Source organism: Lagenorhynchus albirostris, chromosome 15, assembly GCF_949774975.1.
Source record: "Lagenorhynchus albirostris chromosome 15, mLagAlb1.1, whole genome shotgun sequence".
In the NCBI taxonomy this organism is placed as follows: Eukaryota; Metazoa; Chordata; class Mammalia; order Artiodactyla; family Delphinidae; genus Lagenorhynchus; species Lagenorhynchus albirostris.
This window is the reverse complement of record NC_083109.1, coordinates 8,708,268-8,780,356: the sequence shown is the minus strand read 5'-3', so window position 1 is coordinate 8,780,356 and position 72,089 is coordinate 8,708,268. Positions and strand designations below refer to the sequence as shown.

The 72,089-nt window shown below is 44.4% G+C and overlaps 1 protein-coding gene across 3 annotated transcripts; it reads right to left on the bottom strand.

Annotated features, from left to right (window-relative positions):
* Positions 1–41,819: 41,819 nt before the first annotated feature.
* On the bottom strand, positions 41,820–69,893 carry ZNF217 (zinc finger protein 217). 3 transcript variants are annotated; one of them, XM_060123574.1, is made up of 6 exons: positions 69,818–69,893; positions 53,818–55,585; positions 49,819–49,935; positions 47,458–48,972; positions 45,896–46,027; positions 41,820–43,996 (listed from the first exon to the last, which is right to left on the bottom strand). In XM_060123574.1, the coding sequence occupies exons 2-5, from the start codon at positions 55,208–55,210 to the stop codon at positions 45,918–45,920; spliced, it is 3,135 nt and encodes a 1,044-aa protein (XP_059979557.1). In that variant the 5' UTR covers positions 55,211–55,585; positions 69,818–69,893; the 3' UTR covers positions 41,820–43,996; positions 45,896–45,917. The 3 variants fall into 3 exon arrangements, with proteins under 3 accessions (XP_059979557.1, XP_059979559.1, XP_059979558.1); XM_060123576.1 differs by lacking the exon at positions 69,818–69,893 and adding an exon at positions 66,335–66,469; XM_060123575.1 differs by lacking the exon at positions 69,818–69,893 and adding an exon at positions 65,992–66,061.
* Between the last annotated feature and the right edge of the window lie 2,196 nt (positions 69,894–72,089).

The window sequence follows — 72,089 nt, the reverse complement described above, 5'->3', positions numbered from 1 at the left end:
AGAGGGGAAGGAGGGTGTGGGGAACATCACTGACCCCCAGGGAGGCCAAGCGAGGAAATTATTGGTGGGCTTCTCTGCTGCTCAGATCCACTGACCCACTTCTAGCATTCCCCCCTCGTCTCCAGCAGATTTTTTTTTTAACGAATGCCACACCCTTGCTTGGTTTCTGGGCCGCCTTTGCATGACGTTCTCAGATCTGGTCAGCATGTGCCTGAGTCATTTACAGTGGAATCTCAGCAGAGGCAGTGGGCGGCTGTCTCACAAATTCAAGGATGCATCGCAGATGGCAGACGTGACTGAGAGGTCCGGCCTCCTCCACCTCAGAGCAATGGCCCTGCTTAACACTCAGTTTCCCTACCTACTCCCCTCCATTTCCTTTAATGTCTCGGGAGAAGGAGACCATGTTTCACACAAAAGCTCCCCAAGCAGATGCCGATGCCCCATCAGCCATGATTTGCTGTCCGTGCACAGCCAGCACTCGGCTGCCGTGTCACACGGCTGCAGGAGACCTGTGCTCATTAAATGATGCTACGGTGGCACCTGTTAGCTCCTCTTCGTCACCATGGCCCCATGTCTAAGCCATAACACACGAGGGGCCAGGCTAGAGAAAGCAAGATGAGTAAGGAAAGCCGAGGCAGTGAAGGCACTGAAGCCGTTTGGACCAAATCAGAGAGTTCTTGGTCTCCATTCACTTGGTTACTGTTTGTTGAGCAGCTACTCTAGGGGAGGTCTGAGGGTTACCCTGATGAGTCAGTGTGATGACGGTGATGAGAACAGGGTCCAGACTCAAATTGTGTTAAAAATATGGGCTTTGCGTGTGTTATCTCTGTGAGCTAAGGCAAGATTAAAGGAAGAACAGAACATTATGAGAGGAAGAGTAAAAGGAATGTGGGAGCACAGAGGGGCCCTCAGCCACCCTGAAGGAAGGATTCCTGAAGGAAGTAATATTGAAGATAAAGTTAATTTCTGGGAATTCCCTGGCGGTGCAGTGGTTAGGACTCTGTGCTTTCACTGCCAGGGCCCAGGTTCGATCCCTCGTCGGGAAACTAAGACCCCACAAGCCGCGTGACACGGCCAAAAAAAAAAAAAGATAAAGTTAACTTCTCAAAGGAGCGTTAGAAGAACCAGAAGTACACAAGAACACACCCTTAATCACTCCCTTTCCTCCAATCCCATCCATTAAGCTCTGTTGCTTCTAACTTCAAAATACAACTCAAATCTGTTCACTTTCTATCTTTCCTAGACATCTGTGGTGACCTTCTAACCGGTCCTGAAGTGCTCCCACCTGGAATCCATTCTCTACACAGCAGCGGGAGTGAAGTTTAATAAAGTAAATCAGATCATGCCATTTTGCTCCTCGAGACCAAAGATAGGCACACCTCTTCTCTGCAAGGTCAGATAGTAAATATGTTCAACTTTATGGGCCGTCTGGTCTCTGACCCAACAACTCCACTCTGCCTTTGTAGTGAAAAGCAGCCATAGACAATAGTGAACAAAAATGGTCAAGACTGTGTTCCAATAAAACTTTATTTACAAAAACAAGCAACAGCCCAGGTTTGGCCCATGGACCATAGTTTTCTGACCCCTGCTCAAGATCCTCCAGCACTCAGGTTTCCATTTGTCTTAGATCGATTTCCTGTGGAAACAGGTCTAGAGAATGGGGAAGGGAATGGGAGAGGGAAGGATGCCAATAAAGGGGCTTTAAGAAGAGTGACCACCGTGGGCAATGGGACCCAATCCCCCTGGGGACTCTGGGAGACAGGGCAGAACATGCTTCAGTTATTTTGCCTACTGAGTAGGGAGCTGGGATGTTTATACACCACCTCTGCTTAGTTATTAGTGGACAGCTGCTGAGGGGTGTTGGGTTGGGGGTCGGGGAGGTTGATCTCCCCAGCGCTTCCAACGTGCCCAAAGGTTGGGAGAGGTAGGCTCCTGACCTCACCCCTGCCCACCCACTGCCTGCATCTTCCAAGAGCCCCCTCTTCCATCCAGCTCCCACTGCATTTCTTAAGGATTTCACGTGATCAATGACCACTATCGACTAGATCTAGGAATACACTTGTGAGCCAGGGGCCTCGGTGAGCTTCACCTGGGTTAATGAGTGCGGGTCTCAGGGACGAATTTGGAGAGGAAGAAGTCGGGAGCGTGAGACCCGCCCCCAGCAGAAGGCGGAGCTAAGAGCCCAAGACAGTGTGTTTGCTCTAAAGCCAGTGGACTCAGGGTGGAAGTTTAGAAGTCCAAGTACCGAAGCCAGACAGAGACAAGCCCCGAGGAGGTCAAGACACAGCTCCAAACATAAGAAGGTCAGGCTGGACAAACCAAAGTCCATCAACAAGCCCCAAAACTATCCAATTTGTTACCCATCTTGCACATTGCAATCTGAATCTGTATTCAACGGATTGAACATTTAAAAACACCACAGTCACATTAAACTTTTTTACCAAGTGTATGTATTGCCTTTTCAAAATTAAAGAATAAATAAAAATGGTAGAGTATATATGTATATATATAATATATATAAAAGGAATGTCCCTATTAGTATGAAAATACGCCAGAAAGTTAAGATTATTTTCAAATGCTGAACCGGCACAAGAGTGAGCAAACAACCGAATGTTAAACAAAATAATGCCCAGGAATATGTTAACTGTTTAAAGAATTTAACATATTATAAAAGTAGAATTTTAAATTTGTAGAGAAAAAGTACATTAATAACCAATAAAATAGTGCTCAGATGATTGGTAAATTTTTCAGGAAAAAAAGTAAGTTAAATATGCTATATATTAAATTATATTTCAGATGAATGAAAGAATTAAATCTAGAAATGAAAACATAAAACAACTAGAGGAAAATGTAAGTCAACTGTTACCTGATATCAGGCAGGGCAGTTATCTCCAGGTGTAAATACTATGGAAGAAATCATAGAAACTGAAATTCCAGGAGTCAAAAAGCAAAAAAAAAAAAACACCATAAGTATGATGAAAAGTCACAAATTGGGGGAAAATTACATTAATGTATGGTTAATGGTGACTAGCATAATTAATGATGTAATGTTTATATATCTCTAAGAAAAATAGATAAATATCCAAATGGAAAATTTTGGCAAAACTCATGAACTGACAGCAAGTATATAAAGAAATACAAATGCTTAATGAGGATTTAAGACAGTATCAAGTGACAGTAATAACCAAAGAGACATATATTAAAACAGGGAGAAATCATTTTCTCTTATCAAATTGACAAAAATAAAACATAATGTTTCCATTATTGGAGCAGGGTCAGGGAAGAGACACCTACACACATTGCTGCTGTAAGAAAAAAAGGATAGGAACTTTCTAGAAAATGATTAAGCGGTATTTATCAGTTTCTCTAAAATGTGCATGCTCTTTGATTAATTACTCTGCTGAAGAGTTTTCCTTGGAAAATAATTGAAGATGTGCACTGAGATGTATTTGATAAGAATGTCCAATCACATGGGGAGGGAGAAGGGTAAGCTGGGACGAAGTGAGAGCATGGCATGGACATATATATACTACCAAATGTAAAACAGATAGCTAGTGGGAAGTAGCCGCATAGCACAGGGAGATCAGCTCGGTGCTTTGTGTCCACCTAGAGGAGTGGGATAGGGAGGGTGGGGGGGAGATGCAAGAGGGAGGGGATATGGGGATATATGTATACATATAGCTGATTCACTTTGTTATACAGCAGAAGCTAACACACCATTGTAAAGCAATTATACTCCAATAAAGATGTTTAAAAAAAGAAAAGAATATCCAATCATACATTGTTGTAATTGTGAAAAGTTGGAAAGAACCAAAGTTGTTCTAAAATAGGAGACTGATTAAATAAATGATGCTACACCTATTGGGTGGAAAACTACACAGTCACGAAAATGTGTGTACAACAGCCACAGGCTGCGTTAGCGGGTAAGCTTGGAAGTCACCAGCCTGTCCTAACGGTGAGCAAAAAGCTTGAGCAGACTGAAAAATCAACAACTCTGGGATCCAGAAGACAGGGGAGGACAGAGGGCAACACTGTGCCCCGAGATTAGAGAGACAGACAGGCAAACACGGAGATAGAGGCTTAAGGGGGAGGAAACTCAGGGGCATCACCTCCAGGATCACAGCCAGATTCCCACAGTAAGTATCAGAGAAAAATCTCCTTGGCTTCCCCAGGGGGAGGGAAAAGGGAACCCTTTTGAAATACACCGGAGCATTCTGTTCTTAACAAGTCCTGGCTTTAGGAAAAAACTAGTTAACCAGAGCCTAACTGATCTGGGGAAGGGAAACACCCAGCTCCATCCAGCCTGTTCCAGCCTCTTATCTCACCTAAGGGGGGAGAAAAAACCAAGAAATTCTTGTGAAGTTCACAGTCTAAGGCACAGGCTTACTAAGATACCGAGACATAATCGTAAAATGACAGAAGGCTTCCCCTCCCGCCACTCCTTCCCACTACATTGCTAAAGCCCTATTTACAGCAGTTCGTTTTACCCGGTACATCATATCTAGCTATTAAGGCATACCAAAGGGCAAAAAATATAATTTGAAAAGATTAGAACCAGACATGGAATTTAAAACAACTATGATTTTAAAACAAAAAACGGGTTAATTGCTAAGGGCTCCAATGGATGAAGTAGACAGCATGTAGGAACACATGGGCAATGTCAGCAGAGAGAGGAAAATCCTAAGGAAGAACCAGAAAGAAATGCGAGAGATTTTAAAAAGAAAAGAAAAGAAAAAAAAAAGCCCTGTAACAGAAATGAAGAGTGATGGGCATTTCAGTAGACTGGATATGGCTGAGGAAATCATCTCTGAGCCAGAGGGTATATAATAAAATCCTCAAAAACTGAAAAGCAAAGAGAACAAAGACTGAAAAAAAAAACAGAATAGAACATCCAAGGACTGCAGGGCAACTGCAAAATGTGTAACATACATGTAAAGGGAATACCAGAGAAGAAAGAGAAAGGAACAGAGGACATATTAGAAACAATAATGACGGAGAATTTCCCCCAAATTATTGTCAGACACCAAACCACATATCCAGGAAGTCTGAGAAAGAGGATAAATGCCAAAAAGAAAACTAGGCATATCATCTTCAGACCACAGAAAATCAAAGATAAAGAAAAAATACTGAAAGAAGACAAAGGAAAAAGAACACCTTACCTAACGCTTTACCTATAGAGGAACAAAGGTAAAAATTACATCCAACTTCCCCTCAAGAAACCATGCAAGCAAGAAAGAAGTAGAGTGAAATACTTAAAGTCTTGAGAGAATAAAAAAACAACTAGAATTCCCTACCATGAGAAATTATCCTTCAGAGGTGAAGGAGAAATAAAGACTTCCTCAGACAAACAAAAATTGAGGAAATTTGTTACCAGTAGACCTGCCTTGTAAGAAATGTTAAAAGAAGTTCTTTAGAAGAAAATAAGTCAGAAACTCAGATCTAAGAAAGAAGAGAATCATACCAACAGAGGCAGGAAAAGCTTTTGACAAAATCCAAATTCTAACTATATGGCATTCTATGGACTTCCATGGTGGCGCAGTTGTTAAGAATCCACCTGCCAATGCAGGGGACACAAGTTCGAGCCCTTGTCTCGGAAGATCCCACATGCCGCAGAGCAACTAAGCCCATGCGCCACAACTACTGAGCCTGTGCTCTAGAGCCCGCGAGCCATAACTACTGAGCCTGCATGCCACAACTACTGAAGCCCACGTGCCTAGAGCCCGTGCTCCACAACAAGGGAAGACACCGCAATGAGAAGCCCACACACAGCAACAAAGAGTAGCCCCCGCTTGCCGCAACTAGAGAAAGCCCACGTGCAGCAGCAAAGACCCCAAAAAAAAAAAAAAAAACTATATGGCATTCTAAAACAGGCAAAACAATGGAAACAACAAAAAGATCAGTGTTTGCTAGGGGTTGAGATGAATATGCAGAGCACAGAGGATGGATATCACCTCATACCTGTTAGAATGTTATCAGAAAATACATGTTGGTGATGACGTGGAGAAAAGGAAATCTTTGTACACCTTTGGTAGGAATGTAAATGGGTATAGCCATTACAGAAAACAGTATGGAGGTTCATCAAAAAATTAAAAATAAGGGCTTCCCTGGTGGCACAGTGGTTGAGAGTCTGCCTGCCGATGCAGGGGACACGGGTTCATGCCCCGGTCCGGGAAGATCCCACGTGCCACAGAGCAGCTGGGCCCATGAGCCATGGCTGCTGAGTCTGCGCGTCCGGAGCCTGTGCTCCGCAACGGGAGAGGCCACAACAGTGAGAGGCCCACGTAGCGCAAAAAATAAATAAATAAATAAAAATAGAACTGCCTTCCTATCCAGCAATCCCACTTCTGGGTATATATCCAAAGGAAATGGTATCAATCTCTCAAAAAGCCATCTGCCCTCCCATGTTCACTGCTGCATCATTTCTAATGGCCAAGATATGGAAACCATCCAAATGTCCATCAACAGATGAGTGGATAAAGAAAATGTGGTACACGTGTACAATGGAATATTATTCAGCCTTAAAAAAGAAGAAAATCTTGCCATTTGCAACAACTTGGATGGACCTAGAGAAAATCATGCTAAGTGAAATAAACCAAACACAGAAAGAGAAATACTGCATGATCTCACTTACATGGGCTGAGCTATTTTTTTTTTAATTTTTAAAGAAACATCTTAATGTAGCATGACCACAATGTGTAAAAGAAACCAAAACAGTGATTTAAAAAAATCATTTAGAGCTTCCCTGGTGGCACAGTGGTTGAGAATCTGCCTGCCAATGCAGGGGACATGGCTTCAAGCCCTGGTCTGGGAAGATCCCACATGCCACGGAGCAACTAGGCCCGTGAGCCACAACTACTGAGCCTGCGCGTCTGGAGCTTGTGCTCCACAACAAGAGAGGCTGCAACAGTGAGAGGCCCGCGCACCGCGATGAAGAGTGGCCCCCACTCGCCGCAACTACAGAAAGCCCTCGCACAGAAACGAAGACCCAACACAGCCATTAATAAATAAATAAATAAAAATCATTTAAATGACGTATCCACAGTAAGTGTTCTACCCAGGTGAGTAGGGGAAATTTCTCAGGGCACAGCTCAGCAACTGACCCCAATTAGCCAAAGTCCCCCAGGACCTGGTCAAGTAACACTTACAACTGTTGTAATTTTACTCATTACATGATCATAATTGATTAATGCCTACCTTCCTCACTTATATAAAAATTAATAGCTAGCATTTGTAATGGGAGGCACCACATTTCAAATGCTGTACTAAGCACTTTACATACATTATTTTATGTAATCCTGATAAACAAACCTCAGAGGTAAGTACAATTGTCACCCCCATTTTACAGATGAAGAAACTGAGAACAGAGAGGATAAGTAAGTTGCTCACGATCGACCAGCTAGGATGTGGGAGAGCTGAGATTCAGCTAGGCAGACTGGCTCCAACATCTATGTTCTTGATGTTCTCTGCCAGGGGGTCAGCAGATTGCAGCTCACAGAGCAAATCCAGCCCTCACCTGTTGTGTTTTTTTTTTTTTTTTTGGTTGCGTTGGATCTTCGTTGCTGCACGTGGGCTTTATCTAGTTGCAGCGAGCAGGGGCTACTCTTCGTTGAGGTGCGTAGGCTTCTCATTGTGGTGGCTTCTCTTGTTGCACAGCATGGGCTCTAGGCGCTCGGGCTTCAGTAGTTGTGGCACACGGGCTCAGTAGTTGTGGTGCGCTTGCTCTAGAGTGCAGACTCAGTAGTTGTGGCACACGGGCTCATTAGTTGTGGCTCGCGGGCTCTAGAGCATAGGCTCAGTAGTTGTGGCGCATGGGCTTAGTTGCTCCGTGGCATGTGGGATCTTCCCGGACCAGGGCTCGAACCCGTGTCCCCTGCATTGGCAGGCAGATTCTCAACCACTGCGCCACCAGGGAAACCCCATCACCTGTTTTGGTTTTTTTTAAATAAAGTTTTATTGGAACACAGCCACAACCATTTGTGTACTTACTGTGTGGCTGCTTTCACACTGAAACAGCCAAGTTCAGTAGCTAGGACAGAGACGTCTGTGAGGCCCTCTTCATTCCGCACTGCTGCCGTGCTCTTCAAGTCATAGTGACGTGGTTATAACTTGATTTTGCTCTTGCCCCCCCCAAAACCAAAAACATGTACTATCTGGCCTTTTACCAAAAACATTCGCCGGCCCCTGTTACACTGTCACTTGATCGTAGACTCCATGAGGGTAGGGACCAGAGCCCGTTGGATTCACCATTGTGCCCCCAAGTTCCAGGACAGTCCATCATGCCTCTCACATCACACACGCTCGAGACAATATTTGTTAGAAGAACCAACCAATGTGTGAATGAGTCCTAGTTAATACCTCAACATGTGCTAGGTACTGATGCTTACCTAGTAGCCAGACCTGAAGCTAAGAAATGTCCCTGTCCTCACAACAACCCCACACTACCCATACCCCGTTTTAGAGTTGAGAAGACCCAAGCTGCCCCATTTTGCCTCCCTCTTGACACAATGGACTTGGAATTCAGACCTAAGCTGTGATATGGGAAAGCCACGCTTGTGTAAGCTCCTAGCACGGGGCTTGGCAGACAGCAGGTCCTTTAAAGATGATGGTTTAGTCACCACCTAACAGTCACTGGGCCTAAGTTCTGGGTACGAGCAGTAAGCATCCCTGGGCTTCCCGGGGCCAGCAGGGATGCCTTGGCCTTGGAGGGATGCAGGATGAGTAACAGAGGAGACAGTTCACCACAAAAGCAAATGTGACAGCAAAGGTCTTTGAAATATGAACGGGTGTCTCATTATCCTCCTAGGTTATCCAGTCCCCTCTTGGTTTTGTTTTCCAGACTCCAGAACTAAGCTCCCCCTTCCCAAGGGAAATGGAAAGAGTTTGGGAAAACACGGGATGTTCTCAAATGTAAAAGCAAGTTGCACCCTCAGCCATCCCTGCCCACCCTCAGCCTTTGATTGATTCCTTCTCCTGGCTTCCTGTGCCCTGGAGACAGACCCCGGCCTCAGCCGCCTGAGACCCTGCCTGGTCCAGCTCCCCCCGGCCCAGGACACCCACATCGGCACATCCTCCGGCACATCGCACCCTCCAGCCAAATGGGGTCCTCTCAACTCCCGTGTCGGCCTTTGCACAGGCCGTGACCTGCCTTCTCCTCTGACCCTCAGGCTGGGACAAGCCCCCTGCCCTGTGGTCACCCCTGAGCGGCCCTTTTGCCCTCGTGGTGACTGATGCCACCCGCCTGGCCGCCCTGCTCTGCTGCACCCCCAGTCCCAGGTCCCAGGCCAGTGGATCCGCACAGCCCACCAAGGCCGGGATGGTCCTCCCTCTGTTCTTTTTTTTTTTTTTTTTTTTTTTTTGCGGTACGCGGGCCTCTTACTGTTGTGACCTCTCCCGCTGCGGAGCACAGGCTCCGGACGCGCAGGCTCAGCGGCCACGGCTCACGGGCCCAGCTGCTCCACGACATGTGGGATCCTCCCTGACTGGGGCACGAACCCGCGTCCCCTGCATCGGCAGGCGGACTCTCAACCACTGCGCCACCAGGGAAGCCCCCTCCCTCTGTTCTTGCGTTGACTCTTGACAGCATTTGAGAGAGAAGTGTGTCGTGTCCAGGGTAGAGATGAAGACACAGGGACCCAGAGGGTGAAACGACGCCTCCGAGATCACGCGCCGTGTGAGGTGAGACCCAGGCCTGACCTCAGATCCGGGGCTGCTGTGTCACAGCTTGCGGCCCCCTCAGCTTGCTTCTGCTTCTTTGCCTTCTTCTGTCTTTGTCTTTCATTCCTACCTAATCTGTAGGTATTAGACTGAAGGAAAAGATAATATAATGTAATGTAATATAACAAACATAACAATATATAGTATACAGTTGACCCCTGAATAACCCGGGACTTTGGGGCGCTGGCCCTCCATATCCGAGGTTCTGCATTTGTGGCTTCAACCAACCACAGACTGTGCCGTACTACAGTACTCACTGTTGAAAGAAAACTGTGTATAAGTGGACCCATGCAGTTCAAACCTGTGTTGTTCAAGGGTCAACAGTATATTGTATTAATAACACTGTATTATGTTTAATATAGTTTATATAATACACACTAATACTTAACCATTTTTGAGCCCTTACCCTGTATCGGGTTCTTGACAGAAGTGACCTCTCTTAGACTTTACCATTGCCCTAAAAGAAGCATTCTCAACAGGGTAACATCACTTCCAACTGGGGGAGAATCTTAGCTGCTACAACGCTTTGTGATCCTCCACAAAGTACAAAAACAGATGCACTGTGTCTGTGGCATTAAAGTTTCATGGAGAGGGAGGCAACTGACGCAGGGGAGTCTAAAAAAGTTGCTCAAAGAGGCAACTTCTTTAAAAGGTCGAGTCACACTGCCCTAAAACGTAAATATTCTCATTAAGCCCATGGTGCCAGCTCAGAGAGGTGAGCTAATTTGCCCAAAGTCACACAGCTCGTGATTTGTACAGCAAGAATTCAAGCCCATGTCTAATACCAGAAGCCATGCCCTAAATGACTTCTGAAAGCCGTCTCTGGACACTAAGTTAGAGGTAGCAGCAGGAAGGTCCTGCGAATCCCGCCACTCAAAGTGTGGTCCTCAAACCGGCCGCTGCAGCATCACCTGGGAGCTTGTTAGAAATGTAGAAACGCAGAGCCTCAGGCCCTGGCCCAGACCTGCGGGCTGAGAATTCACGACACACCCAGATGACAGTCTGCAGGTTCATAAGCTAAGGGAGCTGGGGTTCCCACGCCCCAAGTGAGCGACCCTCATCCACCTTGAACAGCAGAGAGACAAAGACACCTACACTTGTTCCCGCATCCTAGGTCCCCAGTCCCAATCGGAAACTGCCTTGTCAGACTAATTATACTTAAGCGTGTTCTGTGACTTGCTGTATTCCCCGGAAAAGAAAGAGAAATGAAGTTCTCTTTCGGGTTTGCAGGGTAGATAATGTCAAATATTTACAGAGCAAACATCATTCTAGAGGAGTGCCATTCCCTTCCCACTGATTAGGGGGCTGTCAATCGCGCCTCGACGAGAGGACCCAGCTCTTCTCAGGAGAATCCACCTGTCAACTTGGTTGAACTCTGTGTGCCTGCTAAGCTGGGGGGGCCCGGGGAGAGGGTTCTGAAGGGGGGTCGTGGAAGCGGGCTTGCTCCAGGGCTGCAGAAGAATGGGATGGCTTGAGGCTGGCCGTCCGGTGAAGCTGACGTCATGGGGCAGAGAAGCCTCTGATGCAGAGGAGACTGGAGCTCTCGCAAACCAGGGGTTTTCGAACCCAAGCGTGCATCTGACCACCTGCAGAGCTTGACGAAACACTGGCCTGCCCCAGGCTCAGAAGTTTGGGGATGGGGGGCCTGAGAATAAGCATGGCTTCCCAGCTCCCAGGTGAGGCCACTGTCCTGAGGACCATTCTGACCCCCTGCCAACCACTTTATCACACCTCCTCATTTAATCTTCACAACCACCCCACGTGACTGGGATCGTCTTCCCCATTTTACAGGTGAGAAATCTGCAACTCAGGGTGGGGGACAGGGCTGCGCGCAGTCACGACACCCACAGGTTGCTGCATCGGCGTTGAAACCTGTGTCCGACTGTGTCGTCCGAGCACTTAACCACGATGATCACCGCCCGGGTCCTACGCAGGGCCTCCTAAGACCCAGGTTCAAATGCAAGGGGCCCTTAGGGGCCCCCTTCAGCACCTGGAAGATACTAGAGCCTGTGACAACTTTCGGAGGCATAAAGATAGTTCGAGGTTTGATATCTGCCTTCGAGGAGCTTTTCTCCAGATAAGTAGACCATTTCAATAAAATAATTTATGATCACGTTTTAAGTCCTAAGACCAAGGTACGCAGAGTACGCTGAGCAGAGAGGAGGGGCGGTTATAAGCTTTGTGGAAACCCCTCAGCTTTCCTCCATGATTTTGTTTTTTGGAAATATAGTTGATTTACAATGTTGTGTTAGTTTCTGCTGTATGGCAAAGTGATTCAGATATACATATTCTTTTTCGTATTCTTTTCCATTGTGGTTTATTATACGATATTGAATATAGTTCCCTGTGCTATACAGTAGGACCTTGCTCTTTATCTGTTTTATATATAGTGTTGTGTGTCTGCTAATCCCAAACTCCACATTCCTCCCCCGCCCCCTTCGGTAACCATAGCTTGTTTTCTATGTCTGTGAGTCTGCTTTCCTCCATCATTACCACCACTTCCGTCTCTCATTCTGACCCATGACTGGTTGCCTCACTCCCCCCTCACCACCTTGGAGTCTTTCATGACAAAGCAGCCTGTGTAATCCTTTCAAAACAAAGAATCAGATCACACAGACCTCTGCTCAGAACCATCCTGTGGGGACTTCCCTGGCAGTCCAGTGGTTAGGGCTCCACACTTCCACTGCAGGGGGCACAGGTTCAATCCCTGCTTGGGGAACTAAGATCCCACATGCCCTGGGGTGCGGTCAAAAAAAAAAATGAACAAAATCCACCCCAGTTAGTTAAAAGAGAAAAAAATAAAAAGGAGGGAAACAAACAAAACAAAACAAAACCCTCCTGTGGCCCCCATCTCACTCAGAGGAAAACCCTAAGACCTTACCATGGGCTGCCTGAGCCATCCCTCAGCTGCTACCTCATCTCCCACCACACCCCTCCTCCCCTCTCTAACCATTCGGGCTCCCTGCCCTTCCTCCCTCATGCCCAAGTCACCCCACCACAGGACCTTTGCACTGACTGTTCCCTCTGCCCAGAACACTCTTTTCCAGGGCATGGCTCATTCGTACATATCATTTACATCTCTGCTTAAGTGATAACTTGTCAGTGATGCTTTCCCTCTCTATCCCCTTAACCCACTTTACATGTTTCTTCACAGGACACATTGCTACCTGATGTGATATAATAGAGGTATCTGTTTATATCAATGACAATTCTTCCCTTAACCCCAGAAAACACTGGGTAATGTCCAGAGATATTTTTGATTGTCAGGGCTGGGAAGTGTTGTTACTGGCATCTGATGGGTGGAGGTCAGGGAGGCTGCTAAACTTCCCGCAGTGCACAGGACAGCCCCCAGCAGAGGACGGCCCAGCCTCACGTGTCAGAAGTGCTGAGGTTGAGAACCATGGCTTACGGGCTGATTGTCTCCATGCAGTAAGGGACAGTGCCTGCCACACAGTAGATGCTCAGAAAGTATTTGTTGGATGGATGGGTGGTTGGATGGATGAACAAACCAGTTCTGTCTAAGAGCTCAGAAAAGACATTACTCATCTCTACCCTCCTTACCTCCAGCTTCATCCATTCTTCAGTTCTCAGCTTATATGAGCCTTCCTTGATTCACCTACACACACACACACACACACACACACACACACACACACACACACACACACACGGTGAGCATCTACTGGAGGACCTTCTGAGAACACGTCTACTGTCCCCAGTAGCACTGATCCAGAAGCTGATAATTTTTTGTTTGGATGTCTGCTCCACACTGTCTCCTCCACTCAACTGTAAATTCCACAAGAAGAGGGTGGTGTGTGCCCGTTCACCAATTAATCCCCATAGGGCCTAGCAGAGTAACCACGCCATACATTTGTTGAATAAATGAAAATAATTCAAGGAAAAGAGCTTTGAAATACAGCAATAAATATATCTGTTGAGCAAATGAATTTGTGGAAGGATTATTTATTGAAATATTAATTCGTCTTGTTCAGCCTGCGATATAGAAATAGGGGAAGATATTTCCATCGCCCCCATGCTCTGAAAGCAGCCTGGACCTTGGTGTTTCTCTTCCCGGGGGGAACGAGTAGGCCTTTGTTTCCAAATAGAAGATGCTACAAGGATTTGGATGGTCCCAGGAAAGAGGAGCTCCAAGGGAGGTGCGTGAGGGGTTGGGGGGGAAGGAGACGAGGCCTCAGTGGTCCAGCTCTAAGGACCAAGCACTGGAGGGCAGGTGGAGGAGATGCAGTGATGCAACGTTTCCCCATCACTCCCAGAGGGGCTGATCATCTAGTCAGGGTGCCGGCGTGGAAACCAGGGGCTCCCTACAGCAGGAGGAAAGGCATCATGTCTTGGTGACTTTAGGAAAGGACCCCTGTGCTCAATCTCGGGATGGTGAGCCAGTTGGATTTGAAGGAGTAAAGCTACCTTGAGAATATCTCACTTTTAATCACAATGCAATCAAGATGAGAGACCCATTTCCCCAGTTTTGTAGAGCTTGGAAGCTTTGTTTAACTCTAAGCGGGGAAGGAATTCCCCTTAAATAGGACAGCATAGAAATATCCCAACCTCTAGGGAAACAACACCCAACAGATATATCATGCAAGCCGCATATGCTTAATGTTACATTTTCCAGTAGTCACATTTTAAAAAAATAAAAGAAACAGGTGGAATTAAATTTAATAATATATTTCATTTAACACAGTATATCCAAAATATTATTTTAACATAAAATCAATAGAAAAGCTTATTGATAAATATATTTTTTTATTCTAAGTCTTCAAATTCTGGTGTGTATTTTGTACTCACAGCACATCTCAGGTGGGACCAGTCACATCTCAAGTGCCCAAGGGCCACATGTGCCTGGTGACAACTGTACTAGATGCCTCAGTGTTACTGGATGGGAACTTCTAATATATATTGGGGTCTTTTTTATAGTGTAGCATCTGTTTTTCTCTTTCTTCTAATAATACTGCCCACGTTCCTTTTTAGGAAACAACTCTCTATGTTAGTTATTTAATTGCTGGTTGTTTGGTTGGATTGTGTCCCCACCAAAAAAAAAATATGAGGGCTTCCCTGGTGGCACAGTGGTTGAGAGTCCGCCTGCCGATGCAGGGGGACACGGGTTCGTGCCCCGGTCCGGGAAGATCCCACATGCCGCGTAGTGGCTGGGCCCGGGAGCCATGGCCGCTGAACCTGCGCGTCCGGAACCTGTGCTCTGCAACGGGAGAGGCCACAACAGTGAGAGGTCCGCGTACCGCAAAAAAAAAAAAAAAAAAAAAGGAAGTTCTAACCCCCAGTCCTTGTAAATGTGATCTTACTTGGAAATAGTGTCTCTGCCGATGTAATCAAGTTAAGATGAGGTCATTAAGTGGACCCTAATGCAATATGACTGGTACCCTCATATAAAAGGGGAATTTGGACACAGAGACAGACAAGCACAAAGGGAAGATTATGTGAAGAGACACAGAAAGAAGATGGTCATCCATAAGCCAAGGGAGGCCTGAGGCGACCAGAAGCCAGGAGGAGGGGAAGAGCAGGTCCTTCCCTAGGGCTTCCAGGGGGAGTGTGGACCTGCTGACATTTTGACTTTGGACTTCTGGTCTCCAGCACCATGAGAAAATTAATTTCTATGGTTCTAAACGACCCAGTTCATGGTACTTTGCGATGGCTGCCCTGGCAAACTAATACACCACATAACAAATTGTCCCAAAATTTAGCAACTGAAAACCACAGGCATGTATGACCTCACAGTTTCTGTGGGCCAGGAATCCAGGTGTGGGTTAGTGGGTCCTTCTGGTTTAGGATCTCTCACAGGCTACGATCAAGGTGCCAGCCAGGGCTGTGGTCTCATCTCAAGGTTCAACTGGGGCAGGATCCACTTCCAGGTAAAATCAGTGGCTGTGGGCAGGATTAGTTCCTCGTGGGCTGTGGGACTGAAGACCTCAGTTCTTCACTGGCTGTTGGCCAGAGGCCTCAGTCAGTTCACTGCCATGTGGGATTCTCTGTATGTGGCCCACACACGGCAGCTGCTTCATCACAGTAAGCAAGACCGTGCAATGAGACAGAAGTCAGACTCTTTTGTAACCTAATCATCAACGTGATATCCCCTCATTTTTGCCTCATTCTATCCATTAGAAGCAAGCCATTAGATCCAGCCAAATTCAAGGGGAGGGGGTCACACAAGGGCATGAATACCAGGAGGTGGGGATCAGTGGGGCTGTCTCAGAGGCGGCCTACCACGCTCTCCCAGACTGTGCCGAGGTGTGGGCAGGTGTGCAGGCCTATCACTTTCTTTCTCCTCCAGGAGAGACTCAATTCACCCCTACTCCCTGGAACCCCAGAGCTGCCCTGTGTCCTGCCCTCCCCAAGCCCAGTCCTTCAGCAGGTAGTTTGTCGGCTACCCTGTACCATTTCAAAACTGAAGAGTCGAGTTTGTTTCTTGCATCCATCAAATGCTAATGGATAAAGAGGAGAACGAATTTTCCTAATGTAGAAAAATAATGAATTCTAAACCTTGAACCCAACTATTGTAAAGCACATGCCCACCTGCTCAAATGGATGGATGGACGGATGGATGAATGGATGGATTGATTTGAATCTCTATGTGACTTGCCCACCAATCCTAATCACTTTCATCTGCCCAACAACTTTTAAGAGCAAGGTCATGATAACATCAAGTTTCCTATTTCAGTTACATTTCTTGGCTTTTATCTACTTGAAGCAGAGTGGCAACAGTGGATGTGTGTGTGTGTGAGTGTGTGTGTGTGTACATCCTAGTTTGTTCACATTTATTGGCTTTCTTAGGTATTCTGAAATTAACCAGGCCTGCTAAGGGACATTAGTAAATATTTGGTCATAAAGTGTCTTCAGAGAACCATTTTCTGAGTTAACCACACCCGATAAAATCCTCTTGCATCACTGAAAGCCTTGTCTGGCTGTCAGGCAATGAGATCATTTTATTAAAAAGACTCATGATGTAGTGAACAAAAGCTTGGGAAATAAACTCTAATCCCCAAAGGAAGACTCAGTACAACTCTACTCACACTAAAATATTCAATTAATGGCTTATATTGAATCCTATGTCTATAATTTACTGCCCTAACTACACAGGAGTTTTTTTTAATACAAACCAATTTCAATATATTTTACTATTTTCCTTGCCTCTGTTAAAGCAGAAATAACAAATTTTGCTGAAAGATTCGGAGACAAATGCAATAGACATTTCCAGGGATGCATCTTACAATCACCTGGTTTTCATCAGACGCTGAGTACCCAGGATTGTGTTGGATGCCCTGGGCACCCAAATGGGTACTCTCTTTTTTCACTGGCTTCCCAGGGAGTTCTGATATACACCAAAGACAATAGCTCTTAGGAAAACAACGGTGTGTTTATTCAATAAATATTTTAGGGCACCTACTGTGTGCAAGAATCATTCTAGATGCTGGGGACACAAGAGTCAACAAACTAGATAACAAAGTCCCTTTCTTTAAAGAGCTGTCATTTTAGAAGAGAGAGAGAAAGTAAATAGACATGTAAATATATACACTACAGAAACTGCTCAGGAGCCAGAAAAGTCCTCATTAAGTAAAAAGGTGCTTCTTTGGGAAAGACCTAAAGAAAGTGAAAGGAGGGAGCCATTCACAGATATGGAGGAAGAGTCATCGTGAGGGTTTTGGAGCAGAGTAATTGATAGTCCAGCTTATAATTTTAAAGGATCCTTCTGGCTGCTGTATATTGAACTGACTCTAGGAGTGTGAGAGATAAAGAAAATTTAGGTGGATGGCAATTGCATCACGATGCAAAAAAATTCACGATGGTACTCGAATCCAGCGAGAGGTGATGGTGGTGGACCAGGATGGTAACTGAGGATATGAGAAGACATGATTGGATTTGGGATACAGTTTAAAGTTAGAACAATGGGGATTTGCTCTTCCATTAGATCTGGGATGTGACCAGAAGACAGGCTTTGAGGATATCTTCAACGTTTTAGCCTTAGTAACAAGGATCATGACATTGCCATTTTCTGAATAGAGAAGACAAAGGGAACATTGTGTTTGCAGGATGAAGATTACAAGTTCAGTTTTTCACGTGTCATGTTTGAGATGCTGTATTGATTATCTATTGCCACATAATACATTGTCCCAAAAGTTATCATCTTAAAACAACAAATATTTATTATCTCACAGTTTCTGTGAGTCAGGAATTTGGGAGTAGCTTAGCTGGTGGTTCTGGCTCAGGATCTGTCATGAGGCGGGGGTCAAATTATCAGCCCGGGCTGCGCTCATCTGAAGGCTTGACTAGGGCTGGAGGAGCTGATTTCAAGATGGTACACTCAGCATGGCTGTTGGCAGGAGGCTTCAGTTTCTTATTGGCTGTTGGTGGGAAGCTGCACTTCCTCACCACATGGGTCTCTCCATAGGACGTGTTGAGTGTTTTCCCATGATGGCAGCTGGCTGCCCCCAGAATGAGTGATTCAAGAGAGCAAGGCGGAAGTCACTATGCCTTTTATAACTTAGCCTCAGAAATCATACGCTGTCATTCCCATAATATTATGTTAGAAGAAAGTCATCAATTCAACTCACACTCAAGGAGAGAGAACTTAAGCTTCACTCCTTAAGGACGTTGTATGAAAGAATTCATGAACCTTTTTTTCAAACCATCACAAATGCCTGTTAGACATTCAAGTGGAGATATTGTACATGCAGCTGGTTATACAAATCTGAAGCTCCGTGGAGAGGTCTGGAACGGAGATACAGCCTGGGAGTTGATAAATGTTCATTATCATTATCATTATATCCTTATACCATAGCAGTTATGAGCACAAGCTTTGGTGTTAGATTTGAGTTCAAATTCCAAATCATGCATTCACTAGGTATTTGACCTTGATGGCCGTATGCAAACCTGTTGCAGTCACACTCTTTCTTTTTTTTTTTTTTTTTTTCTGTATGCGGGCTTCTCACTGTTGTGGCCTCTCCCGTTGCGGAGTACAGGCTCCGGACGCGCAGGCTCAGCGGCCATGGCTCACGGGCCCAGCCGCTCCGCGGCACGTGGGATCTTCCCAGACCGGGGCACGAACCCGTGTCCCCTGCATCGGCAAGCAGACTCTCAACCACAGCGCCACCAGGGAAGCCCCCACCCTCTTCTTCTTTATAAAATACCTAGCTAGTCTTATCCCCAGGGAGCCTTGGTCCACCCAAAAACCCAAAAGTGAGGTAAGCTGGTTTCCCAAAGAAAATACCAATTGCAGCACCAGGATAAAGAGGAAGGAAGCGAGACAAAACCAACAGACACCCATAGAGACATTTTAAGTAGAGCAATGCCAACGGATCCCTTTAAAAGATATTTGCACATTGGGATGTGAACCCTTCTCTGTTTGTCCAAAGAAATTGGTCAAGAGTGTCCTTGATACCTATGAAATAATTGATCTGAGTGGATTTTTATAGTTTTAAACAAAGGAGAGACAGAGTTTTAGGGAGGCAGGGAGGAGAAATAGGCATCACACTCAGCAACGTGACCCCGAGAGAGGGAGGGACTACCCCACGTTCCCTAAATCCCCACAGGAAGCAGCAGACATCTGTGGGAAAGCTCCAGAAGAGCACAAGCTTAGAGAAGGAGGATGTCAAGGCGTTTTTACCCAGATATCAAAGGCAGGAGTTCTCCAGCTGCCACCCAAGCCACCATTGTCATATTGATCATAATTTTCAAACCATCTCCACCACCACACCCAGCAGAGTTTAGGAAAATTCACGACGGTACTCGAATCCAATGGGTGGGAGACGGGGAAGAAAAGTCACGACTCCGAGAAAACAAAGAAGCTAGTGAGATGCGAGAGGGATGAGTCCCAGTTTTAGAAAAGTTTAAGATCACTAAATTTGTAGACACAAAGCTATTCTTTGATTCATTTGAATATAATGGTTGATTCATTTTTTTATAATGATTTTATGAATGGGTACTTTTTAATGACGTTTCAGGTTTATAAAAATGTGCTGGAGAGTAATAGAGCAAACACCTCTGTTCCCACCCAGTTAAAGAAAAAGAAAAAAATTTTATATAGTTAACAAACCATGTATATTGATTGGAGTCTTTAAAGTATGTCTGTGATAAACATACAAAAATGAAAACAAGTTATTAAAAAATAAACAGTAGACAGAGCAATAGAAGAAAATTTAAGAGTAAAATTACAGTGGCCGTGTCTTACATGCTCATTATGGACTGCGTCTTTAAGTAGCTGTTTTTCTTTAATGAATAAATAATTACATCCATTTTTTTTTTACAATAGACCCCTGTGAACCTCTCACCTCTCTGATCATATTTCCCTCCTTCTCCCCTAAGATAACCACGATCCTGAATTTGATGTTTGCCTTCCCATGCATATCTTTATATCTTTTACATTTTTATCCCTGTATGATAGACAATATTCTGCATGTTTTTTAAACTTCATACCAATGGTATCATTCTGCATTTATCCTGCAACTTGCTTTTCTCACTCCACGTTAGTGTTTGAAATGTACCCATGCTGGTTAGGGTAGCTCCAGCTCCTTCCTTTCTGCGGTAACATGGCTTCCCACTCTAGAAGCAGAACACAATTTATTTATTCAGTCTCCAAATGTTGAACCTTTCGTCTGTTTCCAATGTGTGGCAAAACAGACATCTTTGCAGTTGACGACTTGTCCACACATGTGTTTTTCTAGGTATCTGCCTAGGAGTGAAATCGTTCAGGCTTGGAGTGTGCCCATGAAAATCCCCTTTGCTCCCATCCCTACCAATTCTTGCTAAAAAAAAATTTTAATTTTTGCCAGAGTTTTTTTTCAGACTGGAACAAAAATCTCATCAAATTGCTTAACAGAAAGTCTTTATCTCCACAGGCTCACCAGCCTCATCCACTCTCTCACCCAACCGGTGATGCTATTCCTTTCCTGACACCATTGACACATGGCTCTTTCTAGAAAACCCCAGTACCCATAATTCTTCTCAGTCTTCTTCCTCCTCCTTGATTTTTCTGCATTGTTGGACCTTGTTGGCCTGCGGTCCAGTCGGGAAAAAAACCTCAGCAATTGAAGACATGTTTCCTCAAATGTGGGATCCTGCATTTGAGACCAGCATCGTCCAAGAGAAACATGTGAGCCACACACGTACTTTAAAATTTCTAGTAGCCCCATTTCAAACAACAAGAAGAACCAGGTGAAATGAGTTTTAATAATACAGTCATTAGAGTATTATAATTTAATAATATAATATATATAACTATATTATTAAAACAATAATATAAAAAATGATACAATATTGTCATTTCAGCCTGTAATAAGTATATAAATTATCAAATGTGTTTTTCAGATTTTTTAAACATAAACCTTTAAAATCTGGTGTGTATTTTATACTTATAGCACATCTCAGTTCAGATGAGCCACATTTCATATGCTCGATGGCCACACGTGGCTGGTGACTTACATGGAGACCAGAGCCATCCAGACTCTGTTTTTCAAAGTGTGGTCCTGTAAAATGAGTTAGAAATCCAGAATCTCAGGCCACAGCCTGGAGCTGCTGAATTTCAATCTGCCTTTTCACAAGATCTCAGGTGATTTTTGTGCAAATCAGAGTCTGAAAAGCGGCTCTGGAATTCCACAAGGACCTCAAGATCCAGGACCCCCATGGCATTCTTGTTTCACTCTGTCATTCACTCATCAAATATTTGTTTTGTCAGACTCTGTGCCAACCCCAGGCTGGGTCACGAGGATAAATTGGAGAATAGTCCTTCCGTAGTTCATGCCCTCATGGAGATTACTCTCTGTTGAAAATGAAAGAAAAACCCAACTCAAACTGGTCCAAGCACAAATGCAAACGACCGGTTATGATTGCGAGCGTGGGATCTGGAATTAGCTGGTTGTTCTTGGGCGAGTTTCCTCATCTCTCTGCTCCTCCTACGCTCTGAACATGAGAAAAGCGCTGTGCTGAGCACAGTTGGTTATCAGCCCAGAATCCATCGCCCTTTCTTCTTCACCAGCCGAACTCTGACTTTGTTGCAGGGTTCATTCCTCTGCTACGTGGCCCGGGTGACCCGGGGAAAACTGAGATTACCCCCAGCTGTTCAGGGCATGGCATTCCCCCTGGCCATTGTTCCCATTATGTCACATGCTTGTCCCCGAACAAGTGACTGTGGCCAGAGAGATACAAGGTTCCAATCGCCAAGCCCTGAGTCCCAGGCCCCTTCCTGGATTCAGGGGTAGAGTGAATTCCATCCAAAGCTCATGGAGAGAGCACCTACTGGGTGCCAGGCCCTACATTCCACGTACATTCATCACCCGATAAAATAGTTTTATCTTCAACTAACAGAAAAGGAAACTGAGGCCAGGAGAAATGAAATGACTCCCTTAAAATCACACCTGCAGGGAACAGCCGGCCAGGACAGCACCTGAGAAGGTGCCCCGAGCCAGTGACCACGCCAGAATAGGTTGTGATTTCACTCTCTCCCCTCCCCTGCCCCTCCCCTCCTGCGGTCCTGGGTGCCACATGAAGGGGACACCATGGGCGGATGGGGTGAGGCCAAACCCTGGGAGCTTCTGTTTTTCACGCAGTTTCCTCACTTGTAGACCCAACAGCTGCCCAGTCTCATGGAAAAGTAGAGCATCAGTGTCTCTTTAGGGAACCAGTGGTCCACGTCATTGTCAAAGCATCAACACCTGCTGTATCAAGTTCAATCTAGAAAACTCTACAGGCTCGTGGTGAAGCCCTTGGGCCCTCGGCCTAATTGACAGGTTCAGATCCCAGCTCTGCCAAACGATGTGATCTCAGGAGCGTTCTCTGTTCCTTGGTTTCTCATCTGTCAAATGGGTTGTCAAATCACAGCACCTTCTTCATGGGGCTGGTAGGATTCATTGGAGCACAGGCAGCATGGTAGACACAGTGAAGTGGGTTATTATAGCTATGGTTCCTCTTCAGACCATCCCACTGAAGGGTAAGACTTAACTTTAGCTATTTGAGCCTCTACCCTAAAGGGTCTGCAGGACGGAGGAGCAGCTTTGATTGTCAAGGCTGATGTCCTCAAGAGCATTTTCCCCTCTACAACTGCTAAACTGGAAACGCTCTTGGAATAATAATAATACAAATTGTTGCCAATAACTGAGAACTTGACATGTTCCAGACATTGCTAAGAGCACCTTCCATACAATTTCATGGGCCCATCATTGCAGCTTTAACAGGAGGTGACATTATGGTGCCCACTCAAAAAGAAGGCAACGGACCTCACTGAGGTCACATGATTTAATAGCATCATTAGAGGCAAGTGGCCGACCCAGGACCTCAGTTCTCCCTGACCCCAAACGCCATGTTTTTCATTGTCAGCTGGATAGCAATGCTCCGTAAAATGGTCAGATGCTCAGCTCTCAGACTGGAAAGAATTGAGAAGACTGAGAAGATTCAACTTTGGCAAGAGTATGGAAAGTGTGGTATTGTCAGACCCTGCTGGTGCGCATGTAAATCTGTGCCTCTATGTTGGAAGTGAATTCAGCAACAAAAATTCAAATGGGATATGCACATACGCAATAACCCGGCAACTCCACCTCTTGGTACCTGCCCAAGAGAAACACCTAGTGGACAGAGTGAAGCTGTTTACAGCAGCGTGGTGCAAGCTGGCAACAACCTCCAGATCCCTTCGTGGAAGAAGGGCTCACGTGTTTTGAATGCAACCACTGGCCGGCTTCAACGAGGCTGGATGTAAACACGGAGTAAGTCTAGGGTACTGACATGAACAATCTCCTCTACGTAATGTTAAAAGTGAAAAATAAGCAAATTACAGAAACAATAGAGGAGAACGAGGCTATCTGCATTTTTAAAAACCTTACTCGTCTATGTAATGCATGGGAAAACATCATGAAAGATACACATCCAACTGCTGGCAGGGATTGTCTCTGAGGAGAGGAGTGGATGGGGGAGAGCAGAGAATTCAAGAGTGGCTAGGTTTTTCTGCATTATTTGAATAGTTTACAAGACTATGCATGTTTTCTTGGGAAATTTTTGCAGAGCACTGGGATTAGATAAGGCTCAGTAAAAAGGAAGACCACCATGCAGTGATTCATAATCTTCCTGACAGCTCATCTCGCTGGAAAAAAAAAATGCACATTTTGCACATCTGTACAAAACCTCATTCAGGGGTTTCGCTGAAAAAAATGTCCATGAGACCTAGTGACCCCTGGTTTAACGGACCTGCGATGGAGGGAAAGATTATGGTGGATGAACGTGCCACAAGGCCTTTGCTGCCCCTCCCTGGAGAGGTGGGATCTGATTCTACCCGACCTGGAATCTGAGCGGCCTCAGTGATTTGCTTGACCAGTAGGATGCAGCAGAAGTGGTGCCTTGGAACCTCCGAGGCTACTCATAAGAAGCCTGGTTTGCAGCTCTGCCCTTGGGACACTCGCTCTGGGGGAATCCAGCCTCCATGTAAGGACTCTGACTCCCTGAGATCATGCTGCAGAGGCCACGTGGAAGGGCCCAGCCTTGCAGCCATCTTTGCCAGGACACCAGACACAGATTGAAGCCATTTTCACTTCCAGACCAGCCCATGCACCAGCCTTCAAGGGATCACATTGAACACCATGAGGAACAGGAAAACTGCCCAGGTGAGCCCTGCCCACATTCCTGAGCCACAAAATCAGGAGACGTAATATACTGGTTGTGGCTTTAAGCCATTAAGTTTTGGGGTATTTGTTACTTGGCAATAACAGGAGGGGGATGCATTCCTATGATCTGGAGTGAAAGTGGGGACCCCAGCTATCCAGGGACCCTGGGAGGGGTCTTCCCTTCAGACCTAATATCTTAAAGTGTGTCCTGACCTTCCACTGAAATAATTTCCTCCCTTCCCTCTTTCCTGCCTTCCCTCCTGTTTCCTTTCCCAATCATTAACTGAGCACTTACTAAATAAGTACAAAGCATGGGACAGACTCTGGGGAAACAAAGATCGGTTAGATTGGGTCCCTATTCTCAAGGGACCGTTTCAGTGTGAAATAGATAGACATGCAAATAGTGACAATAAATTTCAAAATCATAACTACAATGCTACTACTTAGCATTAATTGGCTTTAGACGGATGAACCCGTTTAATCCTCTAAGATGGGTCTGGGTCCCATTATTATTTCCATCCATCAGCTGAGGAGACTAAGACACACAGGCATGAAAAATCACAAAATCTCATGAATAAGGAGGAACAGAGTCCAAATGTGAACCCAGGCTGCCTGGTTCCAAAGCCACCAAAACTGTTGGGGAGAGAACAGGCTGCAGGGCCCCGCAGGAAGCAGGGAGACCCTCGAGGATCACGATGGTGCCGGCTCAGGTCCAGGTGAAGGTGTTTTGCATGTTTAGGACTGAAGGGCTGGCCAGCAGGTTAGAGACGTACGCGGAATGTTGACCTGATGGGGTTGGCTGCTGGCTGCGTCCCTTCCACACAATCTCGTGGAAGCACGTGAGGTTTGGGGTGAGAGGGAGAGAGAGAGAGGTCAACGATGGAGGCAGATTTGCTGGGAAAATTGAGAGTTCGGTTCGGTGAAGTACGTTGGAAATCCACGGATACCTTTCAGCGGCCTGTGGTAAACGAGTCCACTTTTTCAAAGGAGGAAATTTCGTTCTTGAAAAAACACCTGCTTGGGAATTCCCTGGCTGTCCGATAGTCAGGACTCCAAGCTCTCACTGCCCAGGGCCTGGGTTCAATCCCTGGTCGGGGAACTAACCTCCCACAGGCCACACGGTGTGGCCAAAAACAACAACAACAACAAAAGCACCTGCTCAAACTCATAGGGACAGAAAGTAGATGGGGGGCTGGGTTGCCAGGGGCTGGAGACGGGGAGACAGGGAGTTAGCGTTAGCGGGCGTGGGGCTTCAGCGTGGGAATGTGAAAAGCTCTAGAGATGGAGGGTGGCGATGGCTGCACAATGATGTGAATGGACTTAATGTCACAGAAGTGCGCCCTAAAAATGGGTAAAACGGTACATTTTACGTTATGTATTTTTTACCACCAAAAAAAAAAACCCTGGAGTTTTGGAGTCTCTGGAAAAGTTGGAAAATCTGGCAAGACTGTGGTGCCCCTCCAGGTCCCCACTCACATGTTAGGCCCCTCGGACACCCAGGCTTTCGGCTCCGCGGAAGGCCCAGACCAGCTTTCCAGGCAACCTTCCTCCTTCTGCGTGATTCCTTTGCTCCATCCCATTCCCAAGGCCCAGGAAGTGTCAAGGAGAGAGTCAGGTCTCTGGGGCAGAGGAGGACAGCCGGGCTGGGACCTCAGGCTTCTAGTCTGTCTCTAAGTATGATGATTGTTGTTGCCCCGTGATTAGCCGGCTCTGAGCCAGCATTAACTAGTCACTCATCAATTCCTGAAGCACCTTCTTCAGCAGAAAAGCGTGGCCTCACCCTGCACTTGGCAAACAGGCCCCGCCAGTGCCCTCTCGGCGGCATGGGGCTGGGGCTCCTGGCCTGAAAGGAAGAGTGGAAGCAAGGCCACGGGCACAGGGAGCTCTGCGCGTCGCTGGTGTGTGTCTGTGTGCTGTGTGTGTCTGTCACCACCACCATCACCACCATCATCATCATTATCTGAGCTGCACAGACCAGAACACACAAGTTGGAAGCTTGCAAATGTGTTTCATCTGTCCTACATGTGTCTTTTATATTTTGAACCAGTATTTTTTATAAAGGGAGATGTCACGTAAATACCCTGGTTTCTGGCTTCTTTTTAAAAATCTGAAGATTTGGTGACATTGGGCTTGCATTCCCACCTGGCACCGGTCAGCCAGAGCTAAGTAGCCGCTGCTCCCTTTAAATGGGTCCAGGTCCCCAGGCCGCCCTCCCCAATTCACAGGTACACATGTCCACTCACATCTGAGCCACCTACTGGCCTTAATGGCCTTGGAGTTTGTCACCTCTGCTCTAATACAATCCCTCCATCTCCCCAGGGATGACCAGAGAGGTTGTGTGGCCCACCCGAAGTCACCCAGCAAGTTGCAATGGAGTTGGGACTGGACCCCAGGCCTCTTGGCTTTCAGCTTCCTTATTGTCACTAAGGTATTTATAACTGTGGGGCTTCCAGCATCCAGGACTGTGAGAAATAAATATTTGTCATCTATGCCCTCCAGTCTATGGTGTTTTTGTTATAGCAGCCCAAACGGACCTAGACAATCCCTTTTAGGATGCTGGGACCTTGAGAAATAAGCCTCCTCTTTACATTCAGATTTTTTTCCTGAAAAATGAAATATAATTTTAAAAAGATGTTTCTGATTAAACAGACTCCAGAAATGACTAAATAGAAAGAGATACGTTCTCTTCCCTCATAAGAAAATTTATAGATGATATTTCTATGTATATTAGATTAAATCATATGGCCTTTTATTATGACATTTAAAAATTTATACTCTGCCTCATTTCACAAAGGAGTTAAAACAGAAATTTGGACATATTTTATGGAAATAATTATTTAACTCAGAGTCTGCTTTGTTACTGTAATATTCAAAAAGTTTCTAGGAGAATTATGTCTTTAGGGGAACTCACAGGCAGTCTAAAGAGATGCTAGACATATCCAAAGCAAACAAAAACACTAATTTGGAAAGCTACACCCACCTCAATGTTCACAGCAGCATTATTTACAATTGCCAAGATTGGGAAGCAACTTAAGTGTCCATCAGCAGATGAATGGATAAAGACGTGGTATATGTATACAATGGAACACCACTCGGCCATAAAAAAAGAATGAGGGGCTTCCCTGGTGGCACAGTGGTTGAGAATCTGCCTGCCAATGCAGGGGACACGGGTTCGAGCCCTGGTCTGGGAAGATCCCACATGCTGCGGAGCAACTAAGCCCGTGCGCCACAGCTACTGAGCCTGCGCGTCTGGAGCCTGTGCTCCGCAACAAGAGAGGCCACGACAGTGAGAGGCCCGCGCACCGCGATGAAGAGTGGCCCCCGCTCGCCGCAACTAGAGAAAGCCCTCGCACAGAAACGAAGACCCAACACAGCCAAAAATAAATAAATAAATAAATTTTTTAAAAAAGAATGAGATTTGGCCATTTGCAACAACGTGGATGGACCTGGAGGGTATCATGCTTAGTGAAATAAGTCCAGTGAAAATACTATATGTATGTTATCACTTACCTGTGGAATCTAAAAAATAAAACAAACGAACGAATAATACGAAACAGAAACAGACTCACAGATACAGGTTACCGGTGGGGAGAGGGAAGGAGAAGGGAAGGGAAGGGAAGGGGCAAAGTAGGGGGAGGGGATTAAGAGGGGCAAACTACTATGTATAACATAAATAAGCTACAAGGATATATTCTACAGCACAGGAAATATAGCTAGTATTTTATAACTAGAAATGGAGTATAATCTATAAAAATATTGAATCACTATATTGTACACCTGAAACTAATATAATAAATCAACTGTACATCAAGAAAAATTAATTAATTAATTAAAGAGATGCTAGATCAAACTATTTCTGTGAAGGTCCAGATAGTAAATGTTTTAGGCTTTGCCAGCTATAACCGTCCATGTTGCCACTACTCAGCTCTGTTATTGTAACACAAAAACCACAGACAACATGTAAACAAATGAGAGCATTGTGTTCTCTTGAAACTTTATTGCATCTAGATGACAAGACGGATGTTAGCTGAACCTGTTGTGTAATCATTTCACAATATGTACAAATCAAACCATCATGCTGTAGCCCTTCAACTTATACAGTGATGTCTGTCAATTGTTTCTCAGTAAAACTGGGGGGAAAAATTAATAAATAGTCTAGCCTTTGACCCAATAATTCTGCTTCCAAAAAATCTAGCCAGAAGGAAATCGGAAATGTGAAAAAAGCTAAATGCACAAAGATATCCAATGCAATCTTTTTTATAAACAATGAACACTTGGATCAACTCAATGTAAGGGCTGTGGTCCGTATGTTCGTTCTTCCAAAATTCATATGTGGAAATCCTAATGCCCAGTGTGATGATTTTAGAAGATGGGGCCTTTGGGAGGTGATTTGTCGTGTGGGTGAAGGCTTCCAGAGTGGGAGGGTGCCTTATCAAGGAGACTCTAGCCCCTTCCACCATGCGAGGACACAGCGAGCAGTCTGCCACCCAGGAGAGGGCCCTCGCCCTGCCACGCTGACCCCCGATCGCAGCCTCCAGCCTCCAGAACCGTGGGAAATAAAGTTCTGTTGTTTATAAGCCACCCAGTTTGTGGTGTTTTGTTACAGCAGCCCAAACAGACCAGGACACTAAGCACAGGGCAGTAGCGTCAAAATACACATTTCATTCATCAATGGGAGATGTTACAACCTTCAAAAATTATGGTATGGAGGATACTGATAACTGGGGAAAATGCTTTATTTTATACTTTTAAGTGAGCCAGGGAGGATGCAAATTCGTTTATAAAGTTCAACCTCAAAACATAACAATTTTTTTTTAAATAATGAAAAGAATTATGGTCACACATTAGCTGCCTCGAAACTGGAAAAGTACGGGTGATTTTCCTTTTTGAGGGTCTACTGGGGTGGTGGTTGTTTTTTAATTTATCAGGAAACCCACGTCTTTTCTTTCCAGAGCAACCTGGAGCAACCAGGGAACAGCAAAGCTCTGTGGCCCAGTGGTTAGGTGCGGTGGTGGGGAGGGGATGCTCGCTCCATATTCTGGGTTCAAATCTCAGCACCTCCGCCTCACCAGCTGTCTGCCGGTCACATAAACGCCTCAAGGTCTAGTTTCCTTCCCTGTAAAATGGGAATGATATCAAGTTCCTGTCTCAAAGGGGAGTCACGAGAATTAAATGTCAGTACATAAAAAACAAAAATATGGAATTACCATGTTGTATACCTAAAAGTAATTATCATACTGTGTCAACTGTACTTCAATTTGAAAAGAAAGAAAGAAAGGAAAGAAAGAAAATGCACAGCCCGTTGCAAATGCTCAGGAAAGGTGAACTCTCCTCCAGTCTGGTAGAAACAAGCAATGCATTTAGGGAAATTCAGACGAGTTACTTGCCCTTCGAATCTTGATTTCCTTAACAAGTTTCTCTCAAGCCAAAAGAATTAACACCTTTAGAAGAATGTCTCCTCGAGTCTTAATGAAGTTTTCACGGATTTGTTTTTCATGAAATTTTCTTTTTTATCCAGTTTAAAGGATTACCCTTTAGTCTTCAATCATATTTTTCCAACTGTCTTGCCCTGTCTTATATGAAATCATGGCAATAGTAAAAGCCAACTGTACTTTTTTATCCCCTTAACTGGCAAGATCAAAACTTGATATCCACCCCTATGATGACACCAGTTTTTCAGTGTCATTGGTTAATGAAATTCCAAAAATCTGAGCACCCTGGCCTCCCCAACCCAATGGAAGGTCTTCTTGGACAGTCGCTTTCAGCTGCTTTTGAGATGTTTGTCATGCACTTGGCTGCCCTCGAGTTAGAAAGTTCTTCCTCGGGGAAGCAGTGCCCTTTCTTTGGGTCCTCATCTGTCTGTGACAACCAGCACAGGGAGGGGGTAAACCAGGTACCACGCTTGGGCAGCTCTGATGCAATCGTCAGGCAGACATGTGGGAGCGTGTGCTGTGAGCCCTTTCCCTCCCATGGAAGAGGTGAGAATCCTCGCTGTGGTTTTCGGAGCTGATGCCTGGTCTGTTTTATATTTGTTGACCCAGCGATCTACAGTCGTTGATTAATTTCCTAAAGTTGGCCTAGAAACCCAGCAGCCAGCCCACTGTTAGTGACTGCGGCCTTTGTTCCCTTACGATTGCTATTCTGAGCAAATACTGCCCCCGTGTGGACAGAGGCTGCATTACCATTGCCCGGGAAAAAACCTTTCCGGGGGCCACCGTTTAAGGAAGTGGCTCTAATGGGCTTTCCCTAATAAAACTCAAGTTCCCTCTCTACCTGTCCTCGTGTCTAGGTTCTCAGTGTTCCAGAGAAAGTAGTCCAATTAAGTAGAGACTGCTCTAAGATGAGGGTGTGAATTTAGGCTCCACTGCTAAGTGGACACCCCCTCCCAGGCTCAGTTTTCTTTTTTTTTTTTTTAACATCTTTATTGGGGTATAATTGCTTTACAATGGTGTGTTAGTTTCTGCTTTATAACTAAGTGAATCAGCTATACCTATACATATATCCCCATATCTCCTCCCCCTTGCGTCTCCCTCCCACCCTGCCTATCCCACCTCTCTAGGTGGACACAAAGCACCGAGCTGATCTCCCTGTGCTATGAGGCTGCTTCCCACTAGCTATTTTACATGTGGTAGTGTATATATGTCCATGCCACTCTCTCACTTTGTCCCAGTTTACCCTTCCCCCTCCCCGTATCCTCGAGTCCATTCTCTAGTAGGTCTGCGTCTTTATTCCCGTCTTGCCCCTAGGTTCTTCATGACCTTTTTTTTAGATTCCATATATATGCGTTAGCATACGGTATTTGTTTTTCTCTTTCTGACTTACTTCACTCTGTATGACAGACTCTAGGTCCATCCACCTCACTACAAATAACTCAATCTCGTTTCTTTTGATGGCTGCAGGCTCAGTTTTCTAATCAATAAAATGGACCAGCAGGCGCCACACATAACTTGTGAGACTGAGATAGAAAAACCAGAAACTAAAAACAAAATACAGCCTATGCTCCTTGGCATGAATAAGGAGTCAATAAACATTCACTATAATCAGTTCTCATAGAGAATTTTATGCCCATATTATTTAACAATTTTTCAAATGTTGTAATTAATAGGGTACCAATTCACTGACTAGCATAACAGAAGTCTTGGTGGGTTTTGCCATGAAGGGTTGCCTCAGTCAGTATTATTCATTCATTTACTCATTAAATATATATTTAGTAATATTTAAAATAAAATATATTTCTTTAGCAACTCCTGTTTATCACTGTTCCAGGCATTCAAGACTCAATCGTAAAGTGCAATTACTATCGTTTAGACTAAAGGTCTGCGGAAAGTAACACACTAAGAATGGGTTTTCCTATTGAAAAATAAAAGAAAAAAAAAGTGTATGTGATACAATAACCCATATGACTAAACAATTCCACTCCTAGGTATATACTCAAAAGAACTGAAAACAGATATTCAAACAGAAACGTGTACGTGCAAGTTCCTAGCAGCACTATTCCCAACAGCCAAAAGGCAGAAACAACCCAAACGCCTATCAACAAATGGAAGATAAACAAATGTGCCGTATCCATACAATGGAATATTATTCAGCCATGAAAAGGAACAAAGCACTGATTCCTGCTGTCACATGGGTAAACCTTCAAAACATGATGCTATATATGACAAGCCCACAGCAAACATCATCCTCAATGGTGAAAAACTGAAAGCATTTCCACTAAGATCAGGAACAAGACAAGGTTGCCCACTCTCACCACTATTATTCAACATTGTTTTGGAAGTTTTAGCCACAGCAATCAGAGAAGAAAAGGAAATAAAAGGAATCCAAATTGGAAAAGAAGAAGTAAAGCTGTCACTGTTTGCAGATGACATGATCCTATACATAGAGAACCCTAAAGATGCTACCAGAAAACTACTAGAGCTAATCAATGAATTTGGTAAAGTGGCAGGATACAAAATTAATGCACAGAAATCTCTGGCATTCCTATATACTAATGATGAAAAATCTGAAAGTGAAATCAAGAAAACACTCCCATTTACCATTGCAACAAAAAGAATAAAATATCTAGGAATAAACCTACCTAAGGAGACAAAAGACCTGTATGCAGAAAATTATAAGACACTGATGAAAGAAATTAAAGATGATATAAATAGATGGAGAGATATACCATGTTCTTGGATTGGAAGAATCAACATTGTGAAAATGACTCTACTACCCAAAGCAATCTATAGATTCAATGCAATCCCTATCAAACTACCACTGGCATTTTTCACAGAACTAGAACAAAAAATTTCACAATTTGTATGGAAACACAAAAAACCCCGAATAGCCAAAGCAATCTTGAGAACGAAAGAAGGAACTGGAGGAATCAGGCTCCCTGACTTCAGACTATACTACAAAGCTACAGTCATCAAGACGGTATGGTACTGGCACAAAAACAGAAAGATAGATCAATGGAACAGGATAGAAAGCCCAGAGATAAACCCATGCACATATGGACACCTTATCTTTGATAAAGGTGGCAGTAATGTACAATGGAGAAAGGACAGCCTCTTCAATAAGTGGTGCTGGGAAAACTGGACAGGTACATGTAAAAGTATGAGATTAGATCACTCCCTAACACCATACACAAAAATAAGCTCAAAATGGATTAAAGACCTAAATGTAAGGCCAGAAACTATCAAACTCTTAGAGGAAAACATAGGCAGAACACTCTATGACATAAATCAAAGCAAGATCCTTTCTGACCCACCTCCTAGAGTAATGGGAATAAAAACAAAAATAAACAAATGGGACCTAATGAAACTTCAAAGCTTTTGCACAGCAAAGGAAACCATAAACAAGACCAAAAGACAACCCTCAGAATGGGAGAAAATATTTGCAAATGAAGCAACCGACAAAGGATTAATCTCCAAAATTTACAAGCAGCTCATGCAGCTCAATAACAAGAAAACAGACAACCCAATCCAAAAATGGGCAGAAGACCTAAATAGACATTTCTCCAAAGAAGATATACAGACTGCCAACAAACACATGAAAGAATGCTCAACATCACTAATCATTAGAGAAATGCAAATCAAAACTACAATGAGATATCATCTCACACCAGTCAGAATGGCCATCATCAAAAAATCTAGAAACAATAAATGCTGGAGAGGGTGTGGAGAAAAGGGAACCCTCTTACACTGTTGGTGGGAATGTAAATTGATACAGCCACTGTGGAGAACAGTATGGAGGTTCCTTAAAAAGCTACAAATAGAACTACCATATGACCCAGCAATCCCACTACTGGGCATATACCCTGAGAAAACCATAATTCAAAAAGAGACATGTACCAAAATGTTCATTGCAGCTCTATTTACAATAGCCCGGAGATGGAAACAACCTAAATGCCCGTCATCGGATGAATGGATAAAGAAGATGTGGCACATATATACAATGGAATATTACTCAGCCATAAAAAGAAACGAAATTGAGCTATTTGTAATGAGGTGGATAGACCTAGAGTCTGTCATACAGAGTGAAGTAAGTCAGAAAGAGAGAGACAAATACCGTATGCTAACACATATATATGGAATTTAAGAAAAAAAAAATGTCATGAAAAACCTAGGGGTAAAGCAGGAATAAAGACGCAGACCTCTTAGAGAACGGACTTGAGGTTATGGGGAGGGGGAAGGGTGAGCTGTGACAGGGCGAGAGAGAGTCATGGGCATATACACACTAACAAACGCAGTAAGGTAGATAGCTAGTGGGAAGCAGCTGCATGGCACAGGGATATTGGCTCGGTGCTTTGTGACAGCCTGGAGGGGTGGGATGGGGAGGGTGGGAGGGAGGGAGACGCAACAGGGAAGACATATGGGAACATATGTTTATGTATGACTGATTCACTTTGTTATAAAGCAGAAACTAACACACCATTGTAAAGCAATTATACCCCAATAAAGATGTAAAAAAATAAAAAAATAAAAAAAACAAAACAAAACATGATGCTGAGTGAAAAAGCCAGGCACAGAAAGGTCCATATTGTATGAGTCCATTTGTATGAAATATCCAGAATAGGTTAAGGCATAGAGACACTTGCATAGTTATAACTACTGATTTTTCAGCTTTTAGAATCAAACTCAATAAGTATGGACAACGTTCTTATGGTTCTTATGGTTCCAGAACCCAGATCAAGTGTCACCAGTCTTGAACATGGAACAGAAAAAGTACAAATAAAATAAATTGAGAAGTGGAAGCAGAGATGTGATGAGACGGGGCAGACACCATCATTATCATCATTTCACAAGAGGGGAGGCAGAAGGTCCGCAGCAGAGCAGCTGTTCTCAACTGAAGGAGGTGCTGCCCACCCCAAGGACACTTGGAAATATTTTTCTCACGTAACAGGTAGATCCTCCACCTTGGGTAGGGGTGTGGGCAGGAATGCTAACGTTCCGTCTTACAATAAATGGTCAGTCCCACGCAACACAACTTTGTCCCCCCCAAAATGCCAACAGTGCCCCCACTGAGAAACACTGCAACGGGCAAGCTAAAAATCCTGGCACAGTGGAATGGAGAGGATTCGAGAGACAAGAGCTAGTAGCCATAACGCTGGTAATGCCAGGAGAAGCTTGGAAAAACGGTCTTGCATCAGAAGAGCGGCACTGAGGGAGTAGGGAGGTAGTGCAAGACCCTCGTTTTTCACTATAAACACTATTTGTCTGTTTTAACCATTTGCATGTGTGATGTTGTTTATTTTTACATAAATGGCCATTTCAACAGTATGGAACGGGCTATGACATAAGGAAACGCTATCAGCTACAGCATTTCAGTTGAATTTTTTAATGTTTTCTTATGTCACATGCCCTTTGGTTTCAAAGACAAATCCAGCTTGGAACTACACAGCAGCTGCTTGTTTTTCAAGGGAAGAAAATGCATCATTTGAAGCCACATAATTCACATCTCAACAAAGGAGCACCCACATTTCTGTTTACCGGATGACGGGCGCCACCATGTGGCAATGATGTGTCCCCAACCTTCAGTCCACACTGCCTGAATGAAGATTCTCAGAGAATTTCTAATTTTGCAGCATTCACACTATTGCAAATTTGGAGCGTACCATGGAACGCTAACATGTATCTAACTCACAATTTCAAATTTGCATAAAGTAAGACCTCGCTGTGTCAGCTGGGGTCCAGTCAGGCGGATGCTACTTCTGAAAATCTGTAAACTTCTCAACCCCAGGCGTCGTTTGTATTGTAGATGAAAGGAAGCCATTGAGCTGGCTGTGATTTACGATTATTTGCTTTATATTAAGGATCAGCAAAAGGCAATAAAAAGAGTCATTAGAGGATTCCATTTTCCAATTTGCTACACTTGCCTGCTCACCTTCAAAACTAACCGATAATAATGAGGGAGAGTTAATACAAGTTCAACCAAAAGTTCAAGTCTTGCTGTTGATTTTTGACATTGCCTTACTGCTTCTGGTCGATAAAACCATGGATCTTGTCGTCCTGCAGCTTTGCACCCTGCATCTGTTGGCCACATGATAATGGAAACTCCTTAACCGGCTAACCAGCACCTCTGCAGCCTCTTCAAACCCTGCCCTGGCAGAAAATTCTCTTACTCAAGTGGATCCCACCTACTGATGATCCCTGAAGTGGGTCTTTCTGCCTTCAACCTCCAGAGGGAAGTTGGAAGGGAACAGCAGGTGCAAACCCTCTCAGGTCCATGTGCAAGTCTCAGATTAGGTGACACTTCCAGGAAGCCCTCCCGACCTTCCTCATGGGGTTCAGATGCACTAACAGGTGGGGCCTCCCAGGAATGGGAATCAAGTTCAACACGGTGGGATGAGCAGCCCCACAGGGTCTCTACTGTGTGAAAGTTCAACCCCACTTGGAGGTAGCCTCAGTGACTCAATGACCATGCCCCGGCATGGAGCTGGAATACGGCTGTGACTAAGTCCAATCACGTTAATCCTCTGCTCAAAGCCCTCAGTAGTTCCCCATCACGCTCAGAGCAAAAGTCAAATCCTTCCAACAGCCAGCAGGTCCCCATCTCCTGTCTCCTCAGCCACCTGGCCAGCCGGCCACCTGCGCCTTTTCACTGTTCTTGAGTAACCCAGGACCTTTGCACGAGCCACAGTAAAGCCAGATCTACTTCCGGAAGTTCTTGATGGAGTCACCTTAGAAGGGGGGAGGGGGGGAGGGAAGAGAAGCAGGGAGACAGGAAAGCAGGATGGGTTTGTAGAGAAAGAGGAGAGGGCGAGAGGGCAAAGGTCAATCCGCTCCCCCTGGAGCCGAGAGGCTCCTTCCTCCAGGACTAGATTTCCTTTAATGTTGGGACTTCACCACACCCTCCCCCCACTCTCCAGGATCACTGATTTGAACCTGTACCTTCCTGCCCCACATCCTCCCTGTAAACTAGAAGGCAGAGGCATCTCCATCCTGCCCCTGGCTCTCTCTGAAGCCAACATCTGAGGCAAAGAGGAGAAGACGACGGTGACCAGTTTCTTTCTTCCTTTTTTTTTTTTTTTTTAATTAAACTGGGTTTGGGGCATTCCCGGAAATAAACATCAAAATAGAAGTGGTGTCATTCTACTGCAGTTACAGTCACTGAGTAATGAACATAAAGGTTAGCTCGTGGGATGTTGAACTACAAAAATGTTAAATATTTCAATAAAATCACATTAATAGAGTCTCATAGTCCCTGCAGCATTTGCAATAACACAAATCACTATTGCTCTGTCTTGGGAAATTTTGTCCCAAATAGTTGAATAGCAAAGCTGGTTGGACGAGTAAACGAAGCTTGTTCACAACAGCGCCACCTGGTGGTGTAGTTTATTTAGCACTTTCCAGGGTTAAAATATCTGGGGTCTTGGTCAGTTCCACGGGGAAAATGGTCTTGAATTATTCAAAGTGTTCGATTATTGACTGTCTTTAAGAACGCACCTCTCAAATGCAATTTGGCAAAAGTGAATTGTGCTCATCGCCTTCCTCATGACTAGAAACTGGTTTGGTCCCAAATGTAATCAAACCCCAGTAACTGCTTTAGCTTAATTCACAGAAATATTCACACTTTACAAAAACTCACGTAGAAACTATAGCCAGCTACCCATCTCTATGTTAAAAGTACAGACCTAGCTCAACCCCTTTACCAGCCATGGACAGGTTACTTAAATTCTCTGGGCCTCGGCTTCCTCATCTGTCAAATGGTGAGAATAAATTCTCCGCCTTAAGATAATGCATGTAAAGCCCCTTCATGCTTTTCTATTAAGTAAATGCTCAACGAAAAATCAGAAGACATGGATTCTGAACTATTAAAGGTGGTTATTTTAGAGGAGGAAGTTTCACTTTCTACGTTATAGATTTACACGAAGCTTGCTTCTTCATAAAGACATATTGTGCTTGTAGTTTTAAATTAATGGGTTTTTTGTACTGTGGTAAAATACACATAACACAAAATTTACCATTTTAACCGTTTTCAAGTGTAAAACTCAGTGGCATCAAGCACATTTACATTGTTGTGCTTCTATAACCACCCTCCATCTCCAGAACATTTTCATCTTCCCAAACTGAAACTCTGTCCCCGTTAAACTCTTCATCTTTCTCCCCTACCCCTCGCTCCTGGCAGCCACCATTCTAGTTTCTGTCTCTGTGGACTGGACTATTCTAAGTGGAATCATGCAGTATTTGCTCTTTTGTGCAAAATCAGGGTTTTTTAATGGAGTATACAGGAGGCATCAAGCAATACCTCTGTCTTCTGTAAAGCCCTCAGTCAACTGTATTATTCCAAAAGTCCTAACAGTGTGGTCCAGGGACCTCCTACGGGTCCAAAAGACCCCTCAGGGGGTCCAAGGGTCAAAAGATCTAATACCAGGAAATTATTTGATTTTCACACTCTCGAGTGGAGTTTTCCAGAGGCCACATGGTGTGGGATGTCCCCAAAGACTGAATGCAGGGCAGTAAGACACTAGTGACAGTGACAAAAAAGTGAAACCATGCTATTCTTCTCATAAAATGTTTTTGCCTTGGAAATTTTGTTATCTACCATGAAAAGATATGTTATTTATATTAACATGTAGTGGGTTTGTTTTTCCTCATGAATTAAAGTTTTAATTCCGTTTTAACCAGAATATGGTAAATATCAATAGGCATAACCCACATAAAAAACTTTTGAGGACCCTGAAGAAAATTGTTAAGGGTGTAAAGGGATTCTGAAGCCAAAAGTCTTCAGAATGGCCGAATTCTGTCAACCTTTCCTACAACAAATGATGCTTGGATTGGCATAGACCTAGGAAAACTTTTTCTGCACATGTATCGGTGATCTGTGAATGGCTGAACTTCTCAGACGTGAATAATACACTTTTCCAGGCACTATCTCTGCTCTCCTGCAACCTGATGATCAAATTCTGCCCTCAAGCCATCTTCACATCCTTCACACCCTCACAAACACGCACACCCAGTAAAAAAGCAATCATTCAAGTACTCCAGACCAAAGCTCTCTCAATCCTAGCTATTTATTAATCCTAGCGTTTATTCCTCTAAAATACCAGTCCCACCCACAATCATCCTCTCGGTAAAACTCCTCTCACTTTGTATACTGATGTATAAGCAAAAATAAACTAAGCAGTGGTGAGCGTGAATTACATTTGTTGCCATGGAAATGCTTATGTCAAGGAACTCAGTAATTAATTTCAAAGGTATGAGGTTATTCTGACATAATTCTAGGCAAACACCTCTCCATCTTTAATGAATTGCTGGGCTAGAATAAACCACATATATTATCCATCTTTCCATCCGTCCATCCGTTCTGCCAACAAATATTAAGAGTGCCAAGCTCTGCATAGGCCTGGGGATACACTGATAACAAATTTCTGCCCTCAGGGAGTTCACCTGCAACTGGGGGAAGACCAAACAAATGCACATTATAATGGCAGGTGGTGCTGAGTGCTAGGAAGAAAAATAATGCCAGATCCAGAGACGGAGAGGGCTGGAGAGACTTGGGGGCTGGTGACGCATGAGCACTTGAACGTGGATGATCCAAGGTACCAGGTATCAAGGAGGTACCAGGCATGGAACAGCAAGGGCATCACTGCTGAAAGAGGAAGGTGCTTAAGATGTTCCAGAAGGACAACCAAGTCCCCTGTGCTTGCCGTAATCAATGAGAGGAGGGGATGGGGGAAACCAGGGGTCAGGCCTGGTGAGCAAAGCCATGGCCAGGATTGGGTTTTATACTGCAAGTCATGTAAGATCATTGCAGGGTTTGAGCAAGGATGGGGTAAAATGACCTCTATTGTAAAAGATAGTTCTGGCAGCCACGTGATTAGATGGAAGAAGAGGTTAAAGAGGGAAGAGGGGAGACTAAAAAGGTGAAGTCATCAAGGTGAAGCTCGTATCTTGGTCTAGGGTGATGGCAATGGAGGTGACAGGAAACGGCCATGTGTCCGGATGTGTTTTGAAGGAATGGAGGGAACAAGTTTGCTCTTAGATTGGACGGGAAATGAGAAAGAGGAGTCCAGGGTGACTGAAAAGGGTTTGGTCCATTCCACAGAGGGAGGAAGGCGGGCTGTCATGGGCTGCCATCATTCCGGGCGCCTTGAGCTCAGATGCCAGCTGGGGACCCGGGTGCAGCTGTGCAAGAGGCAGCTGTGAGCGACACATCTGGGCTCAGGGGCAGGGCCAGGGCGTGGACAGTCCTGAGGCTGGACCAATGCGGACAGAGCCCTGAACCCTGGGTCCTGCCATGTCAAGAGGCATGGAAGGGAAAGATCCACCCATTCCTAAAATCCCTGCTGGGGCTGCTGCGGGTTAAAGTGAAAGTCCCTGGGGCACTGAGGATGGCAATCAGTCCACTGACGATGATGCTTGTGAGGCTCGAAGCCCAGGGACACTTCAACCATCATTATGATGAGATTACAGCTGCCCAAATAGAATATCCAGGAACCTTAGGTAACGTCTCACTCTTTGGAGTAAATAAGAATCACCTGGTGTGCTTGGTAGGCATTCAGGTTTCTCAACCCTGCTCCAGGGGAGGTCGGATTCTGATTCTATGGCTACAGTCCATAGGAGCCATAGACGTTAGCGAGTTTGATGTGTGTGCGAAAGTGAGGATGCAATTTCACTGTGACGAATAAGGGTAAAGGGCAGAAAAGAAATGTGATTTTTTTTTTCTTCTTTGGTATAACTTTCCATGAACTCACAGGTTGGAAATCTTTTGTCACATGAGTATGTCCCATTCACACTAGGAAGTAGAATCTCACTGAAAGGCTGTACAATTGGATTAACATCAGGTGCCCAAGTCCCAGACACTGGCACAGAGATGCCACCCAGGCACCACAAATGGCCAAGTTCTGAGGAAGGAAGGGCAGGCTTAGGTCTAACCAAGTCTGAAAATGAACCTGAGATTCTGCACTTCTCTCTGACCCTTGGAAAGAGAGCCGAGTGTAACAGAAGAGACGCCTCCCTCATAATGCCCAGCAAAGCTGTCTGGCCTTGGGATCACATGTGGCCTTCTGGGGACCTCGGGCTCCTCGTCTGTCCAAGGAGGGGGTCGAGTGCAGCCTCTGGAAGTTCAGCTCTCTCACCCTCTTAACATTACACAGCCACGGAGGGCTCTTGCCTTCTTTCTTTATCAGCACTTGCCTGAGCCGGGCTAAGATATGGTCAGCCTATCCATGCAAAAATTTTGGACTTTAGCTATTTGAGAAACCGTACAGAAAAAAAGGGTTGAATACATGAAAGTAGTTAACAGTCACACATTGTACGTGTCCAGAGGTGATGCAGTTGAAGTGCGATGGGATGAAGAAGCCCCCGCCTCCCCAAAATTGAGGCCTACTTTAAACGTCTAGACTTTTATTGACCCGTTTATAGGACTACATATAGAGGCTGGAGACACAGGTTAGACGAAACCACAAATATGCAATAAACCCCAACAAGAAAGTGAGAACTTCTACAGGACAAATGACCCAGTTTCTTCAATAAATAAAATGTCATGGTGTGTGTATGTGTGTGTGTGTGTGTGTGTGTGTGTTGTGTGTGTGTGTGTGTGTGTGTGTGTGTGTGTGTGTGTCGGGGGTAGAAGGTTAAGATTAAAATCGGGTTAAGAAACCTATCAACTAAACCAAGTAAGTGGATCTTGTTTGGATCCTGACTGCAACTTACCAGTTGTCAGAAGACGTTTCTGAGACAACCAGGGAATGCAGACAGACATGGAGGTCAGTTATGAGAAATCGTTTTCCGCTTAGTTAGGTGTGATCAGGAAAAGCCCTTATCTGTCAGAGATACTTTGAAGTGTCTGAGGAATGAAATTAAATTATGTCTAAGATTTGCTTTAAAATACTCAGGAAAGGGGTGGGGAATCACAAAGAGACTGGCAAAGTGTTGCTGACGAGCACATGGGGACTCATTATATTCATCTATTATGGTGTATGTCTAAAATTACATTTATAAAAAGTTAAAACAAAATCAGAAAGCAGGGACACAATAAAGACCAAAGCCCAAGACTGCAAAACACCAAATCTATATTTACATCCACATATAATAACATACTTTAAGCTGAAATATATCATAAATAAAACAAGTAATGTCTATGGTTTGACAACTTAAGTATCAACAATTAAAATAAATCAAACTGGAATGAAATAAATACATAAACAAAAATCCAACAGATTGTACCTCTATTATATGTACTGTTGTCTCAAAGAAAAAAAAAAAACACAAAACCAGTAGTATCCCAATAGTTAATACTGATGGACAAAAAAAAAAAAAAAAAACACATTTTGGAGTACAAGGGCTGTGGAAAGAAAAAAAACTGATATTTTTATGCACTCAGAAATGTGGTTAAGAAGGAGAAATCTGAAAGCCCCCCAAAATTTCAGCATAACACGAACTGACTTGTTTTCAAATAGATTTGGTGATTTTTTTTTTTTTTAAATACAGATTTAAATTTCAGCCCTCTATTATCATGTATCCCCTTTTAGGATTTATATTTATCATCACAGCAAGCTTTCTGTAACACTCATTGGATTAGGTAAGGATCAGGTCAATCATCTTGCAAATGTGTTAATCTTCAAAAGTAGGCTATAAAAGTGCAAAACTATGAAAACAAAAATCTAGATTATGTACATATGGCTCAGCTTGTGAACAGGAAGAAAGGTAAATAGTGTACACTTTCCTGATACAAAGCACTTCATCACGATGCCAGCAGACTGATCTCAAACCAGGTCTCCCTTTTCACCTGGGAGTTAAGACTTTTCTATCGAGTAGGTGTCATGTTGCATAATGAAAACAAACAAAAAAACATCAGGATTCTTTGAGGACATTACCCTTGCTCTAATGGAGAAGGGCAGGGCAAGAAAAATTAACAGTGCAAATTTACTTTTGAAACAGTTTTGTTAATGAAGAATTTTGTGGTCGCTAAACCCAGGTACTGCAGAATACACTCAGCCATGGGACAGCGGATTAAGAGAATAGAAGTTTAAAACATCTAGTAAGCCAGCTGGTGGCTAGCCTCTCATTAAAACCCAAATTGCATGTACACTGAGAAAAACGCTGCTGCTTCAAAACAACCAAAAATGGGAAGACAACTGAGGTCTCAAAACAGATTACCTCTCCCCTGAGTACCAGAAAACTCAGCCAGCACGCACTCCTGCAAAATCCACGTGTCTGTAATTAACCTGAGTGTGTCCACAGTTAACCCAAATGCCAGACACACCAAGACTTCCAAATGCAAACCTAAAATTACCCCAAAACTTTCATTTCTTTTAAAATTGTTTCCAATATATATATAATTCACATGTACAATTTAGTGTTTATATTTTTATATATGAATTTAGGCAAATGCCAGAAAAACCCAGGAATTGTCCAACAAAAATGATTAATTTGATAGAAAACAAATTTCAGTAACTCCACATACGATTTGGTACGCTTATTGAATGTGTGGCTGGCCTACAGAGGAAATGTTTCCCTGTAGATACACACACTTAAAAATCCCACAAACCATGCCATTCCCTCAGAAAAGGACTGTGGATCTGGGTCTTTCTCAGATGACATACCGAAATTTGCAGTAAAAGGGCACCAAATTCAGAATGGCTGATCTCCGTACATGCAGCACATATTCATAGGGGGTCAATGCTTCTGTTAACAATTCTGTTAAGACAACAGACTGCGGAGGATTTAACATAATACAAATCATTGAGAAATTTTTTAAAAAACATACATTTTAAATGAAAGAGGACAAGTAGCAGAAACATGCTCCAAGTGATGAGCAACATTAGAGAAAAGAATACACACAGTTTTAAACAAGCAGGTTTACAACATATATTTACAGTTTTACCTGAGGTGCAAGCGTTATATACTTTCTCCCCATCCCACCCCCCAGCCCAAATGATTTCTTTTCAGCAGCGCTCAAGTATGCAAAAAAACTCCACTTCTTATTTGGTCAATTCTAAAAAAAATATTATTCAGGGCAAAACAGAGATGTCCGGTCTCCATTTGTGTACAACCCAACTGTTCCAACTATAGTTTTTATTGCTATTTGGTACAAAAGTTAACAGAACAACTTTACAAAACCGTAGTGTTCTTTATATATGTACAGTACAATCACAGCTTATTTCAGTAGCTTTCACCATCTGCTTTTTCAGAAGATGAACTAATTCAATTTCATGGAGAGTACACATTTATATCCATCAAGACCTAAGGGGGGGAGGGGGAAAGGTTTAAAGATGATTAGGATAAAACTAAATACAGTATACAAAAGTCTTAAAAAAGAAAAAAAAAGTATAATAAATAAATAGAGCTAAAGGGATCTAGAAATGCAATGGGTTCCACTTAAGCTTAAATTTTGTGACCAAAGTCTCAGGAGTCTAAATAAATAAAAGCTGCACTATTTAGGGGGTGCTAATATATACTTAACAGTGATTTAATGAAGATGATTTAACCAAGAACCAGAATTCATATCTGACAGTTGCCAAAGGCAACTGCCACCTATAAGAAACTCTGGAAGTTTATACCCTATGAAAGGGAAATTCATGGCACAGGGTGTAACAATATTTGTTCAGCCAACACCTATCGACTTGTATGGCTGAAATTCCCAGCGATGGGCCAGTCACTGAACGAAGGAGACCCCTCCTCAGCTTAGCTCGGAGTGGAAGCCCGACGCACAGGTAAGATGGGCACAAATGGGTAAGAACCACAGCTCAGACGGAACACAAACAGGGAAGCCCCAGTTCCCGGCAAACATTCTGCAGAGATGATATGTGAGCTGGTCCTGAAGTCTCAGAACGAGGTTGTTTGGCAAAGAGGGTGCGGGAAGAATGTTCCCGGGGAGAGAGAAATGCAAGCAGAGTAGCCCAGAGGCTGCAGGAAGAGGCCGGAGCTGGATAAACAGGACGGTTCCCATCTGCTGTTACATGCAGTGCAAATAATCTATTGCTTACAACCTATAAATTTTCTGTTTTCAGGTTTTAAGGCAGAGTGGATTTAATCTCATTCCTGTGATGACACCAGTCTCACACCACTGGCATCACCTGAGCGGGAGAGAAGGATGTAGAGCTGCAGAGGCTGACGGGCCCCATGTGTCCCAGTGAAAACAGAAGAAGAAATTCTGCCCTAGTCCATGAGCCTTTATCTCTGTACCTAGATCTAGCAGGCACTCAGTCAAGAGTCTGCTCCATGGGGATATGGTGGTGGTTTGACAGGACAAGAGTTATCTGGGAGGGAACTAGATCGGTCCATGAGCCCCAATCTTTCCATTCAATTTATTTTTAAAAGCATCCTAGTGTGACTCTCACACAGACATCATGCCCTCTGCCCAAACTTGGAAGTAATTAAACTAACACGTGTACAACTCCAAGAACACTGAGGCTTTGGGGTAGCTACCGTTAGATACATTTGCCATGTGAACCAAAAAGTCGAAATAAACCTACTTGCTCTGTCCCACTCCCCTCCCCCAACAGATAAGGATTTATAAAGGCTTTGAACAAGCTCTTAAACTGGAGGGTTGGGGCACAGGCCTTGGACTGTGCAGACCTACGACCAAAAGTAGGCAGAGTAAGGCGCTGGGCAAGTTACAAAATCCAAGTCTCAGTCTCCATATCTGTAAAGTGGGCACAGGACCTCCTAACCCAGGGATCGGCAAACTTGTTCTGTAAAGGGCCAGACAGTTAATATTCTCGGCTTTGCAGGCCATGAAGTCCCTATCCCAATTACCCACCTCTGCTGCTGTGGCACCAAGCAGTCACAGACAATACGTAAAGGAATGGATGTGGCTGTGTGCCAATAAAACTTTATTGACAAAAACAGGTGGTAGGCAGTTGGCTAACCCCTGACCTGATGCTGTAAGAAGGATTAAATGAGCTGATGGCGATAAAACACTTCACTCAACGCCTGGCATGAAACAAATGCTTAGTAACTTCCAGTTGCTATTGTTGTTTTTACCATTATCATCGCCGCTGATATGCAGAGACCGGGAGGACTCTGTTTTAAGACACTTCAAAAGTCAAATTCAAAGCAATTTTACTTTTTATTATTATACTGGATAAGCTAGATGGTTTATTTTCAATTAAGTAAAACCAATGCATTATATGTGCTCACCTTTCATCCCCAAAATAGGGAATCAAGTTTTTTTGTCATTTGGTCGATAATGTGCGTTCCCAATAAAATTCTCATAGTTCCTCTTCTGTAGCATGCTGCTAGATAAGTGTTGATAGGACACAGGCCTTTTTCCTGATTGAAAAAAAAAAAAGCATAAAAGGGCATTTAGAATTAAGTTCAACAGTTAGGTAAAATGTGTGGGATGTTAGAAGTCAATTTTCAAAATTCCTAACTGACAAGGTGACCAGAACACATAAGATGTTACTTACAAGGTGAAATGGTTTTAAATGCCACGAGGACATTTCTTAGCACAGAATTTTAAGTCACTAAAGCTAAAATTATCTAAGTGCTAGGTGGTCATCAGTAAAAATTAAAAGGCTAAAAGGAAACAGCAGCATAAGGATTTTAAAGCTTTGTGTATCATGAACCAAAACTGTGTGGAGGAGGAGGGAAAAAAAGACTGATTTACTTGCAACACAGAGCCTTTTCTCTTCAAGTAAAGACACAGTTATGACTCATGTCCATTTTAAGTGCCGAGGAGGGGGAAAAAAAGGGACGCTTCTAATCAAAAGGCTGCAAAAATTATATCTTCATCAGAATTTTTATAAAAGTCACTGGACTGTATGAAAGCAATTGTTTAATTTGCTGTCCCTACCAGATCAACTGGCATCAAGCCATCCTTGATAGAGCATTGTCACCACACAGAATCTTTAATTTGAAATAAATACGAACTGAGAGGTTCAAAATGGATTTGTCCCTTTGGGACGGACAAACCTGCAGAGTTTATATCCGACAAAAGAAGGCATGGTGGTTTCATCACGTTTTCCAAGGGGGACAGGTCCCCACGACACTCTGATCTACTTTTTTGCAGGCACAGGTATGTGTCAGACACCTCTATGAAACTGTCATGAGTTAGCAAGGGCGTTAAAGACACCAAAGTATCTATGAGCGTAATGGACAATACAGGGAAAAACTGTGCTTTCTACAATTCACTTAACTATTTAACAAAGGCTAAAGAAGGCAGTGCAGTTCTGTAAGTCTGAACATCAAGCTGTTCAAAAGATTGTTTAACCAGCAGTTCTTAGCCTTCTGCTCTGGTGGATCAAGGGTCCTCATGGGTATTTACTGAGCACCCCTGGCACCACCCTGTGCTGGGCACCTGACAAGGGCTGCATACCAAAGTTATATAAAACTCATTTTCTGCCCTGAGTGAGTTCACAGTCTAGTAGGGGTGGTGAGACATGGACAGAAATACCCCACCTCCGGGTTCCCACCTCCCAGGGTGTGCTGGAGCGCTGGACGCAACACACACGTGCAAAGGAGAAAACTGGACCGTGACGAAGTCAGGTGAGCGGGCGTAAATGACACCTGACATCAGACTCCTGGGTCCTCAAGCGCTTTTCACCATCCTCCCAACCAGGGAGAAAATTAAATTAAAAGAGCGAAATGAAACACTGGGGAATAAGCTTTCATCCTGTAGGGCTGAGTTTGGGGGCCCCGAACCACTGCCCGGTCTCGGAACGTCTCGCCCTCCCGGAAGCCCCCATCTCCAGGACACCCACCTTCCAGCGCCGACCCGGCCGCGGGGCCCGCAGGGCCGCAGGGGAACAGGGCTCCAGCCGCAGCGAAGGGCTTCTGCGCGGGCAGCACGGCCGCATCCGCCTCGCCGGTGGCCAAGAAGCGGGGCCGCGCAGGCAGCGCAGTGGGCGGAGGGCACGCGCACTCGGGGGGCAGCAGCGACGTGAGGCCGTGCACCACATGGAACTTGGGGAGGTCGAAGGGACGCCGGTAGTGGGGGCCGGGTTGGTCCCCATCGCGGGCCGGGGCCCCGACCCTTGGCCGCTTGGGGAGCGGCTCGTCCGGCTCGGCGCCGCGGCCGCAGAAGTAGTCCCGGGCCGGTGGCGCCCAGAGGCCGTCATTCCTGGGGGTGTGGTCACTGCAGCCATTGAGGGCGCCGCCTGGGGCGGGCTGGGCCGGGGCCCCGGCAGGAGGCTGAGGCTTGGGCTTGGGCTCCAGCCGCTTGGCTTTATCCGCGGCCGGGGTCGCGCTGGCTTTGGCGAACATCTCGGAAGGCGGCTGCCGGGCCGCGGCCCCCAGCCCCCCGAGGCTCTGCGGCGGCCGGTGGGACTTCAGGTTGCTGGGGGCTAAAGTGCTGGAGTCGATCCCTGAAGTCAGAGGGGCTTTGCCGGGCCCCGGGGGGGTGGGCTTCGCTTTCTCGGACGGCAGGGGTCTGGGCTGCGCTGGGAAGGCGGGCCTGGGCTTGGGCTTGTAGGGATTCGAGAGGGGAGGCACATCTTTCCCCAGTAAAGCTGGGGGGCATCCGGTCCGTCGACTTCGAAGCAGAGACTTGTTCCGACAGTTTCTGTGGCTATCTGGGTTGTACTTATGCTCCAGTCTCTGGTGCATCGTTAGAACCTCTGGATAAAATGTCTTGAAGGTGCAGAACGGGCAGGTGGTACTCGTGGTCACACTTTTACCCAAAGAAGCTGCCGGGCAGCAGTGGGAAGCCCCGAGGGATAAGTTTAAGGGCTTCTCCTGACAGTTGGCATCGACCTCCGCTTTCTTCTCTCTGTGGCCGACCTGGACGTGATGGGCCACCCGGCCGTCTGGGTGAGGGGCCACGTCCACTTCTGTTCTGCAGGTGAGGTTGTGTGCCTGAGGTTCAACTGCTGGTCTCTTTTTTAACACGTCCAAATAAGCAGGGGCAGGAGTTTTGCTCAGTTTATCGGCACTGTCATCAGCTGCGTTTTTACTGAAATCCTGAGTATCTTTGTGTACTGCTAAGAGGACAGCACTGCCCAGAATGTTCTGAAAGGCAGGGGCCATCCCCTTCAGTTGCTTTGCAGGTGAGCTGCCTTTAACATCTTTGGCACCATCAAAACATCTTTTCTGATTTTTGGTTTGCGCACTGTCAGTGGTTAGAAGTGCATCTTCCGTCTCCTGGTTTTTCCCCTCGTTCCTGACTTCAGCAGCAGCATCGGTCTGCTTGTCCTTGTGATGTCTCTCCAGGTGATACCGCAGAGAGGTCTTCTGGGCTGCAGCATAGTCACAAAATTCACATTTGTATGGTTTTTCACCTAAAACAAGAAATGTCACTCTATTACAGAAGTTTATGAAAGGCATCGAAACAAATAAGACACAGAAAATGAGGTCCTTTCCTTTTCCCTTCTTGTCTATTAATCTTCACATCCAGGATCTGTCATGAGTTGTTTGCTTCATCGCCCTTTCTACCCCAAATATTTGAAAATGTGAACACGTCTTTAATTTAAAAAATTAAAAAGCACACTTTAAAATTATCTCATTTAATCTTCATAACAGCCCTATGGGAGTGAATATTATCCCACTTCTACAGCTAAGAAAATGGGAGCGCAGAAGAGTTAAGTAATTTGCCTAAGGTTGTACGCCGGTGAGCAGATGTGCAAATTCAAGTCCACACAGCCTCCTAAACCATTATGTTACAGCTGCTTCTACAACCTAAAGAAAAGATTATTGGGAATTCCCTGGCGGTCCAGTGGTTAGGACTCTGCGCTTTCACCGCCAAGGGCACATGTTCAATCCCTGGTCAGGGAACTAAGATCCCACAAGACGTGTGGCACGGCCCAAAAATAATTAATTAATTAAAATAAACTTAAAAATAAATAAATGATTGTTAAATATATTCATTGCATTCTAAATCATAAAAATTAATGCGAAAGAGCTGTGGCATTAAAAAATGTTAAAGAGGTTTTAATAAGATGAGAGTTAGGATAAAGGAGAAATTAACTTCACAACAATCAACAGACTACACATATATCCTTAAGCTAGTCCAAGGATCTAGCAGAATATCTGAACAACACAACAACAACAAAAAAAATCAGACACAGAACTACATCATAATCCTCTCAACTAATACATGCTGTAAACAAATCTAAGAAGTTCCTTACCTGTATGTGTTCTGAGATGAATATTGAGGTAATAATTTGAACGGAAAAACTTCCCACAATAACTACATTCTCTTGAGGATGTAAGATGCTTTATTTTTCCTCCATCATCATTTTTATCTTAAAACAGAAACAAAAATAATTCATGTAAGAAGATGGCTCAAGTATGTGAACAGGGCGAGCTGACTTAAAGATTCTTGATAGAAACGTTTTTGGAAAGTATAAAATAATTTTTATATTAGGTATTGGCTAAAACCATGCCAAATGTTGCTTTGAGGTTGCCTGCAGTATTAAAGCAAGTGTGCATCAGTTTTTTTTCTGAGCACAGCAGAGTTCACTGTAAGATTCAGTTCTTCATCTACCTCGTTCACAGGACCATTTAATAGACTGAAACCAACAGGCAGCTGTCCGCTCTCCCAACAAGTCTGAGACACGCAGAACCTGGCAAACTCAAGCTGGACCTGCACACAGGCTGGAATATCCAGATTCTTCAGAATAAGTAATTTAGAAAACCAAGCCAATACAAATCACCGACTTTCCCAACCACCAGAGGAAAAGCTTTTTGTCTTAAGCTTAAGCAAGTTACCACTAGAGGGCAGTGAGCACAACTTAATCTTTACAGAAAATAAAAAAGCTTGGCCCTGGGCAAACACCTAGGAAAGTTTGTCAAAATTTAGCAACGTTTTTGGAAAGCAGGTTGTATTACCCACAAGCACTCACACGGGCTAAATGTACCTGACAACTCAAAATCTGTCCCCAAATGACCCAGGGTTGAACTTTAAACTTCACTCTCTGCAGCCTGATCAGAACAGGGGAGTAAATGAAGGTCCTGGGGGGGCCACTAATGAGAGGAGGACACAGCAGCCCTCCCAGACAGCCGTGCTGCAGGTAAAGTACCGGCTTGCCATATATGGGCGTAAGTTCTAGATGAACCTCCTCTTATATTATTAAATTATGTCATATTACATAAATCACAATATGACTACAACATAAGTCAGGTCATCTCTTTAAATTTAGCATAACTTGTCCTTTTGCCTTGAAAAACTGTAATTCCCTACTAAATGGCCTCTTCCTGGCTCCTTCCACATTCCGCAGTCTAGATTATAGATTTCACTGATTTTAAAAAGCAACTTATAACTAAACCACGGTGAGCCTCCAGGTACAATAAAAGACGGGACTATATAGGGAATTCCCTGGCGGTCCAGTAGTTAGGACTCCACATTTTCACTGCCGAGGGCCCAGGTTCAATCCCTAGTCGGGGAACGAGGCACAGCCAAAAAAAAAAAGACAGGACTATAAAATCTCTGTCACCCCTAAACTTCCCTGAAGACAATGTAGCCACCTCTAAACCTCTGGACACTCTAAGACAGCAGAGACAACCCTTGATCTAAAAAGGTGTCATGAAGACTTTTAAAAATAATTTACATGAACAACTATTATTAAAGCCATTTATAGCTTAAAGTTGAAAACAATAAAGATAAATTATTTACTCTGCTTTTTGATCTTAAAAGTAAATCTAAAGAAAGCCAGGCTGATATAGTACGTAACAATAAAATAAATCTAGACTAGAAGACCACATCATAATATTAATTCATGAAAGTCCATTCCCTAACGTAGAATGCCCAGCTCTCTTTCTGACAATCACACCCAACTCTGTAGCTGGGCTTGCACCTCACTGCAATTTCCTACTTCCAGCTATGTGTCAGGATTTACGGTATGTTGCATCATATCCCAAACGTTATGAAACGCCTTTATTCTAACACAAAGGGCATGAAATGTCCACATCTACCTGGTTCCTGGGAAATGTCCACATCTACCTGGTTCCTGGTCCTTCAGCACCACCTGTGATTTTGCTTGTGCTGCCCTTTAGAGGACTTTTTATAAATAGGCAGTTGAAATCATCCTTGGGAGGTGGAAGACAAGGGTCAATGAACCAATTTTGTAAACAGGGAAATCAGGGCAAAGAAAGGTTAAGCAACACGAAATGGGTCACAGAACAAGGCAGTGGTAGAACCAGACTCAACGCAAGTCTTGGCGCTCCCAACTATCATGGGCTATTCTATCTGCCTGCCGACTGGGCCCAAGTTTTCCACCCAGTTCTGCCCACACCACCTACTGGCAGAATGTGACCGGCTAGCTCATTTCTTTCAGGGCACCGGGGCATCTATCTCACAGGCCTAATTACCTCCCCATTACTGCAGGCCCACAAACAGCACTGCCACTAAGAGGAATCACTTAGAAAACTGGAGGGCTGGTTTAAAGTCATGTTTATGATGTCATTAAGACACCATAATGCGTTTTCTAGATTTCTGAAAAATGAAGATTGTAAGCATGCTAAGTGCTAGGTTTCCTGTCTCCCAGGAAACTCTAAACATGCTAAATATTTGATATGAAAACTGCTGCTCTCACACCCATCCTGTGATCAGAAAAAGAACTGGGCACCAGCTTCAGAGAAGATGTATTATCTGGTCACATTCACCCTGGATCTCACACCCGGGGTTCTTAGAGACATCAACACACTGTCAAGTTACAATGCAAGAGGCCAGCATGTTTAAACCCAAGACCAGTCTGTAAATGATACCGTTTCTCTAAGACTAATTCATGATCTCATCATTCCTGTGTTGATTATGCAGGGGTTTATTCAGTGTTCTCCAGCAGCAGAATCCTCTGTTCAAACAAAATATTATTAAATGGGTAGAGAAGCTGTGGTTTACGTGAAGACGGGCACGATCTGAACCACAGGTGGAATCCTCCGCCCTAGATGACGCCCACTGGGACTCAAGAGATAGGTCAACAGGACCTCAGCGATGGCTTCCGTTTCCCATAAATGCCATCAGTACATTAGAATTTTGACTGAGCAAGTGAGATCTTTACATCATCTTTGGTGTGTTCACATTCTCTTTACTTTACAAATTGTTTCAGTGAATGAGCTATGAATGAATACTTGCCCCCAGACACAAAGGATAGGGGACCAGGCAGCACCAAATGGCCTAATACTCTTTCTCTGATTGACAACCATTCCCAGTACTGATCTGTGCCCACAGATATCCGTCTGGAATAAACGTGTGAAAGCTGGCCCTTGACAGAAAGGGAAGTGCACTGCATATAAGGATAACTTGTTTTTATAGATTAAGATCAGAAATGCTGGGAAACTGTAAGGGAAGGCCAGCATCTCTCAACTCTGACACTACTGGTACGGGTGGGGGGGGGGCCTGCCCTGTGCCTGGGAGGATGTGTAGTGCATCCCAGGCCTCCACTTACTGGGTGTCAGCGGCACACACACCAACACAGTGGTGACGACCAAAACTGTCTCCAGACAGTGCCAGATGTCCACTGGGGGCAAAACTGCCCCAGCGAAGCAGCGCCGATGCACAAGGTAAAATCATGTGTGTCCTGGGACTTCCCTGATGGCGCAGTGGTTAAGAATCTGCCTGCCAACGCAGGGGACATGGGTTCGAGCCCCGGTTCAGGAAGATCCCACATGCCGCGGAGCAGCTAAGCCCGCGAACCACAGCTACTGAGCCTGCGCTCTAGAGCCCACGAGCCACAACTACTGAGCCCGCGCGCCTAGAGCCCATGCTCCGCAACAAGAGAAGCCACTGTGATGAGAAGCCCGCGCACCGCAACCAAGAGTAGCCTCCGCTGGCCCAACTAGAGAAAGCCCGCGCACAGCAACGAAGACCCAACGAAGATCCAACGCAGCCAAAAATTAATTAATTAATTTAAAAGATTGGTTAAAAAAAATAAAATAATGTGTGTCTCCTGTTAGCAAAGTATGAAATCACATCACTCTTAGAACAGGAAGAAACCTCGATAAGCCTTATAACTCCACCCTACTGTTACAGAAATGAGAAAGTGAAGGCCCCGAGAGGCTAAGGGACTTACAACAGGGGGATGACACCAGAAACAGCCGGCACTCAAACCCACCTCCCCACCCTGATAACCGGCTAGTGTCCTCTGGCACCGAGCAGAGGAGGGACAGTGCACCACCCAGCAGCTTACCCAGGTGGAGCCCTTCTGGAAGCCCATCCTCGGACCCGTCTTCAGAGCCACCTTCTCGATCGATGGCTCCGTTCTCCTCCAGGGTCGGGGGCAGGTCCGGAGAACAGGTGCTCGGCTGCCTGCCATCCACTGACATGGGCGGCGACTCGGCATCAGCCCTACGGTCCTTCTTGTGCACCCGGGAGTGCAGGACCAGCTGGTGGTAGGTTCTGAAGGCTTTGCCACACTCGGAGCAATGCGTCGGCTTCTCTTTGTTACTGGCTAACTTGGGGTCTGCGTCCACGGAAGGCACTTCACCGGCGGGGTGTCTGGGCTTCTCCTTATCTTGTGAGAGACCTGGACAACCGCTTTTACTTGTCTTGGACTTTCCGGAACCTTCGGGATGGCTTTTATTCGTGTTCCAAATTTCCCCCAGCTCTTCTTTGTCTGAACAGGACTCATCGTTGTCGGTGCTCCCCTCCTGGCCCGGCTGCTCCTTCACCTCTCGGCACACAGCGACCTTCCCTTTGGTGGCCAGCTGCCAGGCTTGGTAGGTGGTGAACGGGTCCAGCTGAGGTATCCATTTGGCCGGCTTCTTCGCGACCTCAGGGTGAGACCTGGGTCTTAGGTTTAAGAACTGCAGCAACTCTTCCCCCGGAGACGGCATTCCCTCCTGCTGCGTGTCTGTCTGTGAGCTGCGGGTACCGGAAGCAGTGTCTTTGGTGTGCATCTTCCTGTGATCAATGAGACTTTCTTTATTTGGAAACAGAAAGCCACAAACCATGCAGATCTTGTAAGGAGATGAGACGCTCTCAGCCGCGTGCTCCTGCACCACCTCGTTGATGGTCACCGGGCTCTCCAGGCCTGGCTGTGGTCTGCTCTTGGCCCCCGATTTGCCAGTGTGCGTTCGCATGTGATTCTTCAGAAACCAGGGCTCCTTGAATCTTCTGCCACACACATTACACCCGTAAGTGAAAGAGTCCTTGTGTTTCTTCATGTGGATCTCAACGTCGAAGGCGGCTCGAAACGTCTGCCCACACACTTCACAGCAAAGTTCTTCATTTTCCTTGCAATTCTTATCCTTTGGAGGTTCTGTTCTCACCTGAACTTTATCAAGAGGACTCAGATACTCTGCTTCAACACGCAGAACGGCGGGCTCACAGAGGATAGGCCGATGTTGCATTAAGACGTGTTTATTGAGGTCTTCCGAATGTGTGAAGGTCTGACTGCAAAACATGCAGTCCAAGGGCATATACCCTTCTATTTGGATTATGTTTTTCTCCTGTGTGGCTCTGAAAGGAACAGCAGCGGTCCCTTTTATTGTCATGGCATCATCGATCTCCATTTGGGTGCCAAGAGAATTGCCAATAACTTCTGGTCCATCCATATACATCAAGAGGGATTGAGTTGGCATGTTTCCTGTCTCTTGAGGATTGTATATAAAATTAGAATCTGGGTGAGGAATCTCTGGAGTTGGAATAAGGCCACTTGTAAAGACTTGTCACTCACACGCCCAGCAGCCCGAGGCTTCAAAACTAGAGCAAGTATGTTATGAAAATTCAAAAGAAAGTGTATATTCCTCTGACTTCTTATCTTCAGAAGTCTCAGGAAGCTTAGTGATAAAAACAATCACTGGATCTTTCCACAAACCAGGCAGACAGACTCCCCAGTGCTTGGATTCAGAGATGAGTCAGCACAAAGCATTAGTTCTCTTTGTCTTCATCAAGTGAGTGATTCAGTTGAGCAAGAAGTCAATTCCAGCAACCTGGAGACAAGGGATTTCCAAAACCTAGAGGAAAAAAAAATAGAAACGGCTATAGCTCCAGTCAGAGAAAAGAGAAGGCTGGCCGATGACTCACAGTGGTCCTTCCCACGAAGCACAGAATGTACCTAATTCAGCTGCTTCACTTTTAACTAATACAGCGCATCCTGTTAAAGTGCTCGTTAATTAAATCATTAGCATTTTATCCAGTCAGTACCCTTATCAAACTGCCAGAAATTCATGCAGTTAAACTGAAAACCTGGTGCTTTAATGATTTACATCTAAAATGTAAAGTTTCAGGACAGAAATTGTCAATTTCAGCTGAGTATGTTTTAACTGCCATTAAAATGCACATGTGTATCCTTACAAACAACCTGTATAAGTATAGAGACTATAAGAATTGTAAAAAATAACAATAAAAGCACTTTAGGTAAAATTTCAAAAGCCAGAGTTTCAAACTGTCTTACAGACAAATCATACAAGAAACACAAATGCCTAAAAGCACACTCAAAGATTACCCATACATAAGTCAACAACATAAGCACAAGAAAATGGGACCCTTTCCTAAAATCCCCATTCAAGAAACACACCTCAGAACCGCTGCTCCTCCTGGCAAAGCAGAACCTTGATATTGATGTATTTTGGTTCACTGGATATTCTGGCCTTCATTCCACTGCCCAAATCCCAGTTTGCTTTTAACAGCGTCAGGCAGGGTAGGGCTTCCTTGTCCAAACAACAAATATACACAAAGCTACTCTGTGAATGTACACATTTAAAATAAAATCCTCAACATAGCTGGTTCAACGTGGCTTAGTGTTTCATCAGAAAATAGATCCTCTCATTTCTAATCCACCTTTCACATATACACTGACCAGGTAAAAAATGCATGAGTTGATTTAACTCTACAGGGTCCGATCTAGAAGCTAATTTTCACTCTTGCAGAAGAATTAACCTCTAAAGCCAACACCCTCCACCTTTACAGCAAGCACAGGAATTGTTTTTAAATAGTCCCAACTCCTTTAACTGAAGTCAGTTAATTCTACCCAAGAAAACAAAAAGACATGCAAACTATTCCCACCACAGTCAACGTTATATTAAAAAAACACACACAACTTTCCTTCTCTCCACTTCCTCAAAGAGCAAGGAAGGGCCTGTAGGCTCAGAGGAGGAGGAAACATTTCTTCCACTCTTTACGCTCAGAGAAAGAAAATTCTCATACTCCCTGTTATCTTTAGTTTTGAGTAAACTAGATCTTTAACATTAAGCTTTTCTAAATAAGACTGCAGATCAAAGTTTAGGGTACAGAAAGAATGGACTAAAGTGTTTTATCTTAATTTCTTAGTCTTTTATTGCAATCACAGTGGAGGATAAACACATGGGCTGGCTACCAGCTGCTGGGTAGGACAGAACAGAACACTCCAGAGACCTGAGTTCCAGTCCTGGCCAAGCCACAACCTTAAAGCTGGCACCACTACATACCTCACCTTTCTCTGTCTACTTAATGAGGGTGGTTAAATTACAGGACCACTTGCCAGGTTCCAAAACTCTGTGGTCCTGGGGTTAGATCTACATTTATGGATAGACATACTCAAAAGAATATTTAATGATTATGCTAATCAAGATGTTAAATGATATTTGGATCTGTGATTGATAATTCGGGTTTCTGTGTAGTCATTTACTCATTCAACAAATATTTACTGAGTGCTAGTGTCCCAGGTAATATTTTAACTGAAGAAAGTAACAGCACACACTCTAGAAAAGCAGTTCTCAAACCCGACAACACTGTTTTCACTGGCCAACAGCTGAATGAGAAAGAGAAAAACTGCTCAATGAGCTCTACACAAAGCTATGTGAATTAATTCCAATCTGAATAAAGATTGTCCTTTATTTGAGGTCCTTTCTACTTTTTGATGCCAAAATACCCTTTTCATAAAACAAAAGAGTGGCAATTGCAGGCTTTTTTTTTTTAATGTCCTAATTTGGCAAAATCAAAGTCCCCCAGGTCAGACCTCAACATAATTTTTTTTTTTATAAGAAATTTGACTAGTCTGTGACATCTTTAAGTTTGGGGGAACTCCACTTTTCTATAAATGATCTTTCCCCAAAAGACACCAATCCTAAACTCAGTATCTGGATCAAACATGATGTGGGTACATCCCTATTATTTCCCACATTGGGTAACAGCATATACTGGAAATTCCTGTCTTAGAAAGACAATTTAGTTTCAACTCTATCTCTGAAATGTTAAATATCTGGGTTAAGTAAGTCATCATCAGCTTCCAACACAAGACCTAAAGGATTGGTAAAGGAGGGTAGTGGGAAAAACCTTCGGAGAAAGAAGAGCTTCAGTTTTGCCCAAGAGGGTGAACAGGAGGGAGGGAAGGATGTCCCAGGCCAGGGAATCTTGGGGTGCAGTCAGCTGGGGAAGAAGACCCTCCCAGGCAAAACCCAAGGACTTCTTCCTCCAGGGAAGTTTCTGGGACAGATTCTGATGGTCATTAACTGTGCCCAGCTGTCCCCAGCACTAGGGTCACAAGCAATCCTTACTATTCTCCCAAAAGATACGAAAACTATGGGCCACTCCCTTTAAAGTAAGATCCCAGGGGCAGAGATCCTGTCGGCCTGGCTCACTGCTGCCCCCCAGTGCCTAGAAAGGGTCCCTGGCACAGGGTGAGGCTCTCAAGAAACACCACATAATCAGTACAGGTAGAGAATGAGTACGTGCATTTTTGGCCACAGTCACCAACCGTAACTGACTTGATATTAAAATTAACTTGAACGTTCATCAAGACTTCTACACAGCTATCTGAGGCTGCCATCTAATTGCCATTTTCTGCAATGTTAAGAGTATAATAAAAAATGAATCATATATAATCATACCATAAAGTTAACTAGTAGAAGCAAAACTGCATCACTTGGCTTTATAACCACTCTCCTTATTGACCTACCAAACCCAAAATGCAGGGCCTGCTAGGGACATCTCTCTAAGCAAATACCCTCAACTCGATTTAGAAAACTAAATGCAGACAAAACACTTCCTTAAACTATACATCAATAACTACACTCAAAATCAGTCTGCTCAACAAAAATCTTTATAGAGTGCCTGTAATAATAAAGACTTTAATAATAACAGAACTTAAGGAAACCAGACATCGTAACCTAATTACTGGTAACAGCAACATATCACCATTCCAACTGAGGGAAGTGTGCACACACAGGCTCCCCAGCACTTTCGGCGTTTCCATGTATGGAGCACACGGACGCCAACAGTACGCCAATGGCACTGCTGATAAAGTGAATTGTCTGTCTCGACAAAGAACTGGAGATGGAGGGGGTAGGGAAGACGTTATAAACCAACATCTACAGTCTAACTGCTTTTAGTTTGAAGAAAAGTGAGCATTCTGAACACACTCAGCTTATTGAAAGGCGCTCAGCAAAAATGTTTTTCAACGTCTAAAACAAGTTTTCTTAACCTTTACTCAGGTTAATGACAGCACTTGACCATCAGCCAGACACACCTAAGGCACCTAAGGCAAGAGGTTATTCAGTATAACCTAATATTTTGAGCGAATACTAGGGTTTAATTTATATTGTGATCACTTAAGTAGATACTTTTTTCTAATTCACCACAACATAAGCTTTGAAAAGAATAGAAGCCATAACTGCTACAACCACCTGAAATATAAGTCTGGTGTTCTTTAGGTCATTTATCTCTTTTTAAAGCAGATATTCATCTGTGAGTAAATTTACTATGAATTCTGCCAATACCTATCGACCTTGAAATTAGCAAATATTGATACTACCCAGTATACAATGCTTAATGAAAAGCACCATAATTTGTGCTTAAGCACAGTAAATCAGAGGTGAATGCCACCTTGCTGACAATGTTAATTTGGAAATACTGTTCTTAATGTACAGCTGTACTCAAACTGTCGCCTTTAGAGACCCCACATCCCTACCTCGGCTGAACAGGTTATCTGACATGTCTTGGCATGGAATATTTATTACCATATTATGGAGCAATAAGGTATTCAAGGCCCTCAAAACCTGTCAAACACACTTAAAAATTCTATTTATAGTCAAGTAATTTGCAGTATTCCTACAAATCTACTCCCCCTACCACCACCCAAGTTACCTAAGCGTCCAAATAAATGATCACTAAAACATTCAGTCTAAACAAACTACTAGGCTCCGGCCAATTCATTTGTATCCTTTAAACTTCAAAATTATCTCCAAGATGTGGTTAGGAAACTGCCGGTTTTTCTATAGGTTTCCCTTCTCTATTTTGCACATACTATTTTTTCCTTAATCTGACAAGTGAAGAGAACTCTACAAAGTAATCTACAGTAGCAATCAAAACCTACAACTTTAAATCCTTCAACACTATTGCAAGGAAATCACCAAGGTCACACCCACTGAACAGATGGCCAACCCAACTTCCCCAACATAGCTGTGGAAAGATGTTTAAAAGTTAAGCGAGAGAGAAAGACTAAAATATTCGAAGTTTACATTCAACATTACAATCTATTCGAAAGCAAATGATTGTTCAAAGGCAAGGCTTGCGAAGATCCTGGGATAAAGGCTCATTTTCTTGAAATTCTGTGTAGGTGCTCGGTGCTACATGGGATTAGAGATCGAAGTAGGATAAAAATATATTCCTACTAGCATATTTCAGCGTCATGATTAAGAACTCTGCCTGATTCCTCCTAAATTAATTAAGCTTGATAAACGATCTTAATATGAACTTAAAACACCACATATTTTTAGTTTTAGTATTATCAATATTAACAGATACTGTGGCCTGTAAACTGGCTTTTAAAAATTCTATCTTGACGTGAAAAAAAGAATTATAAGGGAAATTAATTGTTTTAATTTTTACTTAAGCAAGATTAAGCACACTGCTATCGTGAGTTTCTATTATTACCACTTAACCAGTACTACCTTAAGTATTTTGCAAAGATTTTGGACAGGACTAACTTCAGAGAGATTTCAACAAACTTAAAAAAAAAACAATAACTACCTGTATTCTTTAACTCTCTACAAAGAAAACACTGCACACACACACACACACACGTGTGTATAGGTATTTGTATATCTGTGTGTATATAACACACACAGATATACAAATCACTATAACCATCATATTACCCATTACCCTACACAACTACACCTTTTTTTCCACAGTGCCTAATGGTGAATGTTCTTAATTATAGCCAATTTAACCAACTTCAGATTATATGTAAACAAGGGCAATGCCTTTTAAGGCATGAGATCTTTCTTTAGCCACATTTAAATATTCCCCTCCCCATCTCTGTTGAGTAAATACTAAAGCTGTATGTCTGGCTCTTTCAAATCACCTATTTGCTCTCAAAAATAAGAAAAAAAAGTCTCCCTTCAATTAATACAATCACTGCTCAGTAGACTTATATACTGAACTGAAAAGAACTTATCCACTAATTTAAAAAACACAAAAACACTTCTTCTGGTATAATTGAACTGTTCTGAGGTTATCCTGATTTGTTACAGGTAGGAAATATAAAAACAAGTGTTCTTCCTAATGCTGACTCAGGAACAATACATATGTGGACTCTCAATTTCCAGTCCATAGAACTATATTTTAAATTCAGAAGGTTCCCCGACACACTAGAAACTAATGAACACCAACACACAAAACATTACACGAACCCGTTAAAAAACTAGCAGCTCACTCCACGATTGCTCTCCCATAGCAAGTGGAGGGCCGTACAGGCCAAGAGCAACTCTGGTAAAGCTCGAGGACAAAGGGTAAAGAATTAAACTAATTCTCTCATACAACTTATTAAGCTGTCTTTTCGGGTTTAGTAATTTTATTTCTCAACTTTATCACAAAATTACCAAACTGGCCCCAAATTTCCAGTAACTCAGTTATGTTGTTACCCTGGGCAGGAAGTTATGGGGATGTTCAGAAGAGTCCGTCAACAAATGTTCAAATATAAAGTGTTCTAATGAGCATTCCAGCCCGAAGCGTAAATGAGCAACGTGTGGTGGCACCTGGCTGACAGGGGCTGCCCCTCTATTTACTGGGAAGATAGATTTATACAAGAATTGAGCTTACTTATCAATAGCTGCCGATTTTAGGAAAGGATGGTCCCTGTCCTCCCACTTCCTCAAAGTCAGATTTCTATCTGCCCTCATGGTCTCAATTCCCAATCCTTTGCCCTACATACCACTGCAAATTTGCCTAACCATAGTATCAGTTGGAGAAAAATAATCCAGATCACCTTACTGCCAAAAGTCAACATTTCATCAACATTTCAGAAGGTTTTATACTGCCCCAAATGAGGCCATTCAGCTATGATGATCAAGCTTCCCTCCCGCAGATTTAAGAAATTTCCTTCCTGCTGTCTTTGTGTAACTCATTCTTTCTTCCACGTGCATTTAAACTAGTCAGCACCCCTCCCCCAAAGATCTGAAGATGAGGCATACAAATCAAGACTCTTCCACTGTCACGACTTTCATTTACATGCTGTAACTAAACTCTTCACTATTTAGAGTATTTAATATGATTGGATTCCTCTAATTCCACTTCAGTGGCTGTTCTGTAAATACCTTCCAGTTTTTTTTATTCTGCAGCACACCTCAGCAATTTGAAAACTACTCAGTATATTCCAAATAAAGTCATTTAACTTAAAATCTCCTTACATTTATTTTATTCTACAGGAATGAATACTCAGTTTATCCAACTGTCTCATGTGTTTCATTCTTACTGTGTAATTCTGAAGCTTGAAAATACATAGCCATTGTTCAGTTCTTTGACTTCACCTTTCCAATTCATCTATTAAACACACTATTACACAATTAAACTGAAATTAGAAATGAGCCATTTAAAACAAGTCATACCCAGCAAGCTAGAAAACGCTCACAGGCCATAGTGGCATCTGTGAGCTGGAATGATCTGAATTGACTTTTCTTTTTTTTTTTTTTTTTTTTTTTGAGCAAATGGAAACAAAGCTTCATGTAAAATGTAAAAAAGGTCCAATCATTTATAGTCTTAAGAGAGATAAAAGTCTATCTTTTTTTTAAAGTAGTAGACTGTAAGCAGTAAAGAATCATTAAAACTACTCAAAAGTTCTTATCAACCAATATCATGTTTGAGACAACTGTGAGAAAAGAATGTAATTTTACAAAGTGGGAAAACAGCACATCTTTTGGGACCCCTGAGGCTCTAATCAAGCGTATCAGAATTAAGAGTGCTCTGGGTTGGCAAAGCAACCCCGCTGTGGCAAAAACAGGCCATTTCATCATAAATGTTGTTAAAAGAGAGAGAAGTGATTAGCATTTATCTGAAATGAGGAGACAGAGGGACTCTGTCCTTGCCAGGCCATTATATTCCTTAATTATTTCATCAGTTTGTAAGTGACTTGATGACTGAGTCTTATTTCCAGATTTCCTCTTGAAAAGGACCACTGGAAGGGGTTTTTATTAAAACAGGGGCTGCTATTTCTCCCTGAAGTTCCACTGCCAAAAATGGAGGATTATTAAGAGAACGCAGACCGACCTCCACCTTAAACCTTTACTGGGAAAGTCAAAACCTTCACCCCTCCCTCTTCCTCCCCTACTTGGAAAAAAAAAAAAAAACAACCAAGCTGTTATCTAAATCGATTCTTCAGGACAAAGGAGCAAAACATTTTCTACAAGTTTTATCTGAGTGGTGTATTAGTTCCTTTTTTTGATTAAGAAGTGAAAGGGAATAATATGAACCCAAGACAACTACTAAACTTCGATCTCACAAGTTATTAAAAACACACAGCAAAGGTCAAACGGCAGTGTTCGACGGTGTTGTGAAGATAAAAGGACTGAAAGAAGTTGGACACAAAAGAAAAAAGTCTGTGTCCTTTACCTAGAAAAGTCATAATCTTCCCCTACTCCCTCCTCCAGCATGCAAAATCAATGTGCAATTCTAAAGGAGCAGCCTCCCTCGTCTCGCCAAATAATTAAAATTCCAAACAATCGGATTATTAACCCTATTCTACCAAACAAGCCAAATAAATGATAAATTTGGCCTGTAGCTATTGACAACTGAATTTTTAAATAAGTCCCTACCTCTGGAATTCAGGATTTATATAACTGATTTAAAATGGCAGCAATGTGGGGTGGGGGTCGACTTCCACTAAAACATCAGGATTAAACACACACACACACACACGCACACGCACACGCACTACTACAGTCTTTAGAATACTAAACAAAACAGTATCTAAAATAAACAGGACTTCTCAGAAAAAGTCATCTACCATTAAGGACACACCTTAAAAGTTCTTAGCACACATTAACTAAGCAAGCACAAACTAGTGGTTTGACTGTTACACTTTTCAGACAAAAAGCAATTAGGTTATTGCTCTACACTTGTCACTACTGCGCTAAAGACTTTTTAGAAAATCTAGATCTATTACTCATTCTCAAAGTATTACAAAATTCACTATTTTAAGTCTTATTTGCTATCAATCAAGACGGTCCATCCATTCCAGGGGGGAAAAAGTACAGTCGAAAACATTTTAAATGTACTTCTTGACACATACAAAAGAGAAGGTACAGGCCCCCTAAGGACCCCTACCTAGTGGCCAGGCCTGGCTGGCAGCTGCTGTTACCCTGCCTTTTCTTTTGTTGGGCTTAATCTCATGTCAACTCATTCAACCAACTCAAAAGCGATGAAGACATAATTGAATCAACCTGAACTAAATCAGACCTAGGCTTCTTAAAACATACACCTTAATGATTCCAAACGATCTAGAAAACTAGGAAACCTGCTCGTTTGCACGGCGGTCAATAACATAGGACCCCAGACCGACCAAAGAACCACTGCACCCGCCTGTCTTTAATACACGTGAAGGAATGTTCAAGCTTAACGCTCCAAGCCCTATAGGCTGATCCAGAAAGATAAATTGAGGCTCAAGGAATTTCAAAGGGGAACAACACAGCAAAGCCTCAAACTCTGAAGTGACTATCCTTTTCTTGGAAAAAGCAACAAAATGAGAGAAAAAAAAGTTTACACTGCTCCAAGTGTGAACAAGCTGCTTGGGGTCCCAGAAGTGGCCACTGGTGGCCCTCTCCTGCTCTCTTTAATAAGCCCTAGGGGGAAACTGCCTCCCCCCACCCACCCCACCCCCACCCACCCGCCCAAGAATGCGGCTTCCCGTCCTCGGTGGCCCTACCCTGAATCCTAAAATGTGGGCTCCAACCCGGGACTTGAACTTCTATTCCGATCCCCGGGGCGCAGGTACCGCGGCCTGCGCACCCCGCAGGCCTGGTCTGGCCCCCTCGGAGCAAGACCGCCCGGGCCATCCCAAATCCAGCCTCCCGGGGCCCCCAGCAGCGCCCTCCTCCCCCTCTCCCTCCCCATCCCGTGCGGCTCGCATTTTGGGGCCAAATCAAGAGTGAAGAGGGCTCTACATCTGAAACTGAGCGGTCTCGCCACTCAGCGCCTCCTGGCAGAAACTTCCCTTTAAAAAAAAAAAAAAGAAACACTTTTAGGCTAACATTTCAATCCCTCCTGCCCTTTAGAGTTCCTAGTTCTGCTTCCAGCTGGCTTTGCGTCTCCCACTAGAATTGAGTGATATATTCTTAAAGCATTTAAGGGTTATTAAAAAAAAAAGTTAAAAAAATATTTTAAAATTAAAGGGGGGAAAAAAAAAACCCTCATCACACATCCAGGAAACGCAGCCCGGTGCACCGCCTGCTCAGGGGTGGGCAGAGGACCGGGACTCCCGGGGACGGATTTGGGGGCGCCCGGAGGGCTGGCTGGGGTGCGCGGCCGGGTCCGCGGCGAGGCCAAGCCCCTCCCTTGGCCCCTGTAGACGCGCCCTCCGCCCGGCCCGTGCGGACGGTCCCGGCCATTGTTTGCGGGGGATGCCTGTTAGGACGCATTGTTTTGGCTGTTTCCAACTTGCCCCGGCCCCTCTCGGGCCATAGCAGGGGACCCCGCGCCGGCCCGCTCCCCTCCGCCCGCGCCCCACGGCAGAGTTGGCAAACGGGGAGACCTGCCCGGCGGAGCCACCCAACTTTTCAGAAACAGCCCCCCACGCAGCCCCCGAGCTCCCTCCGGCGGGCCCCTGGCTCCCGACCCAGGGAAGGGGGCACTTCTCCGCCCCCAAGCCATCTAGACTGTTTCCCAGAGTAAGTGTGATGGTCAAACACAGTCTGTGCACACCGGGGGCTCGCCCGACACCTTCTCGCCAGTGGAATCGCTCAGAAGCCAGGAGGGGAGGGGGCGCCCTAGAGGAGCGAAATAGAGAGTAGGAACGGTGGGGGGGGGGGCCGGCGGGGCGGGGGAACCGTCCGGGGAGGGGACGAGATAACGAGCACGGGAAACTCGAGGGCGGGCTCCGGGGACGCCGGAGGGGCGAGACGAGGAGCCCCCTGGGGCCCCGCGGGGGCGGGGGGCGCGCCCCCTTTACCTGCGGCTCCGGCTCCTCGGCCATTTCCTCGCTCGGCGGCGGCCGGGACTGAACTGACACCACACGAGCGAGCCGAGGTTTGAATGAGGAGGGAGCAGGCGAGGAGGGGAGGGGGCGGGGAAGGCAAGAGGGAGGGGAGGCGACGGGGAGTTTCTCTCGGCCTTTTGTGCGGACACCTCCCGGATTCCGCGCCCGCACCGGCCCCCCAAAAGAGACTTGGGGCCACTGCGCGAGAAGCGAGGCCATCCCCCAGGGCGCCTCGGGGCTTCGCGCCTTGAAGTCCCCCCAAAAGGAGCGTCCCCCACCCCCACCCCCGCCTGGAGGATTTGGGGGCCGGGCTCACCTCAGGCGCGGGGCTAAGGTGAGCGGGGCGGGGGTGCTCACGGGGGTCAAAGGCGCGGGCGCCCCCTACTCGTCTGCGCGAGGACAGTGCAGGCGCGGGGGGTCCCTAGAGCCGCCGGGGCGCGGCGCGTCAGGCGCAGGGGGACTGTTCGGTCAGAAAGTGCTCAAGGAGCAGCTGTTGCGCCCTCCCTCGGCCCGGCCGCTCGGAGACGCCCCGCCTCCTGCCTTCACCGGCCGCCCGGCCACGCCCTCTGCCACGCCCCCACATCCACGTGATCTGCGCAGGCGCGCCCCTGCCCCGCCCACCGCCACGGACCTCCGCCTCCCGGACGCGAGCGAGCGGCCGAGCGCGCGCACTCCCTGTTCTCGCCCTGCCACTCCCGCGCACGCGCGCGCCTTCCACCACCCCCACACCCCCCGCCTCCCGCCATCCGGCTTCACGTGGCCCGCGCGCGCCCCGGCGGTTCCAGTGACAGGTACGCGGGGAGGGGGCCACGAGGGCAGTGCGCAAGCGCAGTTCCAGGCCTCTGCCTCGCCGCTTCCCCCTCCCATGCAAGGTGTGCCCAGGCGAGGGGAGGGGCTGGTCGCCCGAACTCCTGGGTCATCCTGCATTACCAACAAACGAAAAGCCTTTACCCCCATTTGGGTAGGTTAGAAGGCAACTGTGCACAAACAACATTTTTTCAAATTTTCTTCAAGCATGAGAAAGGTCGATAAGATGATTAAAATATTTTTTAAATTAGTATCTCCGTAAAGCTACTTTTAGTTGTTCCTATTTTTCTGAAAGGGCTGAGCTTGCGCTGCTATAACTTGAGGTTTCTAAACTTGGCCTAGATGCCAAGAATCCACTTGGCTTTGATAGAAATCCACGTGGATGAAACCAGGCTTAAAACTGGAGGGGAAAAAAAAAAAAACTAGCCTTCCCCCTCCCCTTAATTGAAAGCGTTTCGCAACTATTCTTTTTATTTGCTCACTAAAAAAGAAAAGGTTATGATTCCGAAGGCCAGTGATATTCCCCCATTTTAAGTAAGCCCCAAGGAGGAACCAAAGAAGCAACAATCATACCCACCAAGTTCTCTGCCCCAAGATGCAAACGAATGCAAAAGTAAAGGGTGCTATGTTAAGTCACCACAAAATAGCCAAGTTTGTTTTGTTGTGTTTTTTTTATTGGCCTTTGGTGTGTCCAAAATGGAAAAACTTAAAACATATCAAGAAAGGCCCTTGAAGTATATTTTTAATAAATCAGGACAAAAAAAGCCCTACATAAATGCTCCGCTGGTGAGCAGTGCAATCCTTAATAAGTAGGAAATGGAACTTGAGAGACAGTTTCTCAGCAAAGGGGAAGAATTTGCCAAGTGTGATGTTTTGCTGTCATTTTATATATAACTACTAACCCCACATATGGTCTGGTTAGTCTTTTTTAAAAAGGAAGTGAACCAATTACTTACACTTAATTAATTAGCAGTTCCAGAAGTAGATTCTTAAGCCAGAACTCTTTTTTTTTCCCTCACTCAAGTACACTGATATTGATCACTTCTAGTACTAGAGTTCCTTTTCTCAGGGAAGATGAATATCTTTCTTTAAAATATTTTTTAAAGTCTTATAGTCACATACCAAAATACAGTCCATAGACACACTCTTCCTAAACAAGAAACTTCATTTAACTTACCAAAACAAATGACTTCGGGCACTGCTACAAAACAAAGAAACTATGAACAAGTGAAACCAAATTGAGTCTTCACATAAGTGTAGCCTCACTCTACATGTTAATAGATAACCTTTGAACTCTGAAACCTTGAAAGCTGTAAACACAATAGCACTGATAGTTAAAAATCCTAGTGTCAAAATTGAGCAAAATAAAAGTCCAAACTTTTCAGTAGGAATAGGGAAACAATCAAATGTTTTGACAAATAATCGTTTCACTAAGAACAATGAGGCTCCTGGCCCTCAGACCTTGTTGCTACTGAATTATTTTCTGAGCAAAAAATGGTACTTTTCCCTATGCCCTCACAAAACTACCACTTTGTGAGCATAATAGCATCATATGGTTTGTTAGTTACTGTTTCTCTCTCCTCCCTCCCCCCCCCACCCCGGCCCGGCAAAAAATAAAAAATAGAACAACAACAAAAAAACCATATTACCTTGTAGATTTTCAAATTGAAAGTAATTTTATTAACTGATCTATCCGCTAAGCGTTTTATAGGCGATCTTACGTTTGAGCAAAGAATTACAAAGAACCTTATTCCTGGAGACGTGCCAACAAAACTGGGAAGTCGTTGAAAAATTCTGCCAATGGCTGAGTGCTGGGTTGCAAACACATACTGTGTTTTTAAATGGACATAGAGTGATCTGAATGCGCTGTAAGGGCGTCTGTGGGACACATTCCGGCCCCTTAGAAGGTGGAGACTCACACTTAAGATTTACTTGGAAAGCGTGTATAGTTAAAACAATTAAGAATGAAAACTCCAAAAGCAACAGGAGGACGCCAGGAACATTCGGTTTTGTAGTAAAGCCAGGAACTCATTATTATCGTATGAAATGAAAATCGAAAATCGAACGTTGGTCTCCATATACTTAGCTCCGCCCACACATAATCCTGTTTCGCCCCCCGCCCCCCCCACCCCAGCTAGACTATCTCTAAAGGAGTCAGGTGCTGCAGAGACGCAGGCGACACAAACAATGGAACCAGAAATGTCCCTTCAAATGTGAGCTGATGCTCGGCACACGTTATTCGGGGAGAGAGCGAAAGACCCCACTTCACCTCTTTTTAATGCGACGCACATCACCTACACCTCATTTTTCACAATTATCCAAACAGACCAGCCCCCCTTAAGATCTATTTCCCAGTGTATGCTTATAAAATCGCACCATTATCTCTGATCTAATCCCAGTGATAGGAGCCCTCTGGCTTTAGTTAACTTCTGATTTTCTCTCCAGCTCCTGCCTGCCACCGCATTCTCAGATCTAACAACAAAAAACCCTTCTAATTTGCTATATTTAACATTCATTGGAATCATCTTTTGAGAGTTAGCCTTCATTAGCAGAGGAGGATGCCGTTATGATCTTCTTATTTTCGCAAGTATTTATTTTACTGTGGAACTATTATAGAGAAACGATTTGGAAACTGTATGTAAATCCCTGGAGCTGAAACGGAGCCAACACAGACTTAAAAGAATTCAGTGTTCAGAGCAGGAAAACCTGAAAAACTGCAGTGAGGAGTTAGCAGGAAAAGAAAATGAAAAAGTTAGGCAAACCTGCCAGCTCTGCAAACTACAAGGGACATTTGAGAAGGAAATGAAGAAGGGCAGCTCTTTTAACAGGACAGAATGCACTAAATGAAGTAGAGATCACCAGCGACTCCAGGGAACACCAAACTTCTCTCTTTCCTGTTAAGTTTATTCATCCCATTCAAGTCATCTCACAATTTTAAACGCCCTACAAAACATCATAATAATACATGATAAAAATAAATAGCAGAAATTACCTTGCAGAAGTGGAGGCAGGGTCTGGAACCAGGAGGCTTTCTCTCCCTGAGTTGGCCGGTCCACCTGACTCGGAACAATACTGGAAGAGATGTGATTGCTGGTTTTTATAAGCAAACCAAAAAAGGGAGGGGCCAAGAATAAGGCTCAGTATAAATAGAGGTTTAGATGCAATCCCAGCTTGACTAACCAATCATGGCTGTGTCTGTCCCATTGGCAAGTTTGGTGAGTACCCTGCCCCACTTTACAAGCACAACTTCTATGCATCTTCTCTAATATCCTGGATGGTTTTCCAAGGCTGACTCCACTCAAACTGTCACTGTAAACTTCCTTTAAAAATTACACGGGTCACAAATAAAACAAACTAGAGAATATAACAAAAAAGAAACACTCAGATATAGAGAACAAACTAGTGGTTACCAGTAGGCAAAGGGAAGAGGGGGAGGGGCAAGAAAAGGGGAGGGCATTAAGAGATACAAACTACTATGTATAAAATAAATAAGCTACAAGGATATATTGTAAACACAGGGAATAGAGCCAGTATTTTATAGTAACTGTAAATGGACCTTTAAATTTTTTGAATCACTATGTTGTACACCTGAAACTTATAACACTGTACATCAACTATACCTCAATTAAAAAAAAAATATATATATATATATAAAGTACTAGGGATGCAATATGCAACATGATTAGTATAATCAACACCGCTGTATGTTATATATGAAAGCTAAGAGAGTAAATCCTGAGTACTCATCACAAGGAGAAAAAGTTATTCTTTTTTTGTGTGTGTGTCTATATGAGATGATGGATGTTCACTAAACTTATTATGGTCATCATTTCGTGATTGTGAAAAGTCAACCATTATGCCGTACGCCCTAACCTTACGCAATGGCATATGTTGAATATATCGCAGTAAAACTAGAAGAAAAATAAATTACAGGGGTCATGTAACTTTTGGAGCACCTCTTTAAAGCTTTTGTACTCATCTAATATTCCAAATGGGGAGCTGTGGGGTGAGCGGGAGGTGACGGAAGAGGAAAGTAACTAACATCTATTGAAATGCAATTTTCATCATCATCTCAATAAATGGAACCATCTTCCAGCCACCCACGTAAGCCAAAACCTGGAAGTCAAACTATGATATTTCATCTCCAGCCCCACCTCCCGTCTCTCTCTCTCTCTCTCTCTCTCTCTCTCTCTCTCTCTCTCTCTCTCTCTCTCTCTCTCTCTCACACACACATCAGCAGGGCCTATAATTTAATCCATCAGCAGGGCCTATAATTTCTATCCTAATATATCTCAAATCTCTAACACAAGGCTACTGCACAGGACCACAATCTCTCACTCCTCCAAATATACCAAGGTGTCTCCAAGCTTCTTCCTTTCTAGGTTTGCCTTAGTTATGTTCTTCACCCATAGCCCAAGAGATCTTTTACAGTGTAAATCAGATCGTGTCACCACCCTGCTTAATGGCTTCCTATTGCCTCAGGAAAAAGAACAAACTCCAGAGCCTGCCTGCCAACCCTGTAGATCTGGCCCCTGCCTAAGTCTCCAGCCTCAAGTCTTGGCAAGCCCTCTGCTTAGAGCTCTAAGCTCCAGCCACAAGGCCTTCTCTCTGACCCAGAGGATCCAGCCCTGTGTTTCCCTTTGCCTAGTTCTATCTCTCCAGTCTTTCAGGAAATCAGCTTCTATTCCCCCTGAGAGGTTTAAACTCTGGGCTCTCTGGGGGGAGGCCCTCTGACAAGGTGTTGGAAGGTCTTCTCTCCAATAGTCCAATCTTGGGCTCAAACGTTCCTGCTCCAACCTCTTGACAGTGCATTAATCCTAGAATAATATTTAATCTTCATGGGTTTCAATTCCTGATCCATAAAATGTGTGATAAAGAAGAAAAAGAAGATGGGGGCTTCCCTGGTGGCACAGTGGTTGAGAGCCCGCCTGCCGATGCAGAGGACACGGGTTCGAGCCTTGGTCTGGGAAGATCCCACATGCCGCGGAGCAACTAGGCCCGTGAGCAACAACTACTGAGCCTGCGCGTCTGGAGCCTGTGCTCTGCAACAAGAGAGGCCACGACAGTGAGAGGCCCGCACACCACGATGAAAAGTGGCCCCCGCTTGCCACAACTAGAGAAAGCCTGCGCACAGAAACGAAGACCCAACACAGCCAAAAATAAATTTTAAAAAAGAAGAAGAAGAAGATGGAGGAGGCGGGGAAGGGTGAGGTAAATTTTTTTTTTTAATTTTTTAAATTAAAGTATAGTTGATTTAGGGACTT

Coding starts and splice junctions, on each gene's coding strand:
- ZNF217 (XM_060123574.1), bottom strand. CDS start 55,210: ATGCCAACTCAATCCCTCTTGATGTATATGGATGGACCAGAAGTTATT. Junction 49,936..53,817: donor TCCAGAAGGGCTCCACCTGG/GTAAGCTGCTGG, acceptor TTCTGTTTTAAG/ATAAAAATGATGATGGAGGA. Junction 48,973..49,818: donor TCATCTCAGAACACATACAG/GTAAGGAACTTC, acceptor TTCTTGTTTTAG/GTGAAAAACCATACAAATGT.